This window comes from Sciurus carolinensis, chromosome 4, assembly GCF_902686445.1.
Source record: "Sciurus carolinensis chromosome 4, mSciCar1.2, whole genome shotgun sequence".
NCBI classification, from domain to species: Eukaryota; Metazoa; Chordata; class Mammalia; order Rodentia; family Sciuridae; genus Sciurus; species Sciurus carolinensis.
The window spans coordinates 54,998,925-55,059,872 of record NC_062216.1 but is presented as its reverse complement, the minus strand read 5'-3'; the positions used below and the strand labels follow the sequence as shown (position 1 = coordinate 55,059,872).

The following is a 60,948-nucleotide window of genomic DNA, read 5'->3' as shown; positions in this document are numbered from 1 at the left end:
ACACCTCTCTCCATTTTTCTTGGCGAGGTAGGGGCTACCTTACAGTAATATTATTTTCCATAACCCTTCAGATCTGGCCTCTGCCCACCCTCCCTTGGTTAGCCATGTGTACTCTGGTGAGCTGTTTGCCAGTCTCACTTTCCCTCTGATTGCAAGTTTCTGTCAGAAGGATTGGCTTTCTCATCTTGAGGAGGGTTGGTGCTCAGTAAAGAGTTGCCCAACTCCTGTGAATATCTGTTCCAGGTGTGCCTGTCAGAAGCACCAGATGGACTGAGTTCCACAGTGGGAAATCATTCTAACCTAGAGCAAGTAAACAATGAGAGTCAGGCTGCACTTGAGGTCTGTAACTCGGCCCCAACCCTAGGCTCTCTCAGCACATTTGACTGAAACTTTGTGACTAACCCAGTTTCACTCTGAGCCTTGAATACACTGTCTCATTGTCACACTAAGCCTGGCAACTGCCTCAGGCCTTGGAGCCTTTCTGACTGGATTTTCTTTCTACCACCTCAGCTCTTTAGTGGACACTCATTCTCCAGCTCTTGCTGGTGAGACAGCCACAGTATATACAGTATAGAACCTGGCAAGGACTTCTGAAATTCTGGTATTTTTCCTTGCTCACATTCATTTTTCCTTTCTGCATTGTTTTGCTCATGGTTTCAGACTGTAGTGGGTTGGCTCTGTTGATTATGGGCCTGTGGCAAGGTAGCACATCATGGCTACAGCATGTGGTAGAGTAAAGCTGCTTCCCTTATAGCAGCCAGAAAACAGAGAAAGACAGGACAGGGCCAAGGTCCCAAAATCTCCTTGGACACACCCCTAAACACCTAACTTCTTCCCATTAGGCCTTACCTCTTAGAGGGTCTACCGTGTCTCAAAAGCACCACAGGCTGATGAACAAGCCTTTAACATTTGGGCTTTGAGGGGATATTTAAGACCCAAACCACAACAGTGTTGTATTTTCCCTTTAAAGTGTATCTGTTTGTATCAGAGGAAAATTTCTGGAACAAGAAGTCAAAATAATAGTGGTTTCCTCTTAGTAGGGTGAAAGTTTTAACTTTATGTTTTCTTTTCCAAGAACAAACATGATTTGATGTTAACTTAGAAAAACCTGCAAACTGAGACTATGGACTGGAGAGTGGAGGGAGAGGAACAGTGTTTTCTGCTGCTCCAGAATTGACCGCTAGGGATCATTAGATCAGCTAAGCAGAACCTGTGGCCACCCAGCAGAGATGGGTAGGGACTACCTAGCCCCTAGACTTCTGGGGCTTGATTTCAATTCAAAATTCTGAATTTGGAAATGTTTTATTTTTTTTTTAATGCTGTTCATATACCCTATTTTAATTTCCCTTTTTTTCTTGGTATTTTTACAAATACCAAGAAAATAAGATTGTTATTAGCAGCTGGGCTAAGAGGACTCAAAAGAAAAGAGAGACTTGTGTCCTTGGAGTTTGAAAATGGGGCTGGGCTTGGTGGCTGTAGCAGGAACCAGACTGAGAGAATTCCAAAAGCAAAAGAATCTCAAAGAGAAAAGCTGGGGTCATTTGTGTAATTAAACTTTCCTTCCTTGGAGATTCTCCTAGAAGACCCTCCCTCCTTTATTTCCTTTTTTTTTTTTTTTTTTTAATTCCAGTACCAGGTATTGAACCCAGGGTTCACACATGCTTAGGAAGTGCTCTATTAGGATTTTTTTTTTTTAAACTAAACTTATAGGGCTGAGTTTCTTCATTAAGAGAAGCTGTTTGGGGGCTGGAGGTATACAGCTCAGTGGTAAAGTGCTTGCCTAGCATGTGGAAGGCTCTGGATTCCATCCCCAGCATGAGAGAAAGGGGAGGAGGATGGAAAGAAGCTGTTTTCAGATGCCTTGACATGGTGTTTCCTTTGATGTGAGCTGGAGTATCCAAGCACCTCCACCAAATCCAGAGAGGTTCCCCAGCTCCAACCCAGAGCTTCATGGGATCCACCTACCTATAGGCACTTGCTGCAAAGGAAAAAATGCAGCTTTAGTGCTGGAGGTAGAATATTCATATGATATGTATTGGCTTAATGGCATGTCATGGTCTCTCAGGACAAGATGAGTGTGTCTAGGGCCTGGGGACCTGGGGCATCAAGCAAGGTGGCAGTATCAAGAATCCAAGTGAGAGACCCTCATGGGATGAGAAACTAGTCACACACACAACTATAAGAGAGATTTTCCAGAAGACAGAAGAAATTTTTATCACACCCATATTAAAGTACAGGCACAAATCTTTGAAAGGCAGTACCATTTTATTTAGTGTTACAGGAAAATTTCAGTTACTTCTTAAAAATAAGACCAAAGAAATTTAAAAATCCCAAAGTAACAAAGCAGGAAATAGTTATTCTGTAATCCAAAAACTCTGGGTAATTTTAATTGGAGGAAGGGGAAAGTCAACTTAGTAACTCACATAGTAGAAATGGAGAATACAGAGTTGAGGTTGGTGTGGATAACTAGAAGGCAAAGGTCCCCATCTAAGTCAATTAATTAACAGGTCTTAAAAAAGGAAAAAGACGGGCTTTAGTTCAGTGGTAAAGCACATACTTACTATCATGTGAGAAGCCCTGGGTTCAATCCCCAGCACCAAGAGAAAACAAAAGAAGGTTGATTGGGAGTAGGAACCCAGGGAGAAAGGTCTTGCAAAATTTAACATAAACAAGGCCTCTGGCCTTTGAGACAGTATGTGGCAAAGTGTCAGGACCTTCCACCCTCTGTGCCCTGTAGAACACCCACTGGAAGTCCAGCTGGCAACCACAGGGCTGCATCTGATTGATGCAGGTGCACATGCACAGCCCTCCACTCTGGGTCCATAGCTCTGAACATGGCAAAGGGCAGTTGCTTGCTCCTACCTTCTGCTGCCTCCATGAGGTCAACACACTGGAATAAAAAGGCAGGACAGCTGGCAAAACCCAAGGAATGAGATGATATGAAACAACTGGGTCGAGGATTGACATTTTTTTCACAAAGCTGACCTCCAAATAAAGTTCACTGGTTTTCAAGCTAACGCTTCCCTCCAGTCCTAGCTGTTGTTTCTGGAGGAAACCAGGCAAGGCCAAGAAGAGAGCTTCTCCCACTTCTGTGGGGCACAGTTTCCTCCCAGGGCCCGTCAGGTATTAGCATCTGCTGCAGGTTCGTGCAAATGCCAGCTCTCCTTGCGCAGATGGATGGATGTCCTTAGGCCTGTGCCAGTTAGAGTGCTCCAGTGCTCCAATTCACCAACTTCTGCTAATGGCTCAGAGCAGGCTAAAGCTGTTCTTAGGTAAGTCCCCTCCCACAGCCCCTAACTGAGTCAGGGACAATTAGTAACTGAACGACCTCTAGGTTATCTATTTTATGAGGTACAAGGAATGCTATAAAGTGAATTGTTTTTCCAGCAGGGGCAGAAGCCAGACACCCTTGAAGTAAATTGTCCTTCATTCTTCAGAGTTCCCAAGTGGCATTTCAGAGCACAGGAATTCACTCCTCTACCCAGATGTCCTTCTCCAATGTTGACTGAGTTACGTACCCAAGTTCCTAGCAGCACATATCTCCAAAACTCTCAGGTCCCATGCAGGTCCCCACACTAGCTCTTTCAAGGGAGAGAAACCATCCAGCACATACCTGCCTCCCACTTGGGTTATCACAGTAAAATACATTTATATCAAGTAAAAAAACATGATGCAGAACAAATATATACATGTACATTTCCAGAGTTCAAGTGGATATACAGTTTCCTTTAGAGGCATGTCAATACATTTCACAGCACTACAAACATCCAAGGCATCTGAGAAGTTTACAGTGGTCCCCAGTGCTACAGGAAGAGAATTAAATTAAATAAAATAGTTGTGGATCACTACAAGCTAATTAGATAAATCAAGTTACAATATCACCCTTCAGATTAAAGTGCTCTAATAGAACCAAGGCTGCAGCAAGCACAATCCTGAAAAGAGATTCTGCTGCCATTCATCTTGCTTCTTGCCCTCACTGTAATGAGGGCATATGCAGAAGAGAGTCTCCATTTAATAACTGCCACCATCTCAACCCATGCCCATGCCATTGACCTCTGATGGTTCTTCCCCAAAAGCGATGTCAGGATTTGACGAGACTCCATTGTAATCAGGAGGGAAAAAATGAGCAACATGAAATGCTCTAATTCCAATATGATGTGAATAACAGTGAAATTACCTGAAAAACTTGAAGTGGTGCTGCATTACAAAGGAGACAGGTACCTAGCTTAAAAAAAAAATATGTGTATCAGTCTAATTTTAAAAATATAGTCATCCAAAAATAAGTATCATCTTCCTTGTTTCCCACAATTTTTTTTTCCTGGTGCTGGAAATGGAACCCAGGGCCTCCCACATGTAGGCAAATGTTCTGCATTGAGCTACATCCCCAGCCCCACTCTGCAATTTTCTAACGAGGGGGTAAAATGCCTGTGAGTCTGTTCATGAAGGAAAACAAAAAAGAAGCAATGGTTTAAAGACCGAAGCATTTCTGTTCTGTTTTTAAATTTTATCAATTAAATTAAGCCCTGCACGTCAACTCTTGCAATATTCTGGGAGTAACTTGGGTTTCCTTTCAGGCAGTGACATGCAGTATTTAGAGGACAAGTCATATGGATGCATCTCTAGTCCTTCAGGGTCCAAGTCTGTGGTTTCTCATGACCCACAAGATTAAAGGTTCCTGCTTCCTCTTTCCTTGTGGTGCTGGGGACAGAACCCAGGACCGTGCACATGTTGGGCAAGAGCTCTACCACTGAGTTATACCCCAGCCCCAGCCTTATTCATCTTGAGGAGTCAGTGGGTCCTGGCCCCCAGCCAGGAAATGCTGCCAAGGTAAACAGCAAGCCAAGCAAAGGCACAGGCCAGAATGGCCAAAGCAATCTTACTTATTCTATATTGTTAGAACTGTTTTAGTAAGAGCTTGGATCACTCAATCCCTTATCAAGGCACTGATGAGGGCAGTGCAGCCAGTAGGAACCTTGACTTTGACCAACTTTCCCTAGTTGAGTGAAAAGTGATTCTCTAAGTCCCATATTCTACTTTTCACATCCCCAAGAGAAAGGACCTATGGATATTTTAAGGTTAGAGAGTGGTGGAATCTGATGTTTAGAAGAATTGGTTTGTTCAGAATCTAAAAGGCACACTCAAGAGGCTTTCCCTAAATGACTGCTCCAGTCAAAAAAAAAAAAAAGAAAAGAAAAGAAAAAAAGAAACAAGAAGCAAGTCTGAGAAGCCTGGTAAGTTTACATGGCATCAGAATTCAATATCTGCAGTCAAAAAGCTACACCTGAGCTGCTTAAAGGCCAAGACAAAAACACATAACAGCACCAATTGCACAGTCCTTTTCTCATCTCATCCCAAACTGTAATGGCTGGAAATATGTATTTGAAAAAGCTCAATATCAAAGAAAGACAACCCCACTGTTAAAAGACATTAGTATCTCTAGTGCCATCTGAATCTCTGACTCAGGATTAGTTCTTAAGACCATGTTTCTGGTGTGCATAAAATATTTACAACCTAGTTTAAGGCACGGTGGCATCTGAAAATAAAACCCTGGGAATGTACAGCAAAAGATTCATTGTAATAATTAACCTGGTTTCAATTGGTAGAATTAACTGTTGACAGATAACACACAAAGGAGATGGTGATTTGGAGTCTGTTAGCTGATTATCAGGCATACCATGTTCTTGACCTCAAGTGCAGGTGGAAACAAACTCACAAAAACATCTCAGTGTTTTATTCTCTGCAGTTCACATCTTTCCTGCTTTTTTGCCAACCTGAGCCGGAATTCGGAGGATGTTGGGGGTTTCTTCCATGACTCTGACAAGCAGATTGTCAATGTAGTCTTCCAGCTCTCGAACCTGAAACTCCTTTTTGCTTATGGTTTCCTTCTGTTTGAGGACCAACTGGATCAATTCATCATGAGTCAGCTGTGCATAGGCAAAGGCAGGGTCCGAAGGATTGTATTTCTTTGGAGAAGGGAGAAATGGGGGAAAGATTATAAAAATCAGCATAGATATCAAATATCTAAAAGGATACAAAAGAGGAAAATGTTTATTAGTGACCTAAGTCTCTTGGAACTCTGTTTTCAATGCACAGTAAAAACAGGTTGTTGATTGATGAAGTCTCTATAAGAGGCGAGTAAGAAATATTTTAGACTTTGTGGACCATATATGGACTCTGCTGCATGTTTTATTTAGTTTTGGGTTTTTTTTTTAATGGTTTTTAAAAATGTAAAAAAAAACAGGGACTGAGGGTGTAGCTCAGTGGTAGAGCCTATCATGTGCAAAGCCCTAGGTTTGATCCCTAGCACTGCAAAAGAAAAAAAATAAAAACCACACTAGGCTCATAGATCACAAACATCTGGACTTGACTTTGGTTTGGGGGTTTCAAAAATTATTTCCACAATTAGGAGTTGAAGAACTGTGGTAGAGCACTTGCCTAGCATGCTGGAGGCCCTAGGTCTCATCACCAGCACTGCAAGCAAAAAAAAGGAAAAAGAAATGTAATTAGCCAGGTATGATGGTGCATACCTGTAGTCTCAGCTACTCGGGAGGCTGAGGCAGGAGGATCTCTTGAGCCCACAAGTGAGACCCCCATATCAAAAAAAAAAGTAATCACTGGACGACTTCAATCCTCCCAAAGAGTGTGTACTGTCAATGCAGGGCTGGAGACAAGCACCAAGGAAGAGGGAGACTATGAAGAATCATGTAAGAGAGGGTGCAGGAAGGTGTTCTCCTGCCAGCATGACAGAACACTGGTCATCCCAGATGGCCTGCTTCTACCTAAGCTACACTGAGAAGAATGTGGTGATTAGGTCAATGCAGTGGCCACTCAAAGACCCCACTTGAAGTCATTTCATCTCAAAAAATATGCAGTCAAAGCCAAGTGCCACTAGGCCACAGTCATCACTGGCAGCCATCTAGGGCATGCCCTCTGGGTACACAGTGGCCCGTCCCAGAGCTGAATGTTCCCACTCCTGATGAGGGCAAGAGCCCTGCACAGTTGCTGTGTTGCTCTTCCTTATCAGCATTTATAATCTGGGACCACAGGAGTCCAACCACAAGCCAAAGAAGCCTGAACCACAAGGAAACAAATGAAGATTAAAAAGAAGTAACAAGTCGTACCAAGTCTCCACGAAGAAAGAAATAAGTGACTTTTCTGGTTGGCTTAGGAGATTTACAACTTTAAGGAAACAAGATCCTAGAGCAAACACAAGATGATTTTTGCCTATAGAATTCAAGCAATAACAGTTTCATTGCCCTGAGGGTCTAATAGTTTCACTAACTACTAGGAAGGCTAAGACACTGCCTTCTCCAGGTTTTAAGAAGCTAAGTCAAGGGCAGAATCAACACTCACTGTTCGACTACCCAACAGAAGCCCAATACAGTCAGTGAAGTAAACTGCTTGCATGCAAGCCAGAATTTGGACTTGGAATCCCATCCCTCCCACTTTGACCAGGAACAAAACTTCATGACTGCAATACTAGCTTAGAAATACACACTGACATTTGCATATACAGAGTGGGTTTTAACCCAATTCAGACTGTACATAAATAAATGAGATGTTGGACTACTTTTCTGAAACCTGCGTCTCCCTTAATCCTTCATTATTTTAGCTTGTTGAAAGCATACATTCCTAGGGCATCTCCTCGGTACCTCAGTTAGTGTTTTGTTTTCATTTTCAGTGCTAGGGATCAAACCCAGAGCTTATCACACCCCAGGCAAGCACTGCACTGAGCTATACCCACAGCCTAGTCACTCTATTTGTGACTTCCAAAACCATATTCAAAAAATTGCATGTATGGAAGAGTTCTGGAGATTGGTAGCAGAACAATATGAATGTCCCTAACACTACCACACTACCTTAAAAATGATGAGATGGGATTATGTGTATTTTACCACACAAATAGTCCCATGTCCACTTATATTCTGTATCAAGGAAAAAAGTCATCTTTGTAAATAAGGGCCAAGAATATACCCTCAAAGGTTTTTTGTTTTTGCGGTACTGGGATTTAAGCCTAGCGGCACACTAACACTGACCTATATTTTCAGCCCATTTTTTACTTTATTTTGAGACCAAAAAAAAGAAAAAAAAAAATCTTTTTCCTGGGGTGGGAGTGAAACTCAGAAGCAGAGCATTCACAAGGTCCTGAGTTCAATATCCAGCACTATAATCAATCGATTTATTTCTCTTCAAAATAACAATAATAGGGCTGGGGAGATAGCTCAGTCAGTAGAGTGCTTGCCTCGCAAGCACAAGGCACTGGGTCCGGTCCCCAGCACCGCAAAATAATAATAATAATAATAATAATAATATTTTTTAATTATAAAAGGAATATTTGTCTCACAGGGTTAGACTCATAAGGAATATAGTATTCTATTATTACTATTTTGTGAGCATTTCCCATCATTAAATTTTAGTTAAAATTGTTTTCATAGATTATTAAAATTCCATTATATTTCAACCATCTCTCTTGTTATTTCGATTTTCCCAATTACATATAAAATTTTTATTAAAATGCATGAGCCTAGAGCTTTGGTCATATCTCTAAATATTTCCTTAAGATAAACACCTAGAATTGAAAAGGCAAACACACTTTAAGATACTTCATATAAACTGTCAACCAGCTCTTCAAGTTGGATTCTATAATCAAAAGGGAAAGATATACAGGATTTTGAAATCATTTGGCAATCCTATTTATGTGATTTAAAAGAAAAATTATAAAACAATCCAGCCTTTCAAAAAGTGAGCAAGGGTCACAGAGAGGAAGAGGCACAGAGATAACACTCACTAATACAAGAAAGAACGGTGCTTGTTGTCATGTATTTCCTATTGGGATCCAGCTTTACACTGGATTTTGCTTTTTACATAGTTGCAATAATGACATACAGTCAAATGCATACCCAACTTTTTCCATGTAATATAATAGAAGATTTTAGGATCTAGTTGTCTTTATTATTGTAAAATAGAAGTGTTAAAGCCACCTGGGTAAACAACACAGTCCTAATTAGAAATCATCTATGAAGAATGGAGGCCCTGAAACAATAGCCAAGGGAAAATCACTGTATAATGATGAACTAGGCTTCCCTAAGTTTAGCTGTGCAATTTCTTTCCCTAACCTCTCTGTTATTTTGCAACATTCCTAAGAGTACTTATTTTTTTATAAATACTGCTTTATGCCTAGTACAAAGTGTCTATTATATAGCAGACAAACAGTACAGTCTCCAGGGAATTTTCCACATTTACAAAGAATATTTATGAGGGAGGGTCCAGGACCAAAAGATTAGTGGCAGGCAGAGGGGCAGCAGCAGGGTGTACATATCAGGGGAAAATAAGTAGTGTTGCTTTTGTTTTGAGACAAGTCACTCCATTAATCAGTTCCAGGAGATAGAACTCTGATTAAATGGGCTTTGAAGAGTAAATAAAATAGAAGCCCAGAATCTTTTCAATTTCCTCAAAACAAGGTGTCTGTTTCTCCCTGGGTTCAACCCCCAACACCAAAATAAACAAGCAAAACCAGAAAGAGCCACAAAGAATTTCGCAGTGAAAGGAAGAGGGGACGTAAGGCTGCTATATGACTCCAATTTTCATTCTGGTCACCTTTATGTTGTTCTTTCGCCTGATTTCCTGGTAAATATTATTAACACCAGGAAGACAGTTACTGCTGCTTTGACCTGCAACAATTACACAGAAGGCAGCCAAGCAGAGCTGGTCGTTTTATAGTAAGTATACATTTTTAAGCTAGAGTTAAAATATAGTAGGTACTCAGTCTGGTCACTGTAGGTAATGTTGAGAACAGTGCCTACCACCTGCCCTGTTGGCATGTTCTACCAGGGAAGAGAGGGCAAGGGGGCTGAATGAGGCTACCTTGTTTTCAGCAATAATTAGTTATCACTGTTCAGTCTCTTTTGCTGAAGGCTCAGATCTCCAGTCTCAGAGCATCTTTATCCCAGCTCCTCATGGCAGGAGTACAATGAAGACAGAGGGAGTAACAACACCTAGCACTTAAAAAAATGCTTTCAGGGGCTGGGGATGTGGCTCAGTGGTAGAGTGCTTGCATAGAATGCCCAAGGCCTTGGTCCCCAGTGCAACAACAACAACAATGTTCACAGTGTCACAAGTAGAGATTTTTATTTCAAAAACCAAAATGATGCCCTAGAGTCCATGGAATTAAAAGACCTATGACTATATGAAACTTTATAGCTGCATGAATTAAGATAAAAGTTTTTTTTTTTTTTTTTTAATCTTTGTTTTGCAGTGCTGGGGATGGAACCCAGGGACACACACATGCTAGGCAAGCACTCTACTGCTGAGCTACACCCCCAGCTCAATAAAGTTTATTTCTACAGACTTTGGTTCCCAATAATCAGTAGGAAGTTTCTCTCCACATATTTGAAATACAATATATCCTTGCCCACTGAAGGTCACTGTTTCTCCGTAAATCATTCTCTTCCAGTTTGTGTGATAATGAGTCAAAGACCAGGTCTTTGCAACACAGCAGTATTCTAAATCCTTCAGATTTTAAAACAAAAAGAGTATTGGTGTTCAGCTCAGTGGCAGACTACACATTTAGCATTCTCGAAGCCCAGGGTTCCATCCCCAGTGCAAAAAAACAAAACAAAACAAAAACAAAACAAAACAAAACAAAAAAACCTTAGGAACTATTCTAGAGTAAAATACACTAAAGAGACAACTACCTGCAGTGAGTGATCCTGAACTACTAAAATAACTAAATAGGTCACTATTGGGATAATGGAGAAACTGAAATATGTACTACAGATGGGAAAATAGTATTGTACCAATGTTAAGTTTATAGACTGTCCTTAGAATTATGCATTTAAGTACTTAAGGGTTAAAAAAAAGGCATAATGTATACAACATGCTTTCAAATGGTTTAAACAAAAAGTTACATGTGTGTCTGTATATATACATATACAGAGAAGGGGAGGGAGAAAAAGCAGAGAGGTTAAGGATGAAAAAGCAAATCTGGTCAACTGTTAAGAACTGGTGAATCCAGAGAAGGGGCATACAGGAGTTCTTTGTACTATTGTTGCAACTTTTTTTATATTTGAAATTATTTCAAAATAAAGTTATAAAACAAGTACATCTAAGCAACAATCACAATTCAAGAATTTTATATTCTTGCCAAAAGATAAAAAGGAAACATGGGGAAAAAGAAAGCAACTGACTTCAATGGGCCAGATTGTGGGGGACATTTTCTTCTCAGTAAGAAGTACCAGGAGCTGGGGATGTAGCTCAGTGATAGAGCACTTGCCCAACATGTGCAAGGCCTTGGGTTCAATCCCCAGCACTTCAAAACATAAAAATTTAAAGTAAATAAGAAGAAATGCCAGTTTCAGTCATACTGAGACAATTTCAACCATGAATAGGTAACTTTAAGAGAAAAAGTACCTATCCATCCAGTAGAGGGCTTCCAGGCTATCCAAAGGCTCAAGTGAACCTCCAGCCTCAGCATCCTGAGCCTCCTAGGAGTACAGGTGTGTGACTCCATGAGCGTGGACATGACTGTTTTTGTAGATCACTAACTAACATGGCAACTTCTTAAAACACATACCTTCATCATGGCTTCGTTGATCAAGTTCTCACTGATGATGGTAGCAGTTCCCAAGCTGGAGTTAGCAATCTTGGTGGCTGTTGTATTCATTGGCTTCACAGGGTGAAGTCTAAAGAGAAGGGGGAAAGGACCCTTAAGCCTTTCTGTAACCACAAAACCAAGAAATAGCCCATTTTAAAGATGGCAGCCAGCAAGTCAGATAAGAGGGTGGGAGAGTAGTGACACTCTGTTTACACCTCCATCCAGCATATACTCCAAGGTCTCAGTTCCTGTGGAAATGAAAGCAGGCAGGACTAGGCAGCCACAAGAAAGCCAGCAAAGCACATCGTTCACCAGGTGTCTTTATGTCCGTGGGAGCCCTTTAGTCTTGTTATGACTATTAGAAGGGATGAAAGACAGTCTCATGCTAGCAGTGTAGCTCAATGGCAGAATGTGTACCTGGCATACACAAGGTCCTGGGTTCAATCCCCAGAGCCTTAAAAAAAAAAAGAAGAAGAAAGAAGACAGTATCTTATTTTTGGTGGTAACTATAGCCTAGGCCTCCACTGAAGAACTCTCTGCAGAGCTCTCTATGCTTCTGCAGTAAAGAACAAGTTCAGAAAAAAATGTGCCAGCTGTTCAACACCACTAGATTCTACTGCTCTATCTCAGTTGTTTCTGAGAATTAGTACACTGGTCACACTACATTTCTGCAACTGGAGAACTCCAAATCTGACTGTGCCGAACAACTCCTAAGCTATCTTTGAAGAGTATTGCTACATTCTTGCTACAAATAAAGCAGTCTTGAGGTATCCTCACCACAAGGGACAGACCCTGTCAAAAGGCCCTTCCAGCAAAACAGGCAGACTACAACATGAGGACATCTGTGTGGTCTGAAAGCCATAACCTCTGTAGGTAAAAGCAAAGGGGGGACATCTCTCCCATTTACAAATACAATCTCCCCATCTCTCACCTGTGCTTGGCTGCCCCAGTTCCAGCGCTTGGCTGAGCTGAGACTGGATGTGTCTCTGAGGGTGAGACCCAGGCCTGAAGAAGCGGCTTCCTCTTGCCAAAATTGTCAATTTTACCAGCGGAGCCCTCTGCTGTTGGTTTTTTTTTGAGATTCTGCTGTACTGGTGTGGTAAGTGTTGGAATGTGGAGAGCTGGGGAGAGAGCGTATGGCAGGAAAGGTCTCAGAAAGGGAGGGACTGTGCACAGGAGATTCCAGGGATGGGCCAGGAGGCTGACTTAGCCTCTCATCTCCCTTTGGTCTTTCTTCCTTGCCACTGTCACAGACTGGCAGCTGTTTATCCACACTTGAGTTCTTGCCAAGATGTGGTTTATGAATTCCTAAAGCTGCCATCTGCTCTGAAGGAGCTACTGTGGGGGCTTCTGACCTGCAGTCGTGCAGATTCTCTATGGGTGCTGACCCATCTGCCCCACCACTCAGTCCCTCTCCAGTCTTGGGACAGGGAGGAAATGTGACTAAGGATGAAGCTCTTGCTTCAGCCAGCTTTGCTGTATTCCTGTCTTCTTCAACCTGATCTACTCTTTCATCATCTGAGGCCACTTCAGGAATGGAAGGAAGGGTCAAATTCAGATCAGCCATGATGGGGGACTTCACATCTGAGGCAGATCCAAGGCTGCTCAGGAGGTTAGACAACAAACCTTCATGATCACTGGCTTTGCTCTGATATTGAGCCATAAGGGCATCGTCCCCCTCAATCCTGAAGAGTGGGGTGCCTTTCACAGAGCTGGCTTCACTTTTGGGGTCTTCTGAGGGACCCTCATCACTAGAAGGAGTGAGAAGGTGATCTTCCATGGGCGCTGGGGCACTGCAAGCATGGGCCACGGCCACAGATTCCCTCTCTGAGTCTTCTGTATGGAGACACCCAGGAAGCTCTGCATCAGGCACCTCTTCCTCAGTAGCCCCTTCAGAAGTCACCTCCTGGGGATTATTTTTGTCTTCTTCCCCCAACCAAGTATGTTTCTCTGCCTCCTCTTCTGTGAAGAGCTGCTCAGAAAACGATACGTGTTTCTTGACTCTCTTTTGGCCCTCACTGGCATTCAGACCCATCTCTTCCTGTTTCTGCATCATGGCATCAAATGGGGGCACTGCTTCCTCAGTTGCAGAAGTCATCCCACCATCCCTAACTTTGTCATCTCTCCCCATGGTAGGCTTCCCAGCAGGGCTTACATTTCCATCACTGTTGAGGGAAAGTACAAGTGGGACTTCATGGGCCTCTTTAGATGAGGGGATGTGGTCTTGTTTGGGGGAGGAAACTTTCAGGAGTTCTTTTGGTTGCTCCCCTTCAGGATGCTCCAGGAGATGCTTTCCTGGTTCATCAATGCTGGCATTCTTCCCCTTGCCTGTCTCACTGATCTTCCCCCTTGGAGAATCTTCCATCTCTTTCCATGTTGAGATGGGTGGCTGTTTAAAAAGTGATCCCAGGGCAGAAGACATGGTACTTGGATGTGGTGTTAAACACTCCTTTTGCAATTCTGTTTTAAGGAGCAAAGATGGTTCTTCAGAACTGGCTTGGTCCTGGCCTGTGGGGAGCCAGCGTTCGATTGGGGTAGATGTGGAAATTGGAGCTACTATGGGAGATGATGAGGAAGAGAAGACAGAGGGACTTTCAGAGGACTGTGTCTCTGAACTATGCCCCAATTCAGAAGTGACAGGGGCCTGATCAGAACTAGAAGGAAGAGCAGAAAAAGAAAGAGGAGAGTCAGGGGAAGAAGGAAGCCTGGCTTTGGGCTGAGCCTCTGGAGACACTTCCAGTCTGCAAAAAGGACAAAATAAAATCTGCAGGTCAGTTGCAGATGCATGATAACAAACAGAAACATGTACAAATAAAGTTGCTCAAAGAGGGAGAATTTTTTTACCTAAGGGGAAGTATTCAGATGAAGTTAAAAGGAATACCAATCTTTAAATACAAAAGGGACACTTTGGAGGAGGTCCTACAGATTGAACCCAGGGCCTTGAGTGTACACTGTATCACTGAGCTACATCCCTAACCCCTAAAAGGGACACTTATATCACCAAGCATGTCTACCACACAAAGGTCTATTGCAACAGGAATGGAAAGACCCCGGTAAAGCAGCAGACTGCAGTTCCCTTTGGTGAGTAACACAAAGCCCTAGCATTTGATCACGAAGGGCAAAAAGCATCTAAAACATTCAAAGCAGTAAAAGAAGTAACACAAGGAAATGGGTACAGTTTTGAAGAGAATGATGTGTGTGTGTGTGCATGATCAAAGCAAACAGAATCTTAAAAAAAAAATTTCTTATCCCCCAGATCACAGAAATATTGCTAATGTACATGAGTTATGTAGAAAAGCAGGAGCCCCTGGAGGCTTAGGCAGGGTTTCTCAACCAAATGCAGAGGAAACACAGTGAACCATCACAGGAACACTCAAGAGTAGACTGAGGGTCTCTCCTGCCAGCGAATCAAGGCCAAAGTGCAAGGAGGAAAAACAGCATCTTCCTCAAAGGATGATGTGCACTAAGAACTTAATAAACATAGGTTGTGCATGCATGAAGCAGCCCTAACCTGATATTTTGAACACACAAATTCAGAATCTCCCACAAACCATCACATTTTGCTGGGGTCTAATTAGCTTATTGAGAAGGACAACCCAGGTCTGCTGGGCAGTGGCTTTTGGGCTGTGAAATGACACTGCATTTTGTGTAGGGCAGGCCACATAGGCAGTAGGGACCCATGAAAACAAACATTGGAATAACACACCTTTGGCACATATGGGTACCATCACGGGACAGGCCGGATTTACTCTAATAGAGGCCCTGCTGAATGCCACAGAGAACAACGAGGAAAGACCCTGGGTAAGAAGAGCAAAGACTTACCTAGGCTTAACAGCTTTGGTTTGGGGAGCCCTTGCAGAGGGAACAGGTAGCTTTGGTTCAGACTTGGACTCGAGTCTGGCTTCTGGTTCTGAGATCGGCACATCTTCAAAGGGGTTCAAGGAGTTACCCCGTCCAGAGGCTTCGGCTGCAGCATCTTTCTCAGAACTTCTCATGAGGTCTTCCTCCCTCAGCTGCGATTCCATCAGAGTACCTTCCTTCTCCTTCCATGGGATGCTGGGAGGGCTTTCGCTTTCACTGCCCTTGGTCACATCCTTCTTTCCTGTCACCAGAGAAAGCAAAGAGGACTTCTTGCTCTCCTGCTTCTTGCTGTCTTTGGCTTCTTTTGTGGCCTCCGAATTCGATGAAGCCATGTTTTCCCTACTGTCACCACTAGACAGTGGTCGGTAGGATGGCAGAGACATGGACTTCATGGACTCCTTGATGGAGGCATCAGACAGCCACCTATCATAAGACATGCTCTCTCCTTCCCCAGGCTCCTTCCAAGAACGAGCAGCCAGGTTTTCAGTAGATGAGAACAAATGCTTCTTCCTGAAGCCCTGGGGGGATGGGGAAGAAGAAGGGCTGCTTTCCTTGGTCTCATTCTTGGCTTCTGGCTGCTCCAGGTAAACATGGTTCCCATTGATGCAGACATTAGAGCGGGAAAGTGTGTCATTCTTGGACCGAAGGCCCCCAAGAAAGGAGAGTCCTTCCTTCTTGGATAGGCTGAAGTTGATCTGGCTCAGCTGCTTAGGGTCTGCACTTGCTGTTTTCTTGTGGGATATGACTGGGAAGAAAAACAAAAAACAGGGGATAAGAAATTAAACTAGTTGGGGTTAGGGCTAGGGCTCAGTGACAGAGTACTAGCCTAACATGCCCAAAGCACTGGGAAGGGAAAGGGAAAGGAAAAAGGAAGAGAGAGAAAAATTAAACGTGTGGTTTACAATAGGAGGTGCTGGTATCTGTCAATGTCGAGATACATTTTTGGTTGCTGTAATTGTGGGGAGGGGTGCTATTTACTGGCACCTAGCAGGTAGAGCCCAAGGATGCTACCAAACAACCTCAATGTATATAGGAAAGTCCCCTACAACAAAAATTATCTGGCCTCAGTCAACAGTGCTAAGATTGAGAAATCCTAACCCAATGGCAGAGGCAGCACTGGGTAGAGCAGCAAAATCTGGTCACTAGCAGGGATTTAGTCACTGAAATTCAAGTCCAAAATATACAATTAATTCAGAATGAAGGGAACTGGATCACTTAGAGATATATCCCATGGGGGTAGGCATGTAGTAGTAGTGGTTCATTAATCATCTGATGAATTAAAGAAATATCAAAATTATGACAAGGTTCCATGGTTTTATCCTTAAAAAAAAAAAAGAAAAAGAAAAGAAAACTGCAAATCAATAGAACTTGGATGCACCCATCCTGTTAGCTCCACATTATCATATGAATGTACATACACTGCAGAACAAGACACGTTGGAAAAGGCATCTTATACATTCTTAGAAACTAGAAGGTTTAGGCCAGGCAGGGTAGTATAGGCTTACCCTGTAATCCCAGTTACTTGGGAGGCTGAGGCAGGAGAATTCCAAGTTCAGGACCAGGCTGGACAACTTAGCAAGACTGTCTCAAAATAAAAAGGACTGAGGGTATAGCTCAGTGGTACAGCACTTGCCTAGCATGCACGAGGCCCTGGGTTCAATTCCCAGTGTTTCAAAAAAAAAGGAAAAAGGAAGAGAAAACCATCACCATCATCTACCATCCACTACTGCCCACCACTACCATCACCCTGGAAGTAACTCAGGAAGTGAACTAAAATCTTTCTTAAGATCTGTTTATTCTCTCTTAAAGAAATGTAGGTAAGCTGAGAAAGAGTGAAGGGAAGGCAGAAACTCACTGTCTGAGGCAGAGGAGGAGGACTCATCCTCATTGTCGTCATCATCCCACCGGGACTGGAAGTCTCCAGGACGAAGTAGCACTTTGTCTGGCTTTGAAGTAGGCAGGACAGACATAGACTGAGAAAGTGGGGTTTTCTGCAAATTCGACTTTGAGAACAAGGTTTTGATCTTTGATTTCTTCTTCTTGTCTTTGGAAAAAGACTCATCATCACTGTCTACTGAGGGTGACATGCTGGGGACTATGGCCGAAGTGGTATCTGATGCACTATCCTTATTCTTCCCTTTGATCTTGTCCTTCAGTTTTCCAAATGGATTCCGAGACTTGTCTTTCATGGAGAGATCAAACATGCTAGCAGTCATGTTGTTCCTCATAAACTGGATGTCAACCTCAATTTCTCCTCGCTCCTTATCCTTCTTTCCTGGTTTGGATTTCAAGGTATACCACCTAAGAGGAGAAAGGCTGAGAGGTCAGCTTGGATGGTAGAGTCTGGTTCACTATGCTAACTAACTGGCCTCTCCTCTCTGCTGCTCCAGCATCTTCTATAAACACATTTTTATGCTTTCACTTTGAGGAGTAGCAGTCAGGGAGGGGGAGGAGCACAGAACTTGAACATTTTATTTTTGAGATTTCTGCCTCTGCACTAGGTAAAGATATAATCTGATGTGGAACGTGGTGTACAATCATCTTTTTCTTTTTTTTTTTCCAGTGCTGGGGAGTGAACCAAGGGCTTCAAGCATTCTAGGCAAGGATGCTACCACTAGCTACATTTCTAGCCTTTAAAATCCTGATCCAAAAAAAGAACTATTTCTAAAAATGCAGAACCAGGCATGGTGGCATGCAACTGTAGTACTAGCTACTCAAGAGGCTGAAAGAAGGATCACACGAGCCCAGTAGTTTGAGACCAGCCAGGGAACATGGAAAATTCTGTTGCAAAAAAAGTAAGTAAAATGAAAAGAAAAAAGAAAAATATAAAAGCTCAAATCACTTCCGATGACATATTTTTCTTTAATAAGGTAAAAATTCAAAGATCAGGCGCAAATAGCTAAGGAGGTTGTATGCAAATTTATATGTAAATCTAAGAGGAAATTAAGAGTTTGTAGAAAAGTATAATGCCTGCCAGGAAACATGGAACATACAAGATGGATGTAAAAAAAAAGGGTGCAATAAAAGAGTCACAAAACAACAAAAACTAAATGATATATGATTCTACCTATATGAGGTCCCTAGTGTAGTCAAATTCATTGATACAGAAAGAATGATGGGGCCAGGAGTTGGGGGAAGGAAGGAGGAGAGGTTGATGTTTGAAGGGTGACCTCTACTTCAAGATGGGGAAAATGAAAAAGCTCTGAAGATGGATGGTGGCGATATTTCGTACAAATGTACGAAAACCACAGAGCTGTATACTTTAAATGGTTAAAATGGTAAATTTGGGGCTAAGAGTGTGGCTCAGTGGTAAAGTACTTGCCTAGCACATGTGAGGCCCTGGGTTCAATCCTAATTCCTGAAAAAAAATGTAAATTTTATGCTTATGTATATTTTATCACAAGCTGTAAAAAAAAAAATGAGACATTCGAGAGAAGGTATTCTCCTCTGGCTTAATCATCCAAAAGGGGAACACTTCAAACACGATTCAAGGATTTCATTTGGTCACTTGCAAACTACTTAAAGATCGGACAAACTATATTGTATTAATCCTACTCCCTTGACAAATCGCAGTTGTTTTTTGTTTGTTTGTTTGTTTGTTTTTTGGGGGTACTGGGATTACACCCAGGGGCATTTTACCACTGAGCCCAAACCCCAGCCCTTTTTGTTTCTTATTTTGAGACAGGATCTCACTAAATTGCGAAGGTTGGCCTCTACCTTGTGATCCTCCTGCCTTGGCTTCCCTCCAAAGTGGCTGGGATTGCAGGCATGCGCCACCACACCCAGCTGACAAACCTCAGATAAAGGAAATCTCTTTAGCATTCATTTTCCAACAGGGAACTGGATGCCTTTGGTGAACATCAAGTCCAATTAGTGGTATGAACATTATGGGACAAACAACTACAAACACCTGCCTACAGAAAGCCCTATCCACAGGTCACTCTTGCAAATGAAGACTCCTTTTTTTTTTTTTTTTTTTTTTTTTTTGTACTAGGGATTGAACCCAAGCGTCCTTTACCACTGAGCTACATCCCGAACACTTTTTAAATTTTTTATTTTGAGACAGGGCCTTGCTAAGTTTTCCAAGCTGGCCTAGAACTTGTGATCCTCCTGCCTCAGTCTCCCAACTCAACGGTATCACAGGCGTGTGCCACCACAGCTAGCTCAGAGAACCCACATTCTGATGTTCTTTTCGGTGACCTATTTAAGAGAAGAAGGTTGTGGACTTTAAGGAAATGATGGTTTTTGTCTAAATGAACACAATTTCCTCTTTCACCTTTAGCTGTAGCTTGCTCACAAGGCAAACCCTGGGCCCCACTACCTAGCTTATCCTACTTGTAAAGGAAAGCAGCAGAGGGAAGTAGAAACCTAGCACTTAAATAGCACCTATGGCATACCTAGCATTGCACACACTTAGAAATACTTTTATGTAAGTCTCAAGAATGTTGTGAAGTGGATATTACACTTTACAAATGAAGAAATTAAAGCTCAGAAACTAGTTCATTGGTCCAAGGTCTTACAGCTGTTATGAGGTGCAGCTAGGATTCTGAATCAGTTCGGCATTTTTCCAAAGCTCCTATTCTTTCTCCTTCACCAAAATTCCTGTTTTACTCTCTAATTTATCTTCAGTGAGTCATCTTTCATAACACAGAGAGAAAAGAAGGCTCAAATTTAAATTGTTTTTGAAGAAATTTAAGTTTCTTTTCTGCAGTGATGGGGATGGAACCCAGGGTCTCACACATACTAGGTAAGCGCTCTACAGCTGAGCTACACTCATTCCGTAGGCTTCCAATTTATTTTTTTGTTATTTTTAAAATCTTTTGGTGGTTTTTTGTTAGTTTTATTTATTTTTTTGTTTTTTATTTTTATAAGTTTTTAATTTATTTTTTAAAGATTCTAATTTAAATGTATCCAAATGAGAAAAAATCCACCATAGCTTGCCATCAATCATAAATCATAAGATTACATAAAGCCCACCGTATAAACTCATCAAGAACTTAAACTGTATAATATAATACAGTCAAAATCTAATAAAATGAGATGAGCTACCACTTGGGATCTTTAGGAGAAAAAAAATTTTTTAAGTCATAAATTCACAGATGGGGGAAGTGTGTTGATGTTGCAAAATGTAACGTCTTTATGGACAATTTAACCCCTGCCAGAAGAAGGCCTAGAATCTTTCTTTCCAATAGATTTTCCAGGACCTAGCCTGGAATAGTTTGCATATTGGTCATTTAGAAGTTGAGAGTATTAATTTGTATTTGTCTCCTCTGACAGTCATGTGGTAAATGGTTGCCTTGGTGATGAGGATGTTTGGCTTTTGTAAATACCAATTGTAAGCACCTGAAAAGGAGAAGCTGCTGAAAGGCACTGCAAGGCTCAGATGACTGCAGTGGCCACAGGGAACAGGCGCTTCTCCTCCCTACCCAGGGAGGAGGGGCCATCAGGGGCTCCAACACACAGACTCTTCAGTTAACCCTCCCTGAGGATGCAAGAAACTTTAAAGACCTTTAAAGAATGCCAGTTGACAGATCGTGGGACCAGGCCTGCCTTTCCAAAGGCTAGGAGCCCCAAAGTGTTTGTTCTGACCAAATCTACAGCCAATTCCAAACCCCCACTAGGGGCTGATTATTACTTAAGTCACTAAAGGGATTTGTTCTAGATACTTCCAACACCACTAGGAGTTGCAAAGAGAAATTTTGCAAACTCTTCTTGCTGCTTTTAAACCTAAAACCAAACACCAGGTAACCAAGAACAGCTACGGAGCTGGTTTAAGGCTATAAAAAGCAGACTGGGAATCACAGGTAAGCAACCCAGCAAGGATTTTTTTTTTTTTAAACCCAGAATTTTTTAAAAACATGTGCCAGATTTATAAAGAGCTGGAAAAGAAAACTGGAATTGTTTCTCTGACTACCAATATTATCCTTAAATTCAAAACATGATAACCTGGTAATACAAGACAGCATAATGAGGTAAGGTGAGTGAAAGCCACAATGCATGAATGTCTCACTCTAAGAAATCCCAAATTGGAACATGGTTATAGGTTCCAACATTTAAGATCAATTCAGTTTTTTCAGTGTTTCTGTCCCTAGACTTTTTGGTTCACTTAAGTCCTGCACCTCACAGAAGTAGTTCATAAATAATCCAGCCCTAGCATGAATACCCAACAAGTAAGGGCAGTGTGGGTGTATCCCAGCACTATCTTTTACAGAGGCCTAGAAACCGAATTATCTCAGAAATCAGGGTTGGGTTCATTTTCTTAGACCAAAGGGCACAGTACAGAAACAAAGCCATAATCCCAATGTAGCAAGTTTACATTTAAACCCATAATCTGAAAAAATCCTTTGACCTATTTTAAAAAAAATCAAATGATCCCTTTTCTAAGCAAATAACTGTTTTTATTTAAAATTAAAACTCAATCCCTTGAAAATTAAAAGGATATTTAAATATGTAGAAAGTGACAAGTAAATTATATAAATCTTTTTCTTTTCCTTTTGTGTGCGTGTGTGTGTGTTGCTGGGGATCAAACCCAGGGCCTTGTGCATGCTAGGCAAGTGCTCTGCCACTGAGCTCCACTCCCAGCTCCTAAGCCATATTTTTAAGTTAAAAAAAAAAAAAGCATAGGGTAAGCTGAAAAAAAAAAAAAAAGCATAGGGTAAGCTGAAGAAATGGCTCCTTTTGGAGAGCGCTTGCCTTTCATGCCTAAGGACCCCGGTTCAAATCCCCTGCCGGGAAAATGAGAGGGAAAAAAAAAAAAAAAAAAAAAACTACGAAAAAAATAAAAAAAAAAAAAAAAGCATAGGGTAAAAATTCAAATGAAAAGTTCAGTCTTCCTATCCCTAAATCCAAGCCCCTCAGTCCTCCTCCCAGAGATAAGTTACTGTTAAAAGCCTTATACAGGCTGGAGATACAGCTCAGTTGGTAGTGTTTGCTTCGCAAGCACAAGACCCTGGGTTCAAATCCCTAGCACCGGAAAAAAAAAAAAAAGCCTTATACACCCACTCAAGTGATAGTACAGACATATATAAGCAAAATGTATATTATTCCAGCAGGCTACTGTACTGTACTGTTTTTGTGTTGTTTTGTTTTGTTGTCAAACGCAAGGTAAGACAAGAGCTAAACATTTCCAAAAAGTCATTTATGTTTCCTACACTTTCAAAAAGATGCCTTAACAAGTGAAAGAAGGGTGTCGGGGAGCAGGAGCAGGGGTGTGCACCTATAATTCCAACAACTGAGGAGGCTGAGGCAGGGGGATCAGAAGTTCAAGGACAGTCTCAGCAGGTTAGTGAGACCCTCAACAATTTAGAAAGACCCTGTCACAAAAAAAAAAAAAAAAAAAAAAAAAAAGGACTAGGTAAAGTGTCCCTGGGCTCAATCCCCAGTACCAAAAAAAAAAGAAAAAAAAAAAAAAAAAAAGGAGAAGAAGAATGAACTAAGGAGAGGTAAGAAAGACACTTGCAGCTGCATTCACATATGGGAACAGCACACAGGACACAGGATCCACCTACTGAGCAGCCCAGTGAGGGGCACTGTGCGATCTCTCCTAACAGTCATTCTGGAAACAGCTTAAACCACCTGACCATGCCCCATTCAGAGGACCCGTTTACCAAAGAATGTACAGTGTGTCAAACACACAGAAAGCTGATCCCCGGGGCCCCTTTCACAGGAATGAAGCAGGGGCAGGCAATGCAGTTCCTCCTATTGAGAAATGAAGGCTCCCAGTGCATCCCTGCAGACATTCAAGATTACACCGGCTGCTAAAGGACTGCCTGGTATGCCTCAAAAACAATTCTTTCTGCAGCTGAAGCAAACATGCTTTTCCTTTAAAACATTCCAGAGGGCAGACATGCAGAGAAAGCACTGCTTCAAAGATTGAGTGCAAACATTTTTACATGCCAGTACTGGAAACACAAGAGATAAAGATTCCCTAAAAAGCTTACCCTCTAGTGGGATGGAGGGCAGGCTCACCCAACATCATGAACTGTCACTTACATTGGGACAAATGCTGTCAACTTTATAACTTTGAACATTGGAAAACTACTGAACAACCTTCTCTTTTCTTTCTTTTTTTTTTTGGGGGGGGGCAGTACTGAGGATTGAACCCAGGGGTGCTTTACCACTGAGTACATCCTCAGTTCTTTTTTATTTTTTTATTTTGAGACAGGGATTTGCTAAATTGTTGTGGTTTTCACCAAGTTTCTTAGGCTGCCCTTGAACTTTCGATCCTCCTGCCTAAGCCTCCCAAGTCGCTGGGATTACAGGTATGTGCCACCATGACCAGTCAACCTTCTTTCTTTGGGCATGCAAAAATAATTCCACATGCTAAAGTACATATTCATCACAAATAAAGTTCTTAGCTAATGTCAGCCTCAAGGGGCTTTTAGAACCACAGACCTAGGGACTGTTCATGCATTACAGCAAAATGATTAAATGCAACAACCCCATATGAAACCCAAGAAGTTCCAGGAAAGGGAAGACAAAGAAGGACAATGAGCTAAAGCGTTGCTTCCACATTTTAGATGCATCAGTGTTCATCTCAAGGGTTGCCATCTCTGGGTTCGGTCTGGACTCCAAGGTCAGTGTGAACTGCCTACTTCCCTACTCGTCAGGCCAAATTTCAACTGTGACCTATAGCGTGAGTCATCCCCACAGTAACCAAGCATCACCACACAGGGGATTATGGCCTCTGGTGAGAAGAGAAGCAGGAAGAACAGAACAGCACCTGACAGAATGGAAGGACACACTCAATTTTTCTTAGATGTAGACATTTTACAAAGCAGTTCATGCACTGCCTTCCAAAGAGAATAAAAACAAAGCTCAATGTCATGTGATGAGCCATTGAGAACATCTGTAAAGGTTCTGGAAAGGAGTGATTCCACTGGGTAAAAATGTTCAGTTTCTTTCCCTGGTATCCTGGAAGCAAAGTGTAACATAGAGATAGAAATGTTTACGACCTATAAAAAGCTGGTGAGTTTAAGTTTTGTGATGGAATGAAGTACTTGGTCATCAGCACCTAACTTTGAGTACAGAATCACCCATCAGTCAGTCTTTCCTCCCTAGACTTTATTCTCTGCCCTCTGTCAAATACTTGGAAGAACTCCTGGTCAATTCTGAGAGGAGAGATAGTTCATGGCTTGTTTTTTTTTTTTCTTTTCTTTTCTTTTTCTAATCTCTACTATAGCCATTTTATCATCACTAAAAGGCTATTCATAACCACTGAATTTAATCCTAAGAACTGGTAAATGACCACAGAAGAGGTAAGAATACAGAAAACACAAGTTAAAAATGCTTTGGGGGTTCTTTCTTATATTAGCTGGTGTACAGAATTTCTCTTAGACCAGTGATCAAACATAGTACAGGAAAATATGTGTTTGTGTGTGTGTGTATTCTTTTAAATTGACTCAATCGCATGTTAACCTATTACTGTTTTATAAATTTTCTTCAAGTCTTTTTCCTGTACTTTTTAACTGTTATTATTACAGACCTTAAGCAAAGTATTTAGCCTCTCTATGCTAAGTCTCTTCATCTGAAACAAGCTTAAGGGCACCTACCTCGTAAGCATGTTATGAATATTAAATGGCTTAATGCGTGTAAAATGCTTAGAACAATACCTGGCTAGAAGCTGTAGCTATAATTACTATTTAGTTATAACCAGAGCACACCTGCAATTTTATTTGTAGCACCTGATATAACCATCGGTTCTAATGGCTATGTGCTATTCTATGTTATGCATATATGCCATAGTTTATTTATCCATTTAGAAGGTTCTCAAAAAGGAATTTAAAATACCAATAGTTCTGACTGACTATATTACTAAGTACCCCAACTTAGGAATCAAATGCAAATAACAATGATTTGCATTTGAAGAGACCAGGAAAGGACTCACCTATACAATGGGTTTGTATTACATAATTCCCAAAATTTAAAAAATACATTAAATGTAAAAAATACATTAAGGAGTTTTAAAACACCATGATCAGTGTATATTTTCTATAACTTCCTGAGAGACATAATGATCCTCACAAAACCCTTCAGGGTTTCCACACCAATAGGAGAGGTGAGAAACAGAACTCCCCAAACTCTCAGAAACATGCCACGATGGTATGATTTAAGTGTATGAATCAAGGCAAATTTTATAAATGGGGAAGACTAATGGGAATTCCAAGCATCCTTAAGTGAAGATTCTCTAAGAATTAGAAAAACTGACTCTTAAACACATAAGCCTACCACTCCTGCAGTCATCTACTTACCAATTCTTTGAACAGCTTGATCATATCTCAAAAGTCACAAATGTTAATATTCTACCATCAGATCTGGTTTCTCATCTGTTGCCCAGATGTAAACGCCACCAATGCATTACATTTCACCAGCCAAAAACAGCCTCCACAGCAATCATGGGGTCCTCATGCAAAGAGTTTTTTTGTTTGCATTTTGTAGCACCAGGGATTGAATCCAGGGACTCACACATGCTAAGCAAGTGCTCTACTACTGAACTCAGTTCTTTTATTTTTATTTTAAAACAGGACCTTCCTAAGTTGCCTACAATGGCTTCAAACTTTCGATCCTCCTGCATAAGCCTCCTTGACTGACTTACATTACTACATTCCCGTAATGTAGTACATTATGGGAACACACTATCATACTCAGCCTCATGCAAAGAGGGTTTTTTTTTTTTTTTTTTTTTTTGCGGTGCTGGGGCTTGAACCCAGGGCCTTATGCTTGCAAGGCAAGCACTCTACCAACTGAGCTATATTCCCAGCCCGCAAAGAGGTTTTTAAGGATGGAAAAATAAAATGCTTTCGCTTGGTTCACCATTCCTTGGCCAGGACAAAAGAAAACACTGCATGACCAACATCAAAGAGCATTTAGTTCACTCCTCACCCCATAAACGGATTCATGTACTCCCTTCTATGAGAGTTCCTGGCAAGGGAGCAGAGAATCTGTGATTTATCTTGTGATCAAGGTGAGTCCAAAGGAAGAGGAAAAAAAAATTTTTTTAAATCCTGTTTTAATAACAAATGATTAGTAAAAATGAAAAGTTCCATTTTGGTGAACCGTATGTCACGTTCACTGTCCATAAAAGGAAAACCCCACAGATCAGGTGCTATAGGAGGCTACACCCCTGAGCAAATACCCCAGGGCACAGCCTGTCCCTGCTGCCCTTCGCATAGGGCACTGATTCTTTATGATAACAAGAGGCCCTTTTAGACGAGGCTTTCTGGAAGTCCCAACTGTTCTACCTGAGATTAGCCAAATTCTTTCTCAAAAAAAAAAAAAAAAAAAGAGTATTTAAAAAGTGAAGTGTGTGGCAGTCACACCTCCAGAAATATTTCTCTGGGATTTCTTATAAATACCTTCCCTCTGTACCATTCAAAGTCCACACTTAATTACCAATGCCCTCTTTCTTTCCATAGCACATTCCTAAATGTGTCCCCCAGGGATACCCTGGAGACCAAAGCCCTTGATTTTTCTCTACTAGATTATCAACAGACTTCTCCCTGCAGGAAAAGAATTTCTCCTCTCATTAGTGGTGCAAACCAGCTCCTTTGCCAAAGGCATCCTTAGCACCAAGCTGCAGGCAGTAAACCTGCTTCATCAAAGGGCACTGACCACATGGCCAGACCCAAACTGGAAACAGAAAGGGCTCTGGGTCCTTACTCCAGACATCCCTACTCTTTAATTCATTGGGCCAAACCTAAAATTAAATGGTTCTCCACGTTTACTCAGGCAAACCACCACCTGCCCTGTAGGAAGCTACAGGAAACGACCACTCACTCGCAAAGACCCCTTGATCAAGCTCTGTGTTGGGTCACACAACAAAGAACAAGACAAGAGTGGTCCCTGCCCCTGGGAGAAGCAGGGAAAAGTCAGGCTTGGCATCCTCCTGAGCCAGCAGGGCATGAGATCTGATCAAGGACCCCTTAAAGGGAACAGAACTCATTTTTCCAATATAAGGGTTAGGTACTAATTTTGTTGGAATTCAAAGAAACCTACACCGGATCCAGAGCCAAAGGTCAACCCATAATTATTCTGGTTGAAGATAAGGTCTCAAATGAGCTCCTATCACTCTCTTCATGTAGAGCCAGGGTTCCTTAATCCTTCTGGAGCTAAGCCACAGGTAACCATACCTCTAAAATACAGGGTGAGGAGCATGATTTTCCAGGATGTCTGGCAATTAAAACTACAGTATTTTAATGGATATCTAAGATTATCGTCAAGGGGCAGAGGGAAAAGTAATGTCAGCAAATACATGTTGGAATTTTAATAAGCACATGTCTTCCTTGTAATGTAATTATGAGATTTTTTAAGTTAATAACTACAATTAAAATGAAATATAAGCTACTATTCATAAAAATTTTCCTCTGATGGTAGTCATGAAAGTACAATAGAGGTCTTTGTAGCCAAAAGGAAGTTTAGCCAAATAAAAAAGACACCAACTCTTTCCTATGCTTACCTTCACTAATGTGAAATATTGAAATGGTTTGCTTACTTCAGAGTTTTTTCATTTATGGGCTTGTCTTTCCTACTGTTACGTATTATTTTTTCCTTTTTTCGGTCCTATATTCCCTGAAGCAATGACGTCATCAGCCACACGAGAGCACACCAATAAAATTACACCAACCACACAATTACAAAACAGAGACTTGGCCTGCACTAAAATGGTAACTACTGGAAGATTCATATATATACACACCCTGGTTTTAATGGTATTTCCTAGTCATTCGCTCCAACAGAAGACTCAACTCACAGGTGGCACTGCCCAGAGCTCTTTGTAATGGTGACCTCACGCTGGTATCAGAGTGACTGTTGGGGGAAGAAAGCAGCCACTTCTTCCTGGTTTACTTTCAACACCAAGCTCTCTTTATTTATTCATTCTTATCACTTCCTCTCTCTCAACCCCTATACCACATCCAAACCATCGTAAGTCAGGTCAATTAAACCCACAAAATATTTATAAAATCACTCACGTCTGTCCATCTCCATTATCCTGTTACAAGCCACCACTGTGCAACACTTAGATTATTATAACAGCTTCTTCCCATTGGTCTGTTGCAGGCTAGGCCAAGTTTGAATCCATTCTCTATTCAGTAGCTACCGTAAACTCTGACAAATTGGATTATACCACCCACCTCTGTTCTAAACATTTGGTGGCTTCCTGTTCTTCTTAAATAAAGTCATATCTTCCTCTTCAGCCTCATCCTACACAATCTTCCAACTTTCCAAGTACTGTTGCCTCAGGACCTTTGCACAGGTTTCTCCTCCTCCAGTAGGCCTCCTTCCTTTGCTCTTCACTGAAGAATTCCTCTTTATTCTTCAGCTATTGCTTCAGAGGCACTCTTTAACTCACATGTGTTCTCTCTTTCTCTTTCTCTCTCTCTCTCTTTCTCTCTCTCTCTCACACACACACACACACACACACACACACACACACACACACAAACAGGTTCTCACTATGTTGCCCAGGTTGGCCTCAAACACCTAGGCTCAAACAACCCTCCTGCTTCAATCTACCAAGTACCTGGGAATACAGGTGTGTGCCACCATGCCAGGCTTTGCAATCTCTGTCTTTATATCATGCAGTAACTTTCTTGCTCCTTTCTTTTATACCCTGTTCTCTTCCTTCACAGTACTTACCACAATACATGATTATTTATTTATGTGTTCCTCTGTTTAATGTCTACTCCCCCACGAGGCCCTGAGCTTCCTGAAAGCAGGGATCATGCCTGTCTTATCCACCACTGTTTACACTGTATATCTAAGAAATGGCAAGTAGGTATTTTAAACGTATTTACTAAAAGAATTGATAAACTTCAGAGACCAGAGCAGGGGGAAAGCAGATGGAACTTCCTCCGTGCTAACTGAATGTCTTACAAAGAAAACTGTAAGTAGAAAAACACAAGAGAACATCATCTTCCACATCACCTAATGACAACTCCGATGTACTCTTTTTTCAGTCATTTTTCTTCATTGCCATAGTGAAAAGTTTTGTTTATCCCAGGACCTAGAGAGAATTCAGTCCTGAGCACTGGGTTCAGTTTTCTACACTGGATTGGGAGGATCTTGCGGCTGAGAGGAAGAATGGTTTCCAGTAAGGCCCAATATTATCTTTGAGGGAAACTTCAAGAAAGAAAAAATTTAACCAATAACAACACTGCTTGAATTTTCTAACCTGTTACAATAAAAAAGAAAGAAAGAAAGAAAGAAAAAAAAATGTGTGTACAAAGTCCACAGGTATAAGAACAAACCCTGATAGCTTATGATTTGCGAGTTATATGATCTCTTTGGTCATCTAAGTCAATGCATCTACCTCTCCCAGTCCATTTCTTTCTTTTCTTCCTTCTTTCCCTTCCTTCTTTTGCAGTGCTGAGGATTGAACACAGGACCCCACACCTGCTAAGCAAGTGTTCTACCACTAAGATAATCTCCAGATCATTTTATTTTATGTATCACTAAGTAGACCAGGCTGGCTTTGAACTTGGGATCCTTCTGCCCTCACCTCACAATCGCTGGGATAATAGGCATGCACCACTACACCTGGACCTTATTTCTTTTTAATAATCCAAACTTCTACCTTGACAACTTATTTCAGCATCTTACTACACTTACAGTTCTTTAAAATATCGAACCTTTGTGATATCTAAGTTCTTTCATATTTACCCAAATGCTCTCTTGAGTCTGACAAATATGAGGAAATGACCCTCCATCATCATACTCTCTCTTCCATATCTGGAAGACTATTACAGTATTAAGTTTCATGATATTGAGTTACACAATGGCCTTCCAGTTACCAGGCTGAATAAACATTTCAATAATTCAATAAATATTTTCAATAAATATTTCAATTCTTAAAAAGTTATTTCTTCAAATTTGGGTGTTCTTTGTAGCCTAAAATAATTTTTTAAATCAATCTAAGATCCCAAGCTACACGACACTAGATAACAGAGCAGAAGGCTCTACATGTTGGTCACCGGATTGTACCCCTCAGACTCCTGTCTGTCCTGTGGTAATTGTACTGAACTGATTCCTATTTAACCAACCCCCACCGAGACCCCCAGGTCTTTAACAGATGTGTAAGTGCAAGATCGATTTATTTCAATTTTTCCTAACTGAAGGTCACATACTATTTCCTATTAAAAGTATTCTATTTATATGGTAATCTGTTTGGTGTCTTAAAGGTGCATGTCATCACATTAAGTTTGAGGTCAGCAAATTGAGTCACGATAAACAGCACATTCTCTTGACTCCAGATAAATTTGATAGATGGAGACTTATCAAGAAAACAAGTAGAGGGGTTGGGGATGTAGCTCAGTTGAGAGAGTGCTTGTCTAGCATGCACAAATCCCTGGGTTCAATGCCCAGCACCAAAGAAAAAGAAAAGAAAGAAAGAAAACAAGAGAAACATTAGGCCAGTCAGCTCTTAAGGCTTCATTGGTTCTTGAGTTTAAGTTTCAGTCCCATGACAAGTCATGCTCTGTTGCAGCAACTCTTCTTTACACATACTCACACACACAAAGAGTCATACTCACACAATCTACAGACCAAGATTTTAGCTTCTGTTTTGTTTTTAATTTTTAATGTCTAAGGTGAAGTTAAACCATTAATAACTAGTTCAAAAGACTTTCCTAGCCCAACCAGTTTCTTTCTGTTAAACTTCCGCCTCACATTGCATATCTTATTATCCAAATCTCAGCTATCTTGGGCACCTCAGTGATACACCTATGCATCAGTCAAGCTTACTTTAACTGGGTTCCCCCAGCGCCCTGGAAAGTCCCAGGAAGTGGTAGATGGAAACCTTGCAATTTCACCTACCTGTACAGAAGCAGAGAAGCCTTCCACTGCAGTTATAAAAACCCATTAAGTAATAGAAACAGGAGTAACCATTTAGGTTTAGAATTACCCTGGAGAAGATGAGAACATTGAAGATGCAGAGACTAAATATCCTTCCTGAAAGAGAACTTAAGAGTTTTCATCTCTCTCAAAGCAGTACAGAACCTTCTGAATCTTTATACTGGCCTCATTAGTCCAGGAACCCAGAAACACCTTACAAATATCAATTAAGTCTGGCAACATGCTTCATTTATAAATAGGGAAACTGGGATGTTTAGAGACAGAGCAACCCAACAATGAGTCAGGACCAGAATGGACACCAGAGCCAGGACTTTGGGGCCTCCCTTTCTGCCAGGGAGATGTGATGTCTTTCAAGGGGATGAAATATTCACACAAGAAACAGATGGTAGAGATGGAAGTAAATATCCACACATCTTGGGATGGGGCAAGACAAACAATGGCCAACAGCCAACAACCTAAGGCCTCATATTTCATTTAATCAAATGGAAAATTAGCATTGCTTCAGTCCCTCCTTAGCAAAGATGGTGCTCACCTTATGGCTTGTAAGTTGATGCTTTGAGATACCCCATCCATCATCACATTAAGGTTCTATATTTATATCTGATTTGAGTTTAGAAATGCCTATTCACCTCTGACCAGATAAAAATCAGGTATTTCATTTGCAAGCATGCGGGCTGAAAATGAACCCACCGTAAAGAAAAGAGTCATGGGAACCACAAGCCCTTTGGCTTTTCCTGTCTAAATCACAAGGAAAAGTTAAAATGTTCTGTACATCTAAAATATACAAAGGGAATCAGTGTGCTTCATAAACTGTCAGGGGTTTGGTAGTAACATGACTGGCTGGCATATTTAAGGTCAGCAAAGTAACCAATTAGGCTGATCTAGGCTACCTTTGGCATCTCAGATAAACATAATCAAATGTTCAATGGAGTTAAGCCCTGTGCTTTCCAAACACCTATGAAAGGAATAAATCACTAACACTGTGAAGCTTTTACTGCGGAAGTGAGATACTCTGACAAAGAATCTTTGGGGAGTGGCAGGTGAGCAGCCACTGGAAGTGGGACCAAGGAAGAGTTTGATGAAAGCCAAAAAGAAACAATGTCCAATTCTACTCAGCAAAGGAGTCAATTCTGGAACCATCCATCACTGGGAAATCTTACTAACTTGAGACCTAGTGCAAACACCAAACTGTTCCAGTGTTCTTTCTGGAGGAGCAAATTCTTTTCACCAACCTCCTAGGAAGGAGAGAGTGAGAGCTAGCAATCACAGGGCAGTGGGCACTTCCCCATTCGGTCGCCACCAGCACCTTCATCCACCCAGCACTGACCCTTCTCTGTCCAGGGGTTAGCTTCTGGAGGTGTCAGGAAAATTAATTTCTCCAGTTAACTTGCCCTGTACTCTGGCCCACTCATTCTCAGCTCAAAGCGTCTTGTTTAGTGACATACCCAAAAGGCTTTCCACGTGAGTTAACAGGTGTATCAGACATACACTACCCCCTCCCGCTAATAAAATGAATTCACCAGCCCACATATAGTTTCAATTCATCAAAAATTGACTTAGTGCTTACTGTGTGCCTGGGCCTGAGAAGTACCCTGCAGAATCAAACCTGCTCCTCCTTTCAAAAAGCTTCAATACTACGAGAGCTAGATGAGAAATGAAGCTAGATCGGACAGTAGTACAGGGGAGTCCCCTCGGACTGCGATTTCCTTGCTCACTCCAAAAGGGTCCCAGCGCCGCGGCCGCTGTGGCCAAAGGGACCGAGCTGCGCCGCGGTCCGGTTCCCTCTGCCCTGGTCCTCTCGGCCCCGGCCCGCACTCACTGCGTCTTCCGGCGACCCTGGTCGCGGTGCAGCTCCCGCAGGTCCACCTCCGCGCGGCCCAGGAACTTGTCGAGTCCCAGCAGCGCACGGTGCAGCACGGTGAGCTGCAGGGTGGCGGCGGCCGCTGGCACAGCTTCGGAGGACAGCAGCGGCGGCAGCTCGAAGGTGGCTTCTTCCCGCCACACCGGCGCGCCGAGGCTGCGCTCCGACACCGAGGTGGCGTACTTCTCCTTGCCCACCTGGATCACCGCGTACGCGTCGCTCGTGCCTCCGGGGCCCTTAGCCCGCAGACCCCGCGCCTGCAGCACAGTCACCTGCACGTGGGTGGGGGACCACACGGGCCCCGGGCCCCGGCCCGCGGAGGCCGCCAGAGACATGGTGACGATGCTGCGGCGGGTTCCGACACCAGAGAAGATCGCGGGGACTCGGGGCCTCTAGGGCCAGTCCCGCTGTCCCGGTCGCTTTAAGGCTTCCGGCCACGCCCCCGCCAGGACCCGCCCCTGCCCCTGCCAGCGCCCGCCCCACCTGCCCGCGCGGGGAGGCCTCAGGGGCGCCGAGGGCGGGGCTGGCGCCGAGGGCGGGGCTGGCAACGCCAGAGACAGGGCGGGAGGTCACGTGGGCAGGGGTGGCAGAGAGGGCTTCAGAAGTTCTGAAGTGAGAGGTGGTAGTTGAGGGTTGATGTCCGCGGCTGCCAAAGGTTCCACCGCCGAACAGGAACTGGCCAAAGCTCCGAGTTGGAGTCAGACCTAGTTTACAGTCCAGCATCGCCAAGTGGCAGATGTGTGATCTTTTGCAGATTACTTAGCATCTTTAAGTCTCAGTTTCTTCATCTGTAAAATGAGATAGCAATCCCCGCCACCCCCCCAATTGCTGTAAAAGAAAAATATGCATTAAAGTTTTCAGCACCGTGCTTAGCACCTGTGAGTTCTAAGTAAATGGAAACTGTGAGAGTGATAATGAAGATGACTCCCAGTGGTCTTTCTATTTTGGACCGGTGGGTGAAGTGCACTGGAGGAGGGCAGGAGCCTTGGAAGGTGAGGACGTTGTGAGGGCTTGAAAAGGAGAAGGTAAGTTGAGGGACATTAGATGGATGAGGGAGTGTCCTCTTCTGCCCTGGTCTCACCAAATAAGGTGAGGCTAAGTTAGGAAAAGTCAAGAAAGGGGGAACTAGAAATGGGATTGCCAAACCAAACATCAGGACCAGCAGCCAGCACCACCCAACCCCTTGGTTCCCCATTTCTCCCTGGCTAGGTCCACTTCATTCTCTCTGGGCTTCATTTCTGGGCTTCCACTCAGCCACTTCCTTGTTCCAAGTATCTATTAGATTGACTGCTTCTCTTTATATCTCAGTTCTGGTTCAAAGGCTCAACTCCTCCACTATTGGTCATCAGATTGGAAGAGTCGCTCTGAAGGGTTGTACAATTAAAGAGAGGTCCAGAACAGAGACCTGACATGACAAGGTCCCACAGCAGAGCTGGGAGGAAAACCCAGGTGTCCTAACTCCCAACTAGTGTTTACTGCATCTCTTGCTTCGTTAAGATCCTCAGAACCCCAGTCCTGGATCACACCCGATTTTATTTCCCATATGATTTGCAGGCTCTTCTCCCTATCATCCACACTGTATGTTGCTTCACTAACCTTCACTAATCCTGTAATGTTGCCTTACCACAAACTGCATTTGGTTTCAAGGCTCTCCTCTTTAGGTCCCACCCTAACTCATTCCCCTCTACCTCCTGAACAAACATGTGGCCCAGATAATCTCTCTCCCTTGCGGTGTCCACTCCCTTGGTTGTCTTTGCCATCCTCTCTGCCTACTCAGGTTCTCCCCACTGCAAGGCTTTGCCCAAATATCTCCAAGGTTTGATTTCCAATAGCCATCTTGAGGGCAGGGACCAAGTAGCGACTTATTCATCTAGTCTCTTTCACAGCCCCTAGCAGAAACCTGGGCACACAGTAGGTTCTCAGGAAGTAGTGTCAAAGAGTTTGCAGGCTATTCCAACCAATTTTGAGTACATAGTGTTTCCTTTTATCATGTAGGACATTAGAAGACAAATGTGTCTCAGGTTTGCATCTGTGGGCAGCTACAGTGTGGGAAAGGCCTATTTAGTATGTTGTAAATATTTAATGGTGATAAGGAGGTCAAGGTACAGGGCAGGAAAGGCTAACAGAACACAATGTTTTTGGTACCATTTACCCTTCTTGAGGATCCATTAACTTCATTCAACCTCATGGCTCCATTCATTTCCATAAAGATTTATTGAGAGTGTACTTTGAGCCAGGCACACGTTAGGTGCTTCACAAGGCACAAAGCTGAATAAGAATCAGTTCCAGGCACACTGTGACAATATAAAGGTACGCTTGTATTCATGAACTTTCAATATCTTAAGGAGAAAGCAATTTCTCTAGGCAGGTTGATTTTTATGAAGTGGCACTGAATTGGGCCCTAAAGGATATTTCAGATTTGAAGGGCAGAGAAGGAGACATAAGGGAACAGCATTTCATAGGCAGAAAATGAAACAGTCAAAGCAAAAGCATGGAGACCTAAGAGTCATGGTATGTTCAGGGGCTACAGGTACCCCCATGGAGGCTGAAATATAGGATATTTCAGGAGGGCACTGGTGATGGGTGGTAGAAATATATCAGTCAAGGGGCTGGGGAGATAGCTCAGTTGGTAGAGTGCTTGCCTTGCAAGCACAAGGCCGTAGGTTCAATCCCCAGCACAGCAAAAAAAAAAAAAAAAAAAAAAAAAAAAAAAAAGATATATATCAATCAAGGTGGGCCAGATCATGCAGACTATAAATACCGGTCTAAAACTGGGCATGGTGATGCTTACCTGTAATCCTAGAAACTCAGGTGTCTGGGGCAGAAGGATCACAAGTTCAAGGCTAACCTGGGCAAATTAGCAAGACCCTGTCTCAAGAGAAAAAGGACTAGGGATGTAGCTCAGTGGTATAGAATCCCTGGGTTCATTTTCCAGTACCAAATAAATAAATAAACACACCAGTCTAACGAATTTATTTCAAAGTGTTGAGTGGACGTGAGTAACCAGTCTTCAGAGGGCTTTGAGCAGTGACATCATTAGGCTGTGCTCAGGTTGCTAGGCAGATGTGAGCAGCCAACAACATGGAAGGTCACAGCTAAATAACTTTATTCACTTTCACCTGGGAATTGTCTGCCTCCTCCCCATCTGCCCGTCCCTTACCCATACTTGGTGTCTCAGTACTAAATTAAATAGACATATACTTTCCTCTTTGGTTGCCCCGATTGTCCCCAGTGCTTCTCCTCAGCTAGATAAAGTTTAGTTTTGGGATCAAAACTGGCCCTGGGAGTAAATTTTTCAGCTCTGGTCTCCTTTCTACCCCCACACTCTCATCAGGGCAGCTTCCACAGTGAAGAAGGAAAGCAAGGAATGAAACCTAGCTGGGCAGCTTCACAGGCCCAGAAGGATATGAAGCATCTCTTCCTGTCATGGAAAAAATCAGAAAGAGGGAGGGGAGCAGGAGAGGAAGGAAAAATCCTGAGCACCTGTGACCCTGCGTGTTTGCGTTTCTGTCAGTTTCAGACTCTGGCTAAAGCAGGGGCGGTAGGATGAGGGAGGGCAAGGCCACCTCACCAGGAGAAATCAAGGTCCTCCTCATCTGTAGACACTGGCAGGGAGTAACTCAGAGGTGTGGGGCTCATCTAAGGCAGGAATTGGAAACTGGTCAGAGAAGAGGGAAGCCCTAGCAGAGGATGTGCCTCAGAGCCATCCTCCTGCGACCCCCACACACCTTGGTGGTCATTTTCTCCCCTCTTCCAGGACAGAGCACACAGTCCCCAAGACTCAGTGACTGACCACCCAGGAGTAAGAATCTGTCTTCTCTCAGTCTTACAACCCCACAACACTCTGGCCTGGGAGATCACAGGCACAGTGACAAGGGCAATGACAAAGCTGGCGCCCTGCCTGGCTCCCCTTCCCCTCCCACCACCCCTCTGACCTCTCCCCCTGGCCAGGGCTGCCAAACGTTCACAGTTCCATGAATTCCAGGAGTGTTTGTAAATACCTCCCACTGCCAGGGTGCGGTGAGTTGACTACTCTCTCCTCCCATCCTGCCCCGCCTCTAACTGGGACTGAAAGAGGAAGAGAGTTTCAGTGGGCCCTGAGCACACAGACAAGATCCCCGGCAGGTTAGACTGGACAGGTGAGACACCTGCCCTTCTCCAAAAGCAGCAGACTCCCAGAGGCCAGAATGCTCCTGGGCCTTTCTGCAGGCAGCAGCCAGGAGACGGACGGGCAAGCCCAACTGCGCAGTTAGATCAGATCAGGAATGCAGATTTGTGTTTAGACCAGCTGGGAAGAATCTCCTGCCACTAGGGGTTGTGTGCAGCCACACTGGGGGGTGGGGAGAAAGGAGATGTGAGAGAGATTGTCACCACCCTACTAACTGCCTGTCACTCCTCCCTACAGCTCTTTAGCCCCTCCATACCCGCCACAAGAACACGAATTTAAAAGTCCTCTCTGTGGGCTCCTGATAGGCTAAGTGTGCTATCCTAAGGGAAGAGCAGAAAGGGACTGGTAATGGCTGCTTGTCTTTCTCCTTTGCCTCAGACTCTGGGGTGTGGTGACAAACGTCCACACATAGTGATTCATTCACCTGACTCTTGGTAAACAACTGTCTGGCTTTTCCGTGTCCAGCTGCCTCAGCCTCCTGCCTGCTCGGTTGACTGTGACTGCCTTCCAGGCCCAGGCTTGAGGAGCCAGGGGTGTCCTGCCTAGTGGATCCACCCAGGGCCAGGAGGCACAGGTTCCCGGCATTAGGCTCTCTTCCCGTGGCCCAAGGGTCAGGGTAGTGGGGAGAGGGAAAGTATATTTGAACTGGCAGAGATGCTCTCCACTGGTGGATAGCTAACCATCCTTTCTACAAGCTGTTGTTGGTATTGCTTTGCTTAACAAAACTTGTATCGTAGAGAACACAAAGGTATTCTCTTTCCAATTTGTCCAGTCACTTCAAACAAGGCCTTGGATTTCACAACTTGAAGGCCAGAGGACATGTGTACCCCACCTTCCCACTTTTTGCACACAGTCTTCCTGAGGACTCCCCATTCAGAATTCCTTCTTATCTCATAACTTATTTCTTGTTTTTTTTTCCACATTTTTTATTGGTACATTGTAGATGTACACATCAGTGGGGTTCACTGTCACATACTCGTACATGCACACAATGTAACAATATAATTTGGCCAATGTCACTCCCTAGCCTTTCCCCTCCTCACTTATTTCTTGTGCTTTTATTTAGCCCCTGTTTTATTCACTTGTAATCATCTCAAAGGCAGGAAGTGGGTATCTCACCTCCAGAAATCACCATTTCTAGCTGCCCAAGTCCTTGTGACCAGAAGGCAGTTCAAGTTAAGTAGAAGAGACATAAATGACTTCAAACTTCAGCACTCAAGACACTCAATCACTACTCCCGCCACCTTTAACACTACTCTGTACAACCATCTTTTAAAAATAGGGTTTTTTTTTTTCTAATTAGGAAAGGAGTATGTGTTCTTCGTAGATACAGGCCCCACTGCATTTTTCCAGAAACTTCAGTGTCTTAAGGGGAAAGCAGGGTTTTTCATTTACACTTGAGTCATAGCCCTCAGGGGCTATTCCCTGGCCTCTCTCTTATCAGCCTTGAGCCTCCACTCTCAACTGCTGGAACTCCCTCCGCAGCAGTGCTGGTCAAGGGGTGGATGTAAACAGCTCCACCTTCCCTTAACGCCTCTCCTTTTTTGATGCCACTACATATGGCACAGGCTGATGAATGTGTTGACTTTTGAGCCCGAGGATAAAACTGAACACAACATATGAATTTACAAAGTCCAAAGGAGAGTACCAATGAAGCTCTATACCTAGGGACAATAGCAAGGCCAGAGGTGTCTGCCTCCCCCACACCCCCTGGCCTTTCTCTGTAATGCTGGGGATAGAACACAGGGCCTCAGGCATGTTAGGCAAGTTCTCTACCACTGAGCTATGCCCCAGCCCTAGCTTCACCCCTCAGGTTCCCTCTTCTCATCTGCCACTACAGTCCTTCTTAGGAATCTCAATGCTCTTTTGGGAAACCCTACCCCCTCATCCAGCCCAGGGTGTATTACACTTCCCTCAGGTGTACTTATTTCTCCTGTAACAACATTTTCCACACCACCCCAACCACCCACACTCCAAGTGTGGACATGACTTCAGCAGTTAAAGTCAGTGATAACGAAGTCATAGAGCAGTTGCGGGAAGAAATTATAAAGCAACCTATTCCATGGCAGGATTGGGTCCTCCATTTTAAGTTGTCTTCCAGACTTGTTGAGGGAAAAAATGTGTGTGTGTGTGTGTGTGTGTGTGTGTGTGTGTGTATTCCTTGTCCCCAAAACAAACATTCCTGAGAGATGGTACTACCTAAACCCATAACGAAAAAAAAAAATTGTCATAATGATTCATGATTTTTTTTTGTACTAGGGATTAAATCCAGGGGTGCTTAACCACTAAGCTATATCCCCAACCCTTTTTATATTTTATTTAGAGACAGGGCCTTACTAAGTTGCTTAGAGCCTTGCTAAGTTGTTGAGGCTGTCTTTGAACTTGTGATCCTCCTGTCTCAGCCTCCCAAACCACTGGGACTACAGAAATGCACCACCACATTTGGCAACTCATAATTTTTCATAAACATATATATCAAAAATCAAATATATGTGTATATATATATGTGTATATATATATATACATATATATACACATATATATGAAGAAATAGCTTGTTTAACATCAGAACTGAGGCCTTTTTTTTTTTTTTTTTTTTTTTTTTTGCAATGTTGGGGATGGAACCCAGGGTCTTGCACATGCTAGGCAAGTGCTCTAACACTGAGCTACCTCCCAGCTCAAGAATAAATTTTTAAAAACAAACTTCTTAATTAAAACATAGCATAGCTATAAAAAAGCAAAAAAGTTTACCCAATGAACATTTATAAATATCCTCTGCAAAAAGGTTAGGTTTGGTGAAATTTCACTGCCTAGACAAGAAATAAATCTACATAGATTAATTTCACTGTTTTTAAACATTATATAAATCTTTCAGACATTAGGGGATTATTTCAGGTCTGGCCCCTTTCACCCAGTATTATGTTTATGAGATTCATCGATGCTGTTCAATAGGGATAAATTATCTTTCTTGGGTTTTGGTATTCCATGGTATGGGTGCACCACAAGTTATTTTTCACCCCAAAGCTGATAATTAGGTTGTTTCGAGGCTCACAGTGGACTGAATGGTGGCTCTCCAGAAGATATGTCCACATCCTAGTTTTTGGACCTATGAATGCTATCTCATTTAAATGTAGGAGTGTTTGCTGCTGTAATTAAGGATCTTGAGATGGGCAGTCATCCTGGATTATCTGGACGGATCCTAACTCCTATGCCAAGTGTCTTTGCCAGGGGTGTAGCTCAACAGTAGAGTGCTTGCCTCTTACATAAAGTCCTCTGTTCAATCCCCAGCATTAATAAACAAACAAACAAACAAAAAGTGAGGCCGGTAGAAGTGGAGAAAACCCTGAGAAAGAGGCAGAGATTTAGAGTGATGCGTTGCTATAGTGTGGTTCTGCAGTGTCCCCCAAGGTCTGTATGTTAAAGGCATGGTCCCCAGTTCATTGACATTATTGGGAGGTGGTGGAAACTTTAAGAGGTGGGGCTTAATAGGAGGTCTTCGGTCATTAGGGCCTGCCCTTGAAGGGGATGTTAGGCTCTTGCCACTTCCTTATCCACTCTTTCACTTCTGGGCATGAACTGAGGGTTTCCTCTGCCACATATTCCCAATGTGATGTGCTGCTTTGTTCAACAGCAATGAGATAAATCACTATAGACTGAAATTTCCAAAACTCTGAGCCAAAATAAACCTTCTTTCTTTTTAAGTTGGTTAATTCAGGTATTTTGTTACAGTAATGGAAAGCTGACTAACACACATGCCTCTGCAAATCAAGGAATGCCCACAGCTACCAGAAGCTGAAAGAGACAAGAAACAAAATCCCCACTAGAGCTTCTAGAGCAAATTCTGTCCTATTGGTTATCTTTATTTTGGGCTTCTGAACCCCAGAAGAGGGAGAAAATAAATTTCTGTTGCTTTAAGCCACCAAGTCTGTGGTGATTTGTTACAGCAGCCACATAATACTACTAGGATCTATCAGAGCTATTAGGAATAAATTTGCTATGTGTTCTCCTATGTCTTTTGGTCCATATACATAAATGCTCACTCACACCCAAGAATGGAATTGCTGGGTCATAGGGTAGGTATATGTTCAGCACTGAGATATTGCCAAACAATTTTTCAAAGAGGCTGAACTAATTTATACTCCCACCAATGTTTGAGAGATCCAGTTTTTCCACATCTGTGTCAATCTTGTTATTGTCTGTCTTTTGCAGTTTGCCCTTCTGGTAGCTGTGCAGTGGTTTTAATTTGTATTTTCCCAAGAAGTAATGAGATGGTGTGCTTTTTCTGAAATATTTTTTTTTATTTCCCCTATTTGTATTTGGTCCTTGTGATGTGCCTAGTCATGTCTTTTGTCCATTTTTCTTTTCTTTTGTTATCTTAGGGAATTTTGTCTGTCTCTTACTGTTTTGTGGGATATCTATACTGTATTGCACTGTTATAAAAAATGTAGTGCAAATATCATCTCCCACTCTGGGGTTTGCCTTTTCACTCTCTTCAGTGGCATTTCTTGCTGAAAAGAAGTTTCCAGGCAGACAAGGGGGTGCACACTTATAATCCCAGCTACTCAGCTACTCAGCAGTCTGAGGCAGGAGCTTGGTAAGTTCAAGACCATCATGGGCAATTTAGCAGGACCCTGTCTCAAAATAAAATTAAGGACTGGGGATGTAGTTCAGTGATAGAGCACTCACCTAGTGTGCTTGAGGCCCTGGGTTCAATCCCCAGTACTGAAGAAGAAAAGAAGTTCCTAATTTTAGTGAAATCTGAGTTATCAGTGTTTTATGGTTAGTGCTTTGGCACCCTGTTTAAGAAATCTTTGCTGTCCCAAAGTCATGAATATTTTATCCTTTGTAATCTTCTGGAAGCATTATCACTTTACCTTTTCCATTTAGATTAGCAAGCCACCTGGAATTGTTCTTAAAGATAAAATTATGGGTTAGCTCAGTGGTAGAACATGTGATTAGCATACAAGAGATTCTGCCTTCAATTCCCAGCACCCAACCAAAACAAGACAAAAAAAAAAAAAGGAAGAGAAGAAAAGATAAAATCATTATTCTCATATAAAAGTGAGTACAATAAAATTATATTTAATTAATAAGAAAAAATATTAAGATGTTAACACCTGTTCAAAAGTGAATTCAAATGACAGACACATTTATAAATCAGGAATATTGAAATGAATATGCAAATGGAGGCAAAACTGGCTTTTTCCATAGTGGAGGAAAGAGTGTCCCTCAGCTGGACAATTGTTTTCATGAACTTTGCATTGCTATTAGTTATGTACCAGTCACAGTGTTGTAAAATAGCTTCTGTAGAATCAAAATCAGATAACCCAGAGTGTGTACTATAGACAATGTAGTTTTCCATGGAAGCACAAAATTTTCCCTACCATGTGATATCAGATGGAGTGAAGTTTCTTTTCTATATGAATACGTGAGAGAACTGCTGCCACTTATTGAAAGTTTCAGCACTCCCCCACCAGTTCATCAGTATCACATTTCTGAACTCTATTCTATTTTTAAACCAGTGCCACACTGTTTTAAGTATCATAATTTTATAACATATTTTTCCAGTACCGAGGATTAAACCCAGGGGCACTCTACCACTGAGCTACATCCTCAGCCCCCTTTTTTATTTTTATTTTTATTTTGAGACAGGGACTTGCTAAGTTGTCCAGGCTGGCCTCAAACTTGAGATCCTCCTGTTTCAGCCTCCCTAGTCACTGGAATTACAGGTGAGCACCACTGCATCTGACTGTTACACTTCTTGATATCTAATAGTGTAAAGCTTTCGTCTTTGTCCCTATGTCAAGATTTCTTGGTGACCTGGGGGTTTAGCTCCATGGTAGAATGCTTGCCTAGCACATGCAAGGAAGGACCTGGGTTTGATTGTCGCGACTGCAAAACAAAAAAATTCCTAGGCTAGCATGTTCATTTTAGAATCAACTCTCCCATCTCTTGGGGGGAAAATGCCTGCTCAAATTTTGATTAAGATTGCACTGAAGGGCCGGGGACATAGCTCAGATGGTAGAGTGCTTGCCTTGTGAGCACAAGGCCCTGGGTTCGATCCCCGGCACCACAAAAAAAAAAAAAAAAAAAAGATTGAATTGAATTTATAGATCAATTTGGGGAAATTTGATGTTTTTACAATACTGAATCTGAAACAATGAACAAGAGATGTCTTTATATTTAATTTCTCTCCATGTTTGTAGTTTTCTATGTAGGAGTCTTGTGTAGGTCTTCTGGTAGATTTATTCCCAGGTGTTTCACATTTTTTATACTATTGTAAATGGTATCAATTTACATTTCTTTTTTTTAAATACCCATTTGAAATTTGTAAAACATTTTTGATACTTAGGGGAGCCAGTCAATCAGAACACACAGCAATGTCTGATGCTTCGCCTTCACTTTCCCTCTTCATCTCCCCCTCTGATACATGCACTGAGGTCCCGCAGATCTGCCAGGGACAGGGAGGTCTCCTAGGTCTTTTGATGGCTGCTGCCTTGAAAATAGAGACCACCATTTAAAAATAGGTGGGCTCAAGGGCTGGAGTTGTTACTCAGTGGTAAAGTGCTTGCCTGGCATGTGTGAGGCCCTGGTTCAATTCTCAGCATCACATACAAAAAAAAAAAAAAAAAAATAGGCAGGCTCTATGAAGTTCTTAACTAAAGGCTGTCATTTATCTCAGTTTCCTCCTTCTCCTCCTCTTTTCTCTTCTTGTCCTTCTCCTTTTTCCTTCTTCCTTCTTCCTCTTCTTCTTCTTCTTCTTCACTGGGATTGAACCCAGGAGTCCTTTACATCCAAGTTACATCCCCAGCCCTCTTTCCTTTTTACTCTTTTTTTATTAGGGTATTGCTAAATCGTCAAGTGGGTTTCCAAGTTGTGATCCTGTGGTCCTCCTGCCTCAGCCTCCTGAGTAGCAGGGCTTACAGGTGTGTGCCTCTGTGTCCTGTTCTTTTTCTATTTTTAAGATCTAAGTTTTTCTTTTTTTTTTTCTTTTTTTTTTCTTTCTTTGGACACAACATACATAACAGAAAATTAACTTTTTCATTTACTTGTGTGTGTGTGTGTGTGGTTCTGGGGATTGAACCAGGGCCTCGTGCATGCTAAGAAAATGCTCTACAGCCATGCTACACCCCCAGCCCAATACAACCCCAAATTAATCTATTTATTTGTTTATCTATTTACTTGTACTGGGAATTGAACCTAGGGGCCCTTTACCACTGAGCTACATCCCCAGCTCTTTTTATTTTTTATTTTGACACAGTGTTTCGCTAAGTTGCTTAAGACCTCACTAAATTGCCCAGGCTGACCTCGAACTTGAGATCCTTCTGCCTCAGCCTCCTGAGTCACTGGGATTACAGGTGATGACCACTGCCCCCAGTCAAATTAACCATTTTTAAAGTCTTCAAATCAGTAGGTTTTACTATGCACTTAACTTTCTGTATCCACTGGTTCCACATCCACTGACCCAACCAACCACAGATAGAAAATATTTGGAAAAAATAGTTATATATGCACTGAACAGGTATAGATCTTTTTTCCTTTTCCTTTTTCTTTTCTTTTTTTTTTCTTTTTCATAGTCTCTTCCTTCTCCTTCTCCTCTTCCTTCTTCCTTTTTTTTTTTCTCTCTTTTTTATTTCAGTGCTAGAGATTGAAACCAGGGTTCTGCAAAAGTGCTCTGGCACTGTGCTATAGCCTCAGCCCAGACTGTTTTTTTCTTTTTCTGTTTATTCCCCAAACAATACAGTATAGAAACTATTTGCATAGCATTTACATTGTATTACATATTATAAGTAATCTACAAATTATTTAAAGTATCTGGAAGGATGTGCCTATGATATATGCAAATGTTATATTTCTCTATGTGAGGGACTTGAATATCTGTGGGTTTCAGTATGTGGTGGTGGGATTCTGGAACCAATCCTACAGAGATCCTAAGGGACGCATCTATTCATTATGTCTATTAATTATGTCATGGTGTCATGACCACTATTTAATTCCATCATCGAGGGGAGGAAAAAAGCAAAACCAATTCCTATTTAGCAGTCAGTCCCAATTTCTCCTTCCCCGTCCACTGGCCATCACAAATCTGCTTTCTGTTTCAGTGGCCTTGCCGACTCTGGACACCTGACATAGGTGGAATCACAATCACTCACCTTTGAGTGAGGAGCCTTCGTCTCTGGCTGCTCTTCCCTACCACAATGTTTTCAAGGTTCAACCAGTTCATAGCATATAACAGTATTTCATTTCTTTTTAGGGCATCGCTTCAGTGTTCATCTAGGAAAAGACTAGAGGAATGGTTCATGGGAAATCTGAAAAAGAGAAAAATTGAAAAAAGATTCATTTTGTTCTGTTTTTTAAAGCACTAATAACACTGCACACACTTGTAATCCCAGCTACTCTGGAGGCTAAGGCAGGAGGATCACATATCCAAGGCCAGCCTGGACAACTTATAGAGATCCTGTCTCAAAATTTATAAAATAGAAAAGACTGGAGAGGCAGTTCAGGGGCAGAGCCCTCTGGATTCAATCCCCAGTACCAGGAGCTGGGAAGAGAGCACTCTATTCCACCTTGGAAAGATGGCTATTACTGTTACAGTGTAGTTTTCCAGTCTTTTTTTTTTTCTGTGCACACTTTTCTTTAGATGTAGTTGAGTTTATACTCTATACACAATATTTTGAATTCTATTTTTGTACATTTTCTCCTTTAATTAGAAAATTACATAAATTGAATTTCCATCAGTTGCTAAATTCCATCATATGGATCACACATGGATATCTTTAGGCACAAAACACTTTCTTTAGTTAAATTTATTTCCTTACTGTACTTCCTTAAGGTAGATTCTGGGAAATGCTCAAAATCTGTGAATATTTCTTTCTTTCTTTTTCTTTTCTTTTTTTTTTTTTTGGCAGTGCTGAGGATTGAACCCAGGGCCTTGTGCTTGACAGGCAAGCACTCTACCAGCTGAGCTATCTCCCCAGCCCCGCTGTGAATATTTCTAATATTCATTATATATAACAACAAATATCACTCCCCCAATCAAGTATGGAAAATTAGTTCATAGATGAAATGGTAATTTATGTATATATACAACTACAAAATAGTGCAATTTATATTTCTTTGTTTTCTTTCAAGGTTGAATATTTTTCTACGTGTGTTAATCCATTGTTTCCTATTGTGAAAAAACTGCTCATATCCTTTGCCCCATTTCTCTATGGGGATTTTGTTGCTCTTGACTCATCTGTAAGTGTCTTTATGGAGTGTACATATTGATCCTTTGCATAGTTTCTGGATCGCCTATTTCTCCCCTTGGTTTTGTTGTTTACCTTTTAACGTGATCATTAATTTTTCATTTTTACATAGCCAAAAATATTCTTTTGGGGCAATGTTTTCTCTTGCATTTAAGTTTGGAAGGTCTCTCTCCCTTTGGATAAATTCTCACCCATGTTTTTTATGTAGTGTTTCTTGGTTTGAATTTTCACTATTTCACATGTTAATTTTTCTGGAATTTGTTTTGGTATGTGATGTGGTATAAAGATAAATTTTACTTGTTTCCCCCCAAAATATTAATTGATTATTAAAACACAATTTAACCAACAACTTGACACTTTCCTCTACTGGATTTATGATCCTTCTTTATCAAATAATAATAATAATAATAATAATAATAATAATAATAAATTCTTATAATTACAGGGTCCTTTAGAAACATCCAATCTGTCTGAGTGATTCTAACCATTCTATTCTGTAAGATTCAATTTAACCCATTCTCTACAAGTGAGGAGAAGACATCTATGGCAGAAAATAACCTGGGAAGTTCCCTCTTTACTGTATGTCACTGAATCCTGATATCACAGGTTAGAAAAGACTTCCAAAGGGCTTCTTGACTTGAGGCTGAACCACACTTAAACCATCCCACAGAGATTCATAAACTAAGGAAGACCTCCTAATCCATCATTTTAGGGTTTTTTTTTTGTTTTGTTTTCTTTTGTTTTTGGTGGTACTGGATATCCAGCCTAGGGCTTCTCATATGCTAGGCAAGTGCTCTACCACTGAGCGATATTTTGCCAGAAACAGAATAGGATTTTACTTCTAAATATTTGTTTGTTTGATTGTTTTTGTGGTGCCAGGGACACTCTACTGCTAAACTACATCCCCAGTCCTTTTAATTTTTATTTTGAGACAGGGTTTTGCTAAGTTGCTGAGGGTCTCACTAAGTTGCTAGGGTTAGCCTTAAATTTGTGATATTCCTGCCTTGGTTGCTAGGATTACAGGCGTGCACCAGTATGCCTGGTTGAGGACCTATAACTCTTATGTTTCTCTAAGAGTGACTTCTGGGTGGTGAGTAGAAGTTAAATGAGTGTGTGAAGACAGGTCCACACAGAGAAAGGAAGATATGCAAAGGGCCTGTGGCAGATAAGAGCAAGTCATGGGAGACGTTCTAACTTAACTGGATCTAGGGAGCAAAGGCAATCATGGTATGAGATAAGGCTGGAAGGGTGGAAAAACATAAACTATGCAGAGCCCTGGAGGCTATGTCAAGAGAATTTGTCTGAGTATCAGATTTATGTTTTGCAAAGATCACTGGCTGAGGTGTGGAAGACAGATGGAAATGGGGCTGAGCGTGGGTAAACAAGTAGGTAGGAGGCTATTGCAGTAATGTCAGTGAGAGGTTCTGGCAACATGAACTGAATGGTAATGAGGGAAATTAATTCAATCTGGAGATGATCCGGCAGTAAACCATAGGATTTATTAAGCACCCATTCCATGCTATGCATTCTCCAGGTCCTGAAGATACAGCAGAAAACAAGACAGGAGAGTCCTGCCCTCAGGGGGTTTATGTTCCAGCTCCATACTTCCTGCTTGCATAACTATGTGGACAGTGATGTTTTTGGCTGAGATAGTAAACACTAGAAAACAGACCAAGTTCCATTTTGGACACACTGAGGTTTGGGGACCTTTGGGACACTAAGAGAAGATGGTAAAAAATAAACACACATGCGCGTGTGCACGTGTGTACACACAATTGGATATATGGCATGACTCTGGAGTTCAGGAGAGGTCTGATCTGGAAATACAGGTATATTTTCTTCATCAGACCATAGAACCAAGCCAAGAGATACGAAAGATGCCATTAAATATCTTCAATGGTTTGGATGCAATTTGTCCCACAGGGTTCATGTGCTGGAAGCTTGGTTCCCACTGTGGTGTTACTAAAAAGTAGTGAAAGACTCTATGATAGAGTGCATGCCTAGCATGTTCAAGGCCCTGGGTTCAATCTCCAGCCACAAAAAGAAGAAAGAGAATATAAAAAAGAGGAAAAACCTTTAAGAAGTGACTAAATAACCTCTTTTCTTTATAAAATATCCAACCTCAGTTATTTTATTATGGCAGCGGAAACAGACTAATACATAGCTTTGTATACCCAAAGGGCACTATCCTTGTTTACTGGTTACTTACTACACAGTGAAAAAATAATGTGAATGTGCTTGGTCAGCCAAAAAGAAAAACTCTGCTGTGTACATATAACTACTACATATCTATACACATGTAATTTTCTTGCACTTACTAGTAAATGTCCTTGTTTCTGTTACTATTTTTTTCACACATAGGAATCTGAACTCTTTATAAATTGGACATCAATCAAAGTCTACTTTTTATTAGAATTTTTTAAAAATATTTTTAAATGTTGCTAGACCTTTATTTTAATTCTTTTATTTATATGTGGTGCTGAGAATCGAACCCAGTGCCTCACACATGCTAGGCAAGCGCTCCACCACTGAGTCACACCTCTAGCCCCTTATTAGAATTATTAAAACATGTGTTTACCTTTCATAAACTTCTACAGAAAAGGTCTATGTCTAGATTTCACCGTTTCCCCCAGAGCTCTGCATTCAGTGGGTAGAATTAAATTTTCTTCTCTCTCAGATTCATTCATTCATTCCATGTATCAGAAATCCAGATTTGCTTCTGTATATACATTGAGACACTCATCAACAATGGTTAAAATTGTGCATGTGACACAAATAAGCATTCCACTATTACTTTAACTCTTGAGTCTGTTATCTTCCATAGGTATGTGTGTGTATCTGTGTATTTCACTTAATTTTGTCAAGATCTTCTAATTACAATTGCATTTAGATCGGAAAGAGGCCAATCTGAGTAGTGAGAAAAGTATATATCCTAAATCTTAGTTTAGATTTAAACACTTCCAATACTCTACAGGAATTGCTCCTCAATTCTCTGCAGAAATGGCATCGAATGAGCTCTATGGTCTCTTCCATCTCTAAAATGCTTTGAAATCTAATTGAACAGTGCTTACTACATCTGACTATGAGATATTGGTTGAAATACTTAAGAGAACACAGGGAAATATGCCTAAGTGTTTGGTATGACTGTGTTCATCTTTTTTTTTTTTTTTTTATGGCGCTGGGATGGAATCCAGAGTTTTGTGCACATTAGGTATGCAGTCTGCCACTAAGCTCCGTCTCCAGTCCTTTATTTATTTATTTATCTATTTATTTTTGAGACAGGATCTCGTTAAATTGCTGAGGCTATCCTTGAACTTGCAATCCTCCTGTCTCAGCCTTCCAAGTCGCTGGGATTACAGGCACGAACTGTTGTGCCCAGTTTATGTTATCTTTTAATGTGGGGAAAAGCAAAATTAAAACTGAAAACCAAGGTTGGTACTGGAAGTTACAAAACAGCATCCGGTTTGAAAGTGACACCGGGAAGACGTGTTAGAAGGACCACCGTGCTGAGGAAGGGAAACATGCGGTCCTGCAGTTTGAAGATTGCTCAGGTCTGTAATTAGCGCAGTAAGTTAACCACTGACCTGATGGGCTTCTGTAGAAAAGTTGAGCTCACCATGTGAAGTGTTATTCTGGTATGCACAGCCCTGGAGGGTGGGGTCACTCCAAATGTCAATCATCTAGAAAAGAAGCAAATTCTTGGAGAGAAAATAGAACCAAGAGGGGGGCCTTGGGAATGTTGGCAGACAAGGCATTTCCTGTTTCTGTCCAGGCCTTGCTGTCTTCTCTGTAGACTTGGAAGAGGAGTATGTGTGCATCCTAAGAGGGCCCCACTATCTTGAGTCAGCCTGGAGATTAGGAGAGACATCCTGCAAAGGAAAACAAAAAGTATAAGTTATACCTTGAATGACCTGGTTTGTGTTAATTTCTGCTTATATTTTACTTGTTATTGCACTGTGTGTGTGTGTGTGTGTGTGTGTGTGTGTGTGTGTGTGTGTGTGTTTTGCTGGAAATCAATTCCAGGACCTTGTTTTGCACATACTGGACAAAGCACTGTACCACTGAGCCACATCCCCAACCCTCATAATCCTTTTTAAAAGTCATTTGAAATGTTCCAGTCTTGTGAATTTAGAGATTTAGAAGCTATGCTAGGGTAGTTTAGGAAAAGGTCATAAGCCAACAATGGCAAAATTGTAAAAAAGGGGTTCAGCATTTCCACCCCACCCGAGATGCCAAGGGAGAGGCACTAGGAATTCCAGGGGTCAAAAGTTAGGTCACAAGTTCTGCTGCCTTGCTCTGGAAAGAGTTCTCTCCACTGCCAGTCTGGAGGATTCCGGATGTTATGTTCACTGAGGGTTTGGCAATTTCCTTACATCATCACAAGATTCAGCCAATATCAGGTCATCTAACCTTTGAGAGCTGAAGGTTGGGTTTTTTTTTTTTTTTTCTATTTATTTGTACCCTACCCTGTTTCAAAAAAGAATTTATGTGGTTTCTGCAAAACCACATAAATGAAGTTAAACAACATAAATTTGAGCACCGTGAGAAAGACAAGGCAGAGGGAAAACAAGGACCAGAACGTGACACTCTGAAGGGTTGGAGTACCTGGCCTTTTAGAACTTGCTGAAGCTGTCAGACCAGTGTTGTGTTTTCATTCCCCAGAATCCTGTCATTGTTGGGGGCAAAGCCTGGGGAAACATCTATTGATTCACAAGGTAGAGGGAGACCTCCCACTTAATCCAGCACTCTCACCAACTTGGAAACTGCTATGGTTCACCAACCACTCTGTTTATGCTTTTAAAAAAAAATTTTTAGTTGTCAATGAACCTTTATTTTATATAGGTATATGTGGTGGTGCCGAGGATCAAACCCCATGCCTCACACATGCTAAGCAAGTGCTCTACCACTGAGCCACAACCCCGGCCCCCATTTATGCTTTTTGAGCCCTCATTCACTGGATAAATGCCTGAAATTTTAAAGCATGTCTGAGGAGGTATCAAGTGTTTGGTCTGTTTTACTGTGAAGTCCCAGATTCCTCACAGCACTGGTTTTGGTTTTGGTTTGTAGTGCCGGGAATGGAGCCCAGGACCTCACTCATGCTAGGCAAGCACTCTGCCACTGAACCACACCCCCAGAACAGTTCCAGCTTTCTAAGGAAAAGTGGCAATCCTGGGACCAAGAGGAGCTGGCAAAGCCATAGATGCTGTCCTGAGCTGGACAGAGGGTGAGTCACCGCTGAGGAAGGTGTGTGATAATGCCTTTGAATTTCTTCACCCTTCTAGAAAGACTGTAGGTGGCCACCACCCAGGACTTCACCTGAACCACATTCCAGAGACATTTGGAATAGCAACACGTGGGAAACACACACAGGCACAGATCCCAGCCCGCCCTCCCTCCTCCCTGGGGCTGGCTGAGGAGCTTAAAGAGGAAGTAGATTCCCATTTCCCATACCCTCCTCTGCTCTGGTGGATCAAATGGAGCCAGTTACCAGAATGCAGATGCCCACTTTTTTAAAGTTCAGGTTTCTTCTCAGTGCCCAAGTTTGCTGAACAGCGCCACCTGCTGTCCAAAAAGTCGTGAACGTTTTGTCATCTGAGTGAACCTCAGATTCACATTTTAGGCCCATGTGTGAGACCCTCAAGAAAGGCAGAGGGAAGGGAGGACATACTTGCTGTCCAGCTTTGTGTTTCCTCCTCCTCTTACCCTTCCTAGTCTACTCCAGTCTCTCTATGGCAAAACCCACCAATTTCCCACAGCTTTAGGTTCATTCCTCCCACTGCCCCATCAATGATCCTCCACCATAAAACTCCCATTGATAAAACAGGGGCTAGACCCAAGTTCTGTCATTGACTTTTGCACTTTCTGGTAGGAAGGCTGAACTGCTCAGGGTCTTGCAGGGTAGACCTTAAAAGTTCTTCCGGAGGACAAATTGCCCAGAAACTTCTTTTTTTTTTAAAAAAAGGTGGTAAAATACACATAAAATAAATTTATACTTCAAATATACAATTCATTAATGTTGCGTATACTCACGTTCTTGTGCAACTGATTCCCAGGGATCTTTTCATTTTAGGCCCAGTAACATAGTAAATGTCACTCTCTGCCTTCTCAACCTCTATTGCCCCTACCATTCCTATAGTTCTTCTACACCACATATTTTTTCACTGATATCGTGAATTGTCCTGCTCACAAAACATGTTCCTATCACCTCAGTCATTTCTCCATTGTACATGAGCTGTCTCTGAGCACTGGCCTATTTCATTTTTGTCTCTCCACTCTCCTTAAAGCAGTGATTGGCACATCCTGGCAAAGGGAAGGCAGGAAAAAGGAGGAGGGTTGAGTCTTGCTTGTTTTCCTGCTGCTGCAGCTCTTTGAGCAACTGTGCAGGAAGGTCCTGAAGATGGTATCTGGGCTTCCTGGATCTTCAGAACACAGCAGAAATGATGAATGGGCTTTACTGGGTCCAAGAGCTCCTGAAACTGTATGCGAATTACACATGCATGTGGGAATATACATTTCTCCTATCTCTTGTCAGTTCTTCAAAAGATATCAACCCAGAAAAGGTTAAAAGCCACCAGACCCCCTTGCAGATGAGCATCTAGGGCTTTCATTTGTCAGGCTCCTACCTTGCAGAGGAAGTCACATGATGGTTAATGGTACCTCTGCTTCATGTGTGACCACAGTTATGGGTTTAGTGAAGCCATCAGAATGCAAAGACATCACAAAGCAGAAATTTGAGCAGAGAGAAGGGGAAGAAGATTATAACCTTCAGACATTCTAGGAAGTCAGAGAAATAAGGAGGCCACCCATCCTGGCTTTGGTGGCTACTTGAGTTCCTTCCTTCAGACCTTAGTGATAATAGAACTTTTCTGGAAGACTCTGCTAACTCTTAGCTTTTTTTTTTTTTTTTTTTTTCTCCAAGCACTGGGGGATTGAACCCCGTACATGATAGTCAAGCCCTCTACCACTGAGCTACATCCCCAGCTCTTCTGCTACATCGTATTGGCAGTTATTGTGCTCCAAACTCTTTACATAAATGATCTTATTCATCCTCACCACAACTGACAAAAGTGGGTATTTCACCCCCATTTTACAGATGAGAAAACAAAATCTTAGAGATAATAGGTAATTTGCCCAAGGTCAATGCAAAAACAGATTTCAACCCAGATCTCTCACTGCAAAACAGTCTCCTAACTGCTAGGCCATTCTTTCAAAAAAAGCTTTAATAAAGGACTGGGGCTGTAGCTCAGTAGTAGAGTGGTTGCCTAGCATGCGTGAGGCACTGCGTTCGATCCGTAGGACTGCATGAAAATAAACAAAATAAAGGCATACTGTCCATACACAATTACAATAAAAAGTTTTTAAAGTTTTTATAAAATGGAGAAAAGCTATTTTTTTCATAAGTACAGAACACACTCTTTCACCTCCAGGGAAATCCATTTTCATTGGATCAGTATTAAGCAGGCTGCTGGGTTGTGGTAGGGGGAGGTGATAACCCCTTCCTTCATGCTCTCTGGAGTTTGAACCAAATTGCTCAAGGCCATTAAAAGAGATGTGAGAAGTTATACGTAGACTAGAGGAAGGGGAGGGAAATGAGGCGCTGGGAGCCAATCAGGGATTTTAGGGAAAGACCAGAGAGGTCTAATTGGGATTTACTAAGTTTTCAACATGGGATAAATTCACTTCTCCATGTCGTGGGAACAGCTTCATATGGCAATGAATCAGTTTTGGAGGAACGTGATGATTTGCTGATCGTCTGGAAAAGGGAACCCGGTAGAGGTCAGGCCAACCTCCACTCAGTGTTCCATATTTATTGATCTGAGTGGCGGGAACCGTGTACTAGGGCCCGGGAATACCGCCCGCTGCGCCACCGACTTAGGTCTTTAAGGGAGGATTCAAAGGTAGTCCAAGAGACCCTGGGTTAGGTCTCCCGCGCCGCACGAACTCCAGGCTCAGATCCCGCAGAGACCCCAAGATGCAGGTTCGTCACTAGGACGCTCTGGAACCCCTGCGTGTCCCTGCCAAACACCTTCTGAGCCGGATTCATTTGAAGACCAGCGATGACCGCAGCTCCTACACTGGGCTTTGGAATACTTCCTCCTCGGCGCCCTTTTCCGCAACACCTTCATCCAAGCCTCAGCCGCTTTGGCCAGCAGGTCCACTCAGCAAGCAGCAATGGCTTCGAGGAATCTGACTGCCACCTGTAAACGCTAAGCCACGGTGTCGGCGCAGAAGTCGCCTCCGGGCTGGGCTGCAGAACCTGGTTTTCAGCAGCCATCCCCTCCAGACGCTAGTGAGCAGCGTCCTCCCGGTCCTCCTCCCTGTCCATCTCTGGGCGGGTCTTCCTCCTGATCTGCCTGTGCTGTGCAGCAATTCTTTTTCCTTAACGTGGTAGCTAAAGTCGGTTGTGGGCACGGACTCTGAGGACTCTCTGGGCTGGAGCAGTCTTCCTCTGGGCCCTGCTCTGGGTTCTTCATATCTCCTCAGGCAGAGCAGTCAGGTGCAAGAACACTGGGGGCGAAAATGGTGGGGTGATGGGAAGCAGCCCGGATGGGGCAAGTCAGCACCGTAGCAGGTCACCAGGCACATGGCCCCCGAATACGTTGCTAGCTGGGGAACCTTGTTTGGGCAGTTTTCTGATGCTGGTCAAGACTGTAAAATAAGAATGATAATAAAAATAAACCACCTTACTGAATTGTTATGAGGATTAGATGAAATAATGGCCTTAACGCACTTTGAACAAATACAGATCTGGGTAAACACTCAATGACCTTAATTGCTAAAATAGTGATTGTTATTACTACCTTGATTTCTTGGAATAACCAGGTGCATTTATGACAATATACTCAGCCTAAGCAACACCCGTCCCCCGTGTTTCCAGCATTTTGTGGACTCTGTTGCTAAGGTAGCCGAACACTAAGTTTAAAAAGTAAAAATATATTCCTTCCCATTTTATCTCTGCCCCAGCATGAAGAAATCCAAATAAGAAAACTGTCCCCTTCCTACCATTCCTAATAAATTGCTTATTTTTCAGTTTTTTAAACTTTTAAACTGGCTTGTATGCATGTAATTTGTTGTTGTTGTTGTTGTATTAGGGATTGAACCCAGGGGTGCTCTACCACTGAACTACATCCCCAGAATTTTTTGTTGTTGTTGAGACAGGGTTTAGTTAGGTTTCCTGGGCTGTCCTTGAACTTCAGATTCCTGCCTCAGACTTCTGAGTAGCTAGAACTATAGGAATGTGCCAATATTCTTTTATCATTTATCATATAAGTATTATATAATAATAAGTATTATATTATAATTATAGAGTAATAAATATTACATAAGTATTCATTTTAAAATAAAAGTGGAGTTTTTTTTTATTTTGGGGTTTTTTTTTCTGGGTATGGTGGCATATGCCTGCAATCCCAGCAACTCAGGATGCTGAGGCAGGAGGATCATAAATTCTAGGTCAGCCTCAGCAATTTGGTGAGACCCTGAGCAACTTAGTGAGACTCTGTCTCAAAAGAAAAAATAAAAAGCATTGGGAATGTGGCTCAGTGGTAAAGCATCCCTGGGTTCAATCCCTAGTACCAAAAAAAGTAATTAATTAAATAAAAATAGTTTTTTCTGAACATGAAAGTAATACAAATGTTAAATATATGAAGAAAAAAAGTTATTCATAATTCCATCAGCCAGAGATGTCTTGGAAATATATCATTCTGGACTTTTTCAAATATAAATACAAATAATTTAATATAATTCCTTATAAAAATGGGCTCATGTAGTATACACTGTTTTATAAACTGTTTTTCACTTAAGGCATAAGAAATGTGATAATACTAGATAATTCTTAATATGGTACTTAGTCATGTTAAACCCTAAAGTGTTTTACATGTTAACTGGTTTAATATTCCTAATACCTCCTTGTGTATGGAAAGCAGGCTGTGCTCTGCTCTGAGCTATTCCATGATGAATAGTTTTCAGGCTGTGCCTAACCCTGAGTTACTCCATTTTGCAAAGCACTAGTTTGCCATGAGTTACTCCATTTCGAATATAAGTGCTGAAGCAGAATGACTCTATGCTTTGTTCAAGTAAATAACCACCATTTGCCTAACACAACTATAAGGGACAAACGTAAATAAATTAATCATGCTAATAAAAATGTCCACTTGTGATCTTACTGAATTAATCAGAAGCACATGGATACATGGGCATATCAACCCCATATCTGAGAAATGAGGCCTATGAGCTTATTAAACACACCAAACCACCCAAGACTCATAAAAGGAGGAGCACCCTAAGACTAAACACGGTGGCACACTGACCCTGTCACCTGGTGTCTCATCACAAGCCTTGCCCAGAAAAATCACCACAGCAACAAACCTCTAATTCTGTCCCACCAGGCTTCAGCATAGTGTGATTTATCCTGCCCATGATGACCACGTATGGCCCATTGCAAGGAATCATCTTAAGTTAACACTTACCATTGGTCCATACTCTGGCCTAGAATAGTTTCTGCGCTTTGATGGCTCTGTGCCATAAATTGGCTGTTTTGTAATCTCATCTGACCACCTATGCCTACATCTGCACTTGTATCTGCTCTCTGCCTTTGCTCTCAGTTCAGCCTACTGAACACCTGCAGCTGCCTTAACTTTTTCTTAGCTTTTCTATAACATATATCTATTTATCTATCTACCTATATATAGGTACATATATATATATATATATATATATATATATATATCTGTGTACAGTGTGATGTGTGACTTGAGCATTATAGGTATTAGTAGTTAAGATTGGAATAAAAGAACCTGTGATTGCCCAGCTTATGACTACCAGGTGATCTACAAGTATTCGTTGAATTGTAGCCACTGAAAGTGATGTAGCTTGTGAATTTATTATTATTCATTGAATTCTGACATTGTGGAAAGACACAAATGTGTTTGGCCTATGGTCTATGTTAATGGTATTGCTTACTTACAAAAATGAGGTAGCCACTCATTAATACCCTCATTTTACAAATGAGGAAGCTAAATCCTGAAAAAGTTACAAGTTGGTCAGGATCACACAAGTAAGGTGTGGGAGGGTCCATATACTTAACCCCCACATGCCTTGCTTTACAAATCATTAAACTTCTACATTTATCTTTTTTTTTTCCCCCAGTACTGGGGATTGAACCCAGGGCCTCACGCATGTAGACACACACTCTACCACTGAGCTACATCCCCAATTCTTTTCTTTGCATTCTTAATGACTACATGGTATTCAAAGAAATAGATATATTATTACTTAGTTAACCAATCTCTTCTCATTTAAGATTTATTTAAATTCCATTTTTTAATAATATCAAACTTTGATAATAAGCATTTGTACAAACATTCTTGTGCACTTATTTATTTCCTTGGGATAAATCCTAAGAAATGAAATTGCTGGGTCAAAGAGTAATCCACTTTGGGCAGGGCACTAAGGAAATTGCCTTCTTTCAAAATATACCTATGGGTCTGAGGTCGTAGTTCAGTGGTAGAGCACTTGCCTAGCATGTGTGAGGCACTGGGTTCGATTCTCTGCACTGCATATCAATAAACAAATAAAAAGGTCCATCAACAATTAAAAAAATTAAAATAAAAATAAATGTGTACATATGTTAGGATCTCTGTTGAAGGAATGAGCAAATAGTTCCCCTACCTTAACACAATTTTTGTTCTCCACTACACCTAGCCATCCTCTCATTTTTATGTTCTAGTCATTAACATATCCAAAAAGTGCACCATTGCTGAAATCTTGACTTCACCCATCCCACCTGCAGACCTTCACCCGCTGCCCAGCTCTGATTTCATCAAGCCCTCTACTGGCCCCACAACTATTCTACTCTCTTGTTGGTTTGTGTGTTACTAGGGATTGAATCCAAGGACTCCCACATCCTAGACAAGGGCTCTGCTACTGACCTACATCACCTGTCTTTTATTCTATTTTATTTTATGACAGGATCTTGCTAAGTTGCTGAGGCTGGCCTCAAATTTGCGATCCTCCTGCTTCAGCCTACCAAGTCATTGGGATTACAGGCATGCACCACCACAACCAGCTAACTCTCTTATCACTTTTTACCTCTTTTTTAAAAAGTGATACATAATTTGACACATAATAAACTGCACATATGTAATATGTGCAATTTGATATTTTGATATATTCATATACACTTGTAAATTCATCACCACAATCAAGATACTGAAAACATCTATGATTCCCCTTCAGCTTTTCCTTTGGTCCATTGGTTATCTACCCTTCTTTCCCCTTCTGCAAACTCTCCTCCTACTCCCCAGACAACCATGGCTGATTTTTGTCTCTATAGTCTAGTTTGCATTTTTAGAATATTATACAAATGGAAGCATTCAATATGCATTCTTTTTGTCTGACTTATTTTATCCAGCATAATTATTTTGAGATTTATTCATGTCATTATATGTATCAATAGTTTATTTTTTATTGTTAAGTTGTGTCCCATTTATGGATATACCATTATTTGTCAATCTAGTCAAATTCTTTCACAATCCATAGACATATTTATTGTTTCCAGTTATTGTCTATTACAAATAAGAGTGCTCTAAGTATTTATGAACAAGACTCTGTAGAGACATGTATTTCCTTTTCTTTTGGGTAAATATCTACTAGTGGAATAACTGAACCATATGGTAGGTATATGTTCATTCACCTCTTTAAGAAACTGCCAAACTGTGTTTCAAAGTCGTTTGCATCATTTTACATTCCCAGTAGCAGCATAGGAGAATTCCAATTCCTCCACATCATCTCCAATTCTCACTATGGTCAGTCTTTTAATTTGCAATTCCCTGTGTACTACTGATATGTAGCATCTTTTCATATGCTTTATTAGCTAGCCATCTATCATTTGGGGGAGGTGCAATGTGTCTGTTGAAATCTTTTTCCCATTAAAAATATTGTGTTGTTTACTTTGTTATTACCCAGTTTGTAGAGTCATCTATATATTCTGGGTATAAGTTCTATATCAAATATATGATTTTAAATCTTTTCCCCCATTCTGTAGCTTGTCTTCATTCTCTCAACACTGACTTCCAAAAGCGTGTGTAAGTCAGCTTTCTATCTCTGTGATAAAATGCTCGAGAAATTCATCAAGTGCAATGGCACACACATGTAATCCCAGCTCCTAGGGACATGGAGGCAGGAGGATTCCCAAGTTCAAGGCCAGCCTTAGCAACTTAGCAAGACCCTGTCTGTCTCAAGATCAAAAATTTTAAAAGGACTAGAATTATAGCTCAGTGGTAAAGTGCACCTGTATTCAATCCCCATTACCAAAAAAAAAAAAAAAAAAAAAAAAAAGAGTTGAGGGGAGTAGCTGCTCAGTGGTAAAACACCTCTGGGTTCAATGCCCTGTACTGCAAAAAAATAAATAAATAAACAACAACAATAAAACCCACACACACCTGAGAAACTCAACTTCTAGAAAAGAAATGTTTATTTTGGCTCATGGTTTTAAAGGGTTCAGTTCATGGTCCGTTGGTCCTGTAGCAGAGCAGCACACCATGGTGGGAGTATGCAGCAGAGATAGTTGCTCACCTATGGCATCCAAGAAGCAGAGGGAGGAAGAGCAGGGGTCCTCAATGGCCTTCCACTAGGTCCTGACTCCTACAGGTTTTCCCACCTCCCAATAGCACCATAGGCTGGTGATCACACCTTTATCACAGGAGTCTTTGAGGGGAGACATTCTGGCTCTAAGCTAGTATAATAGAGCAGAAATTTCTAGTTTTGATGAATTCCAATGTATCTATTTTTTTCCTCTTATGAATCATGCTTTGATATTTTATCTAAGACATCTTTGCTTAACTCAAGGTCATAGAACTTTCCTCCTGTGCTTTCTTCTAGAGTTTCATAGTTTTAGGTTTTACATTAAGGTTGATGATCAAGTCTGAGTTAAATTCTGTGTATAATTTGTATAATATAAAATATGGATTGAAGTTCTTTCATTTGTTTGCTCGTTCCTTCCTTAATTTCATTCTTTCTTTTCTCACTATGGACATCTAACTTTTATAGCACCATTTGGGTGTTCACATCTTTGTAAAAAGTCAGTTATTCATATGTATTTATTTCTGGACATTATTCTGTTCCACTGACCTATTTGTCTTACAATACGTCATCCTATCTTGATTATTGTAACTACATAAGCCTTGAAATTAGGTAGTGTTAGGCCTCCAACTTTATTCTTTTTCAAAGTTATTGTGGCAAAATCGTTTAAGTCCTTTGCATTTCCATATGAATTTTAGAATCAGCTTGTCAATTTCTTTTAACATGATTGACAGATTAGGGGACAATTTAACCGTAATTTATAATTTAATTTTGAGCTATAACACGTGAG

At 41.7% G+C, this 60,948-nt stretch overlaps 1 protein-coding gene and 1 non-coding gene across 2 annotated transcripts; one reads left to right on the top strand and one right to left on the bottom strand.

Moving 5' to 3' along the window:
* Nucleotides 1–2,249: 2,249 nt before the first annotated feature.
* Rab11fip1 (RAB11 family interacting protein 1) lies at nucleotides 2,250–33,576 on the bottom strand. The gene is given in 7 exon segments (XM_047550023.1): nucleotides 2,250–5,963; nucleotides 11,573–11,681; nucleotides 12,525–12,658; nucleotides 12,660–14,334; nucleotides 15,416–16,199; nucleotides 17,310–17,755; nucleotides 33,123–33,576. Coding segments are annotated over 7 exon segments (3,744 nt in total). The 5' UTR covers nucleotides 33,500–33,576; the 3' UTR covers nucleotides 2,250–5,744.
* Nucleotides 17,057–17,129, top strand: Trnaa-agc (transfer RNA alanine (anticodon AGC)). The gene has a single exon. It is a non-coding gene; the product is annotated as a tRNA-Ala (tRNA).
* Nucleotides 33,577–60,948: the final 27,372 nt, after the last annotated feature.